This window comes from Camellia sinensis, chromosome 3, assembly GCF_055761805.1.
Source record: "Camellia sinensis isolate YWXY chromosome 3, ASM5576180v1, whole genome shotgun sequence".
Classification (NCBI taxonomy): domain Eukaryota; kingdom Viridiplantae; phylum Streptophyta; class Magnoliopsida; order Ericales; family Theaceae; genus Camellia; species Camellia sinensis.
Window position 1 is genome coordinate 153,363,004 of NC_138963.1, and position 72,089 is coordinate 153,435,092.

General features: G+C 37.3%; 1 protein-coding gene across 7 annotated transcripts; it reads right to left on the bottom strand.

Moving 5' to 3' along the window:
• Nucleotides 1-15,174: 15,174 nt before the first annotated feature.
• On the bottom strand, nt 15,175-45,987 carry LOC145789340 (uncharacterized). 7 transcript variants are annotated; one of them, XR_014364657.1, is made up of 6 exons: nt 44,754-45,987; nt 41,998-42,136; nt 41,618-41,649; nt 31,274-31,607; nt 30,559-30,626; nt 27,252-27,907 (listed from the first exon to the last, which is right to left on the bottom strand). XR_014364657.1 is itself a non-coding variant. In XM_082921194.1 (4 exons), exons 1-4 carry the CDS (start codon nt 44,976-44,978, stop codon nt 33,048-33,050), a joined length of 480 nt encoding a protein of 159 aa, XP_082777320.1. In that variant the 5' UTR covers nt 44,979-45,987; the 3' UTR covers nt 32,967-33,047. The 7 variants fall into 7 exon arrangements, 3 of the variants coding, with proteins under 3 accessions (XP_082777320.1, XP_082777321.1, XP_082777322.1); XR_014364658.1 differs by lacking the exons at nt 27,252-27,907; nt 30,559-30,626 and adding an exon at nt 15,175-15,495; XR_014364659.1 differs by lacking the exons at nt 27,252-27,907; nt 30,559-30,626 and adding an exon at nt 15,175-15,495 and having other exon boundaries at nt 31,274-31,659.
• Between the last annotated feature and the right edge of the window lie 26,102 nt (nt 45,988-72,089).

Here is a 72,089-nt window from a genome sequence, read left to right on the forward strand (position 1 = left end):
GAAAATGGCATAAGAATGATTCCAAATCCCACATTCGAAACCATACCTGGTACCAGGGGGTACAATAATCCTGTATTCGAATTTATACCCGGGGGGTTGGAAAGTTTTCCCGCAAGTGGAAGGGATACAATACCCGTTCCAGCACCTTTCGTGGGACCTTTCGCAAGACAGGCTCAAAGAGGTTACCTACACCCCCAACAGCATCCTCTACCACAGGGACAGCCAGTCCCAAATGTACCACCTTATGGACCAAGAGGACCACAAGCACAAGGTTGTCCACCAAATCCTGTGTTCGTTCCCCCAATGGTGGTTCAGCAGGCACAAAATATGGTCCCTAGGGACCAGATCACTGAGATAGTTAGGGAGTTGTGCGGACCAATGGCTCGGGGGGTCCAGACCCCTGTGTATAGAAAACCATACCCAGAATGGGTCGATAGGGTACATGAATATCCAAGAGGTTTCAGGATACCAGATTTTGTCCTCTTTCATGGGAACGGAAACCAATCCACAGTAGAACATATTGCTAGGTTTGCCGCTCAATGTGGTGAATTTACCAATCATGACTATATAAAGTTGAGACTATTCCCAAATTCTCTAACCGGAGGAGCATTCGTATGGTATATTAACCTTCCACCTGGCTCCATCCAGACTTGGCAGCAAATGGAAGAGGCATTTCATGCCCAGCTTTTCCAATCGGAGCCAGAAGTTTCTATGGCAGACTTGGCCAGATTAAGTCAAAGGCCTGAAGAGAAGGCCACTCAGTTTATTTCCAGATTTAAGAGGGCTCGAAATAAATGTAGAGTAATCTTGCCAGAAACTGAATTTGTAAGATTGGCCCAAAATGGCCTAGAGTTCAGGCTTCGAAAGAAGTTTGATTCAACAGAGTTCAGAGATTTAGTGGAACTGACTTATAAAGTATCTAGATATGAAGCATTACTAGAAGAGGAACAGGATCGAAATAATGCATCATATAGGACATACTACAAAGATCCTAATTATGAGATTGATGCAGCAGAGATTGTGGGTAAAGAGCCTATGATCTGTGAAGCATTAATCCATAAAGATACAACAATTGATCAGCAGTTTAAAAAGAAAGATCTCCACAGGAAATATTCTTTCGACTTAACTAAGGCAGATGACATTTTTGATCATTTGCTTGCGGCCAACTTCCTTAAGTTACCAAAGGGTGTTAAAATTCCATCTCTTGATGAACTTAAAGGAAAAATATATTGCAAATGGCATAATTCTTGGTCTCACTCGACTAAAAACTGTGTTGTTTTTCGAGATAGGATCCAAGAACAAATTCGGAAGGGGAGTTTGAAGTTCCCAGCCAAAGCTGAAAAAGCCATAGGGATCGATAACAATCCATTTCCAGAAATTGGAGAGGTGGCAGCCAATGTCATTATGTCAGACTTTCAGAACTTGTCTCTGAAAGAATTGGAGGAAGTCAATGTACAGATGCATGTGGCCAACCAGACAGCAACCAAAAAAGACCTTAGAAGTCCACCAGCCATGGGACGAGAGTTTCCACGTCAGAAGGAAGACTCTGATGAAGAAGCATTGATGATGATTCCCTAGAAGCAGCCGTGATGCAGCGAATGTGTCCCAGGTGCAGACTGAGTTATAAGTGGTTGAAGGGCCTTCCAGTCGATGGGAAGCAGTATTACAGGGATGTGCAGAGGCGTCCCAAACCAACCAATGCTTATAACAAAAGGCCGTATCCGGCTAATGTCAGACAGCAGCCATTAGTGGTTGAACCTGCAGTTGATAGAATGTATGCTAAAGGCAAGAGGCCTTTCTATGAGTCCAGATCTCCTAACTATTACAGGTTGGAGAGTAGTCATTCTGAAAGAAGATTGGAGAGGAGGTCAGGTTTTGGTATCAAAGCCAGGAATTGGCCCCTTGGGCCAGTTTCACGAAGGACAGAAAATGATCACCATCACCAAGAACCTGAATCAGGCTTAAAGCTTGGAGACAGGACCAAACAATTGTCTTCACAGCCAGCTTCGAAGGTGACCTCGAAAGAAGAAAGAGGTGGTTCAGCGTCTGGTTCAGTAAGTTCGTGGGTACCTGGAGTCCCAGATTGGTTTGTGATGCAAAACAAACCCAGGGAAATGCCTTCCCAAAGGAATTTTGGAAATCAAAGTAGGATGGTTAAGCCTCCTTTAGTGGCTCCCAACAACTGGGTATTGCTGAAACACCCAAGAACGAGGGAACCAGATATGGTCCCCGTTATTTCCAGATCACAAAGGAGAAAAATTCAGCGCAGGTACACCCAATACCAGAGAGACCTGAAAGAAAGTGGAGAGAGTTCTTCGATGATCCAGACTAGAGAAAAGAAGAATCGAAAGTCAGACCATAGTTCAAAGCCAGTTACACAAAACGAGGTGGATCGCAGCAGAGAACAATTGGTCAAGGTTCATTCTGAACTAAAGGCCAGAGAGAAGGAAAGTCTAACAGGGTTGGAGAAAGCTTTGATGGAGAGTGGTAGCGAAACGGAAGAAGATGTTGGCGTAAGCCAAAAGAAAGAAATGGTGGAAGAAGAAATGTTCGAAGCCTTCATGGCTGAGCAAACATTTCTGGTTGAAAAGCCAGCTGAGGAAAATCATTCGAAGGGACCCATTAGCAATGAAATACCAGAATGCATCATGCAGGATGTTTCTGAGGAAGTCGACCAAAGTGACCAAGAGGGGAAACAGGTACAGCCAGCCATCCAGTTTGGCTCGTTTCCCCCAGTATCAGTGAACATGGTACACATACTACCACAGGAATTCCAAGCTGGAGATAAGAATCAAGAAAGACAGGAAGCTGATCCAATTCAGATCTCTAGTGAAGATTCACAAGCAAGTATGGTGTAAGATAATTTCGAAATGGTCACCCCGATGAAAGCTGAATATGAGAGCGAGGAAGTGGTAAGCATTAACCTCTCGTATCCATTTGAATATCCCTCGAATTCCATGACGCAGCATGTTAAGCCTTTGTACATTAAGGCCTTCTTCGATGGAGTTCAGTTAAACCGAGTCTTGGTGGATAATGGAGCGGCGGTGAACTTATTACCGAAATCTTCTTTGAAGAAATTAGGGAAGAGGAATCCCAGGTTGATCCCAACCAGTACAACCATCGCTGGTTTTGCTGGAGACAAGCAGATGGCCCAGGGAATTCTACCCATCAATCTCAGTGTGGGAACCAAGGACTGCATGACGGCGTTTTTTGTCATCGATAGCAATGCAAAGTACAATGCCTTACTTGGTAGAGATTGGATCCACACTAATAAATGCGTGCCTTCCTCTCTGCATCAAAAAATGATAATAGCTCTAGGCAATGGGAGGACGGAGGAAATTAATGCAGATCCTCAACCTTTCGTAGCCTGTGCTGATTTCGCAGAGGCCAAGTTGTATATTGACGGTGTGGCACCGCTCAGTATACTGATGGAATTCGATGGTTCAGCCGAAGAAACGGCTGATAAGGAAGTAGCACGCCTGAAGCATTTAGTCCAGGAGAGTGCTGGTGAAGAATTAGAGGTTAAAGATGACAATGATGCCTGGTTATAGGCAGCAAGATGAAGCACCAGAAGCCAGGCCTTTGGCTTTAATCAAATTTTCAATATTGGATATAAAGTCAATAGTCCAGAAAGTTCGAGAGCAGGAGAAAGAGGTCATGATGATTGGCTGCAAGCGGGAGAAGCAACAAGCCAGAGTTTTAACTCTTGATAAATACTGTGCATTGGACATAGAAACAAAGGTCCAAGAGATACAGGAAGAAGAATCCTTTTGGACAGATTTCGTCCATGAGGAGGAAAATAAAGAAGAGGAATCAAAGAGCCTGGAAGCAAAACACAGCAAGGAAATTCCTGCAGATTCAGAGAGGATCAAAGAAGGGGTTCCAGTAGGTACTCAGATACAAGACCCCTTAGAAGAAATAAATTTGGGGGAGATTCTGTACAACAACCCATTTATATAAGTGCTCGGTTGAGTTCTCCCGATAAGGACCAGTTGTTGGTTATTCTAAGAAGATATAAAGATTGTTTTGCATGGTCATACAATGAACTACCAGGATTGGATAGGTCATTAGTGGAACATATGCTTCCCATGAAGCCTAACTTCAAGCCATACAAACAGAAACCAAGAAGAATGGGTTCAGAGGTGATCCAGAAAGTCAAGGAAGAAATTCTTAAACTACTCAAAGCAGGCTTTATCAGAACAGCCAGGTATGTTGAGTGGCTATCTAACATTGTACCTGTAGTCAAGAAAAATGGCAAAATGAGAGTATGCATTGATTTTAGAAACTTAAATCTGGCAACTCCAAAAGATGAATATCCTATGCCTATAGTAGATTTGTTGGTAGATAGCTCGGCAGGACATCACATTTTATCAATGATGGATGGACACTCAGGCTATAACCAAATCTGCATTGCGGAGGAAGATGTTCACAAGACAGCATTTAGGTGCCCTGGGAATATTGGGACCTTCGAATGGGTTAAAATGCCGTTTGGCCTGAAGAATGCTGGGGCCACATATCAGAGGGCTATGAACACTATCTTTCATGACCTTATTGGTGGGTATTTAGAATGTTATATTGATGACATTGTGGTTAAATCCCAATCCATGGAGGAGCATTTGTTTCACCTAGAGGCAGCCTTTGAAAGAATGAGAAGGTTCAAATTGAAGCTTAATCCTCTTAAGTGTGCTTTTGGCGTATCATCTGGAAACTTCTTGGGCCATGTAGTACACAAGAAAGGAATACAGATCGACCAGAATAAAGCCAAAGCCATCATTGAAGCCAGACCTCCATCAAGTAAGAAAGAATTACAAAAGTTCCTTGGTCAGGTTAATTTTCTTCGAAGATTCATTTCTAACACTGCAGGGAAAACTAAAATTTTTTCTTCTTTATTAAGGCTGAAAGATGAAGAGGAATTTGTGTGGACAACGGAGCATCAAAATGCTTTCAATGGAATCAAAGCCTACTTGGCCAATCCTCCAGTACTGATGCCACCAAATGGCGTTAAGCCTTTAAAGCTGTACATAGCCGCAGCAGAAGACTCATTGGGAGCTTTCTTGGCCCAAGACAATGAGGAAGGCAAGGAGCAAGCTGTTTATTACCTTAGTAGGTTTTTAAATTCTTGCGAATGTAAATATTCAGCTGTAGAAAAGCTTTGCCTTGCACTGTACTTTGCTGTAATGAAATTAAGATATTACCTTTTGCCTACAACTGTCTTGGTAATTGCAACCACAGATTTGGTTAAATACATGTTATCTAGACCTATGTTGAGGGGAAGAATTGGCAAATGGGTATTAGCTCTGTCAGAATTTCACTTAGAATATGTGCCCCAAAGAGCAGTGAAAGGACAAGTGTTAGCCAATTTTTTGGCAGACCATCCATCTCAAACAGAGAATCAAGAAATAATGGAACTCAGTATAGCTAGTGTCGAGCCACGGCGAATGTGGTTTGATGGATCGAAAGCCAATGGCCTAATTGGAATTGGTATAGTAATTAAGTCACCACAAGGAATAGAGACCACACATGGTTTCAGAATAGATGAAGCTGCTTGTTCTAATAATCAAGCTGAGTATGAAGCTTTGATAGTAGGATTGGAAATTCTTATTGGATTACAAGTACATGCAGTGGATATATTTGGAGATTCCCAATTGGTTGTTAATCAAGTAAAATGGATTTTCAAGTGTCAAAGTATAAGTATGCTGCCATATTATGTTGTCGCATTACATTTGCTCTCTCAATTTGAAATAGTAAATGTAACTTATGTCCCGAGATTCTTGAATAATAGAGCTAACGACGTGGCACAGAAAGCTTCGAATTTCAAGAGTAAAGATGGTACCCATTGGGATGTGAGCCAAACGACATACCAAAAACCTATACCACCTCTAAGTAAGAGGAACATGGTTCTAGAAATCAATTATAATGATTTGCAGGAATAGGATTGGAGACATCCAATAATACAATACTTGGCTGGCCCATCTTCGAAAGCCAGTAGAAGAATTAAATTGCAATCTATGCAATATATCATATACAACAATGACCTCTACAAAAGAGGCGGAGATGGTCTATTGTTAGAATGTTTAGGGCCAAAAGAAGCATTAATAGCTATGGCTGAAGTTCACGAAGGTATCTGTGGTGCACATCAGCCTGGTGTAAAAATGAGGTGGCTGCTTCGAAGACATTCCTATTATTGGCCGACTATCCTTAAAGACTGCATAGAATATGCAAAGGGCTGCCAGGCATGTCAAAAGCATGGTATAATAAGGCATGTGCCCATAACTGATCTACACGCAGTAGTAAAGCCTTGGCCATTTAGAGGATGGGCCATGGATATGATGGGGAAAATACACCCCCCTTCTTCGAAGCATCATTGTTTTATTTTGGTGGCAACTGATTATTTCACCAAATAGGTCGAGGCCAAACCATATAAAGCTGTAGATCAGACGGAGGTTATTGGGTTCATTAAAGATTTGATCCATAGGTTTGGCATCCCACAAACGATAACGGTCGATAATGGGACTGTTTTTTATGGGAAAATGGTGAAGTCTTTTGTGGCTGAGTTCGGGATTAGCCTTGTGAATTCCACTCCATACTACGCACAAGCCAATGGTCAAGCTGAGTCATCTAACAAGTCCTTAAAAAAGGGAATACAAAAAGTTGTGGAAGATAATCCAAGAGATTGGCACAACTTATTGTTAGATGTATTGTGGGCTTATAGAACTTCCCCAAGGTCAAGCACAGGAGTCACTCCTTATGCCTTAGTTTATGGGCATGATGCAGTGTTACCAGTGGAGATTAATGTTAAATCCTTAAGGGAAAGATGCCAAGACCAGTTGGATCCTGGGCAGTACTATCAAAGTATGTGCTTGGAAATAGAAGATATAGATGAAGCTAGAATTTTGGCATTAAACAGCATTCTCTTTCAGAAGAGGAAAGCAGCCAAAAATTATAACAAGAAAGTCAAACACATTGGCTTTGATGAAGGTGATTTGGTGTGGAAGACAATACTCCCAGTAGGAATTAGAAGCCATAGATTTGGCAAATGGTCACCTAACTGGGAAGGACCATATCAAATTCATAGAGTTTTGCCTTTTGGGGCATACCATTTGAAAGATCTGAGTGGTCATGTGCATCCCAAAAAGATTAATGGCAGATATTTAAAACCTTATTTTCCAACTATTTGGGAAACACAGGGAATAAAATAAACAGTGAGTACAAGAACATAAACAAGGAAATGCTTTATAAAGAGTCAAGTACATTGTGCCATAAGTTGGCCCAAAAATCATTACAATGTTTTAGCTGTTTTTGTACAACAGATTTCCTATTAGTAAACGATGCAAACAGTTGAATAGCTGCAGTCATATCTTTCTTGTGATCAGCCAGTCCTTGATTGGTGATTTGCAGTTTGAGGTCAGTTCGGAGTAAGGCTTGATTCACTGCAGAAAGCTCTTCTTCAAGTTGAGCTTTCCTCTCCAGCAATTGAGTTCGGAAGTGAGAGGCAGAGAAGTGTTGTTCCTTAAGCGTTGATACTTCAGTATGCACTTGAGAAACAAAACTTTGATCTCTGACCAATTTCTCATCTGCGGCCTTAGCAGCGTGACAAATGCTGATATAAAACTCAATGGTAGCTGCTGCCTGAGATAGATGGTTAGAGACATCCATACCAGACTGCTCAGCAAGTTTGCAGCATTGAAGAAACCCGTTTTTTATTATAGGCCTTTGTAGAGCCTCGAAGGGAATCCTCGAAAAAGAAATTAGCAGGTCTAGACAGGTGTCCAAGTCTATCGAAGGCACAGAAGGTTGGCTGCTGGAGAAAGGAGAGCTCTCAAAGATTTCCAGCAAAGAATCAGCTAAAACTAATGGCTCAGTCTCCTCATCGAATGACGGAGAAGTAGAAGTGATGTCAAAAAGGCTAGCTAATCTTGCTTCAAAAATATCAATTTCATCAGTAGACATGAGGGGAGCAGAAAGAGTTGCCTTGGGAGACACAGAAGATTGCATAGCAACAGGAGAAATGGATGGAGCATCTTTGATGGTCTCCATGGTCCTGGTCACCAATGAATCAAGAGAAGGAGGGCTGGAGCTAGGTAAAGATGGTGAGTCACGAATTGGAGAGCTGTCAGCACTCATCAAAGACAAGGTAGCACTTGGAGCCTCCTTGAAAGGGGAGAGAGGAGCAAGACTCAGTAAAGAAGTAGATTGGGGAAAGTCAAGAGTCAAGTGAGAAGATAGGGAGCTAAACCAAGAGGAAAAGGTATAGGAATGCTTGGCCTCAGGAAAAGTGTAGAAAATCTAAACCCCGAAAATGGAAGTATGGTTTGAGTAGTCCCTACATCCTGCGTCTGATCTGCTTCGAATGAAACTGAGAGAGGTATCGGAAAGATGAGCTCAGAAGTTGCTGCTGCATGAGGAAGAAATATAAAGCGATGTCAAACCTTGATACCAAAGGCTAACAAAGGAAAAAATCGCAAAAAACATAAAATTACCTGCTCCAGAAGTATCGGCGATAATGGGGGAACTGTGAAGGGTATAAGCTCTGGCAGTCTGTTGTCGTCTTACAGTTTCCCTTTGTAGTGTGTCAGCAGCAGCAAGTTCGGCTCTCAGAAACTGTTGCTGCCGCCTCTTCTCAGCTCTTTCAAAGACAATCATGGCTTTAGGATGTTCTTGCCCTATTGTCTTGATGGTTGTTTTTTCGATGGTATCTTCGACTAAGATAGGAGCAGGAGCAGACACCTTTTTTCTCTTCTCTATGGCCTTGGCGATTGTCTCAGAATCAGAGTCTTCGACCATATCGGAAGGAGAAACAGTCAGCTTTCTTTTCCTTTTCCTCTGTATTGGTAGGGTCTGTTTTTTCTCAATTTCTTTCTCAACTTTTCCCTCAAGTTCTTCAAGCTGCGATCTAGATTCCAGAGAAATGAATTCATCTTCTGACTCTCTGGCAGTTACCGAGTCGGGTGAAAAGACGATCGTTTTCTTCTTTCTTTTTAAAAATAACTCTTCCTCTTCATCGGATTCTTCCTTTTTTTCCCTTTGAATATTGGATGTTCCCTTTTCGAGTTCAAAGAGGCTCCTTTTCTTTTGTAATTGGCCACCTTCACAAAAGAAGAATTGAAGATAAGGCAAATACATTATTAAAGACAAAAGGAGAAGAGACAAGGGTATACCTTTCTTTGAGGCAGCTCGAGTGACTCTGGGAGGAATTGAAGCAGCAGGAGCAGCATGTGCCAATTCTGAAACAGTGGAAGAAGTGACCTCCCCGGTTTCTTTGGACTTGGTCACATCTAACACTGTTAGTAGGCTTGAAGGTGGAATGGCCAGATAAATCTCCATGTTACTCACCCACCAGTTTTGGTACCTCTTTAATACGGTACCTTGAGGAATGAAAAGGGTGAATTCAAAGTTGGCCAAGTCATCTACAAATTTCAAAGTTGCCTCTTCTAGCCTTGATTTCCGAACTTTCAAGTCCCTTCTGGTGAGGCTGAGGTTTGTGTTGCTACAGAGGGGTATTGGGATCCCTTGTGAAAGGCCAAATTGTCTAGCAAACTGCGCTGGACAGTAAGGTTCAGCAATACATTTATATGCCTTTGGGTTTAAAGTCCCAATAAACAGCTCTCTGGGAATTAGAATGGAAGCCCATATATCCTGGTGAGCAAGTGAAGTACAGGACTGGTCACTTAGAAAATTCCTCAACCAAGATGGACCTATGGAAGGTTCGAAGGGACGAAAGCGGTAAGTAGGAAGGGAGGCTGGAAGCTGATGGAAGAAAGAGAAGTAAAAAGAAAAGGTAGAAGGGTAAAGTGAAGCATTGGCTATCCTCATGCCATGGGTAAGAGGGTTTGGCTCGGAAAATTTAAGGCATTTGGATTGTAATTCGGTAAAATAGGCGAAAAGCCAAAACTGAAGGATCTAGAATGGCCCCCCTTGATTAGCGTCTAAGGGTTTCTCACAAAAAATGGAGCAGACTCTATATACATGCCCTAGAACATGTGGGGCTAAGGCCACATTTTTCTGTAAAACAAAGGCTTTGGCAAGAGGGGCGAATTCAGGCATAATTCTCTGAGAGGAAGTGCAAAAAAGGAATTTACAAAGCCAATACAATAAGAAAGAAAAAAATTCCCTATCAGTCACAGGGCCCTGTCTTTTATTCTCAGCCCTAGCAAAATCACTATAAGATGAGTTAAGGGAGAGGAGAGAGAAAGGGACTGCTAAATCAGGATAATCTGGTCCAAAAGGAGTGCCAATAGGAGATAGTCCCAATAAATGGCAAATATCAAGAACAGTAGGGGCCATCATCCCACATCTAAATTGGAAAAAGTTAAAGACAGGGTTCCAAAAACATAGAGCAGCGGGAACAAGGAAAGGGTCTTCTGAAATAGTTACCCTAGACAGTCTGAGAGCATCGAGAAGGCAGAGTTCTTGAAGGTCCAGGGTCCTAGCAGGAATGACCCGATCATACCACTCTTGCCACTCTGGTCTCACCGTTGGCCAGCATCGGTGGGGGTGATTCATCCTCCAGTTCCTCCAGTCAAGACCACCTTCATAAAGAAGACATTGGTTTTCCAGTCGGGGATACAGGGCTGGGAGTTCGGCGAGGACTTCTTTGAATATGGGCCCGAGCACATAGTCTGACTGCACATGACGACGAGGGACAAAGATGCGTCCATCAATAGCGCTCTTCTCCCCAGCTTTGTACTTTTCGCATTCCGCGTCAATAATTCTCTTCAAGGCCACAGATGGGCTCATACGCTCTACAACCGATACTGAAGGAGAAGCCATTGACGGTATGTTTTTCGGGAAAGGAAGTGGAGAGAAGTCGACGATTGGTAATAAAAGGGGGTTTGTGCGATTAGAAGAGCAAGTGATTTCAGAACACAAAACAAAAGGGTTTTTAAAGCCTTCGTATTTGAAAATATATTACATGAGCTGTTAAGTATTAAAAGTACGAGTACAAAAGCTTCCTTCAACATTGATGCTTTTGGAGGGAAAACAAAGCCCGGTTGATTAAGACTAGCTTCGAAATAAGATATTTTTGCTTCGAAGCCGAGTCAAACGGCTTCGAAAACAGAGAAGCCAGCTTCGAAGTGGGTTGCCCTACCCAGGAAATAAAAATACTCGAGTATTTTAAAAAAAAAAAAAAGGGCTTAAAGACCTGTTTTTGGAGTTTTTTTTTAAACAAAGATAATGTCCTTCGAAGCAAAACTTGAGTTTCTTTAACACAGGTAATGTCCTCCGAAGCAAAACCTGAGTTTTTTTTTTACAAAGGTAATGTCCTTCGAAGCAAAATTTGAGTTTCTTTAAGGATGGGATTTGGTGTTCGAAACATCAAAAGCAACGATGACAATGACTAGATATTGGCTGTAGTCGAAACAGGTTTTGAATGTAAGATTGTTAGATTCGAAGCATTGTTTCCAATTGAAAATCAGCCAAAACTCAACTCCACAAATTGGAAAGGTTACGATTGGCTCATTTAGTGTTTTATTTAAAACAATTAAGTCCAAATTTAAAGAATGAAATTGTTCGAAGTTCAGAGTTGACTTTTAAAACACAAGTAAAAATACAAATGAAGACAGAGTCAAACAAAAACAAATTTTGTTCATATTAAGACCAGAGTGATTACATCAGCTGACCCTATCTCAGTATGAACTCGAGTTCATAAAAATAAGGAATGGAATAAATAACAAGATCATGAAATTTGGTCCAACAATGGTCAATGAACTTTTGTTCTTTCCTTATTCTATCTTCTAAATTTTCTACCATCGGCTGCATGAGTTGATGTGCTCTCACTTCATAGTAGAGCTCTTCAGCTTTTATTTCGAAGGCCACGTCTCTTAACCCTTGTTCCAATTCATCAATGTCTAATTCATCCCAATAGGCAGAGTCTTTATTCTTGAAATCATTGAATTCTTCCATAAAGTTCTCTGCTTCGTATTGAGTATGAATTCGAAGGGACGAAAGCTAGTCCAACGATTGTGTAGTAGCCATAGAATTACGATGCCAGTGAAGGAGTAATGGAAGTTGGTCTAGGAACATGTGAAGTTCTGCCTGAGCAAGGGGATTAAGGACATGACCCCTAGTCAGAATATCACAAGCCCATTGAAGGTTTGTGAGAGGGACTTCATCCTCGAGTACATTGAAAGGCAAGTGAGAAAAGGCTGCAAGCAGGAGTAGAGCCTGTTTCCGCTCTGCTGAGGTAGGAGGGGGTGGAGGTTTATAAGGGGGAAAGACTTTCTCCATGGATAGAGCAATCTTTAGTTTCTCTGTCCAGGAAAGAATTGGTGGGGGAGAAGGTGTGCATACTTTAACTTCGGGGGACGAAGAAGAAGATGTGGACGCTTCTGTTTCCGGGGATGATACGGGGGCAGAAGGAACAAAGGCATTAATATAATCAAGCCAGTCAGAAGAACAGAGCTTCGCCTTCTGGGCTAAGAATGATGGGTTATACCCTTGTGCTTCTTCTGGACGTGGGGCAGTGTGCACTATCTTTGTAGGCATGGAAGATGTATACCATGCTACAAGAAGATTCTCCTCCAGACTACGCCGATGGTCAATAGGCACGTAAGGATAAACAACTGAACTTCGAGCATAGGAGGGAAACTCTAAAGGGTCAGTAAACTCAACAAAATGATGGTTGATTCGCTCCCTTAAATCAGGAGTCTCAGGTACTGACCAGTTTGTCCAGTCAAAACTTCCAGTAGAGCCAGAAGAGGAAGCAGCTGCAGCTTTATCCCATACATAAATTTGCGAAGAAGAGTTGTTCAAATTCATATTTGTAATTTTACGAATCAGAGGTTTGAGAGCAGATTATTCGAACTGAAAAGGTAGGTTAGAAGGGAAAATTCTTATGTCTTTGATTTTAGCCTTCTGAATCAAAGGGTTAAGAGCAATGTGTTCGTAATCCAAAGGTCGGTAATCTGCAAAGGCGTCCATGACCTGAATATAGAAAGGTGGGTAAAGGTGGCTAATAAATGCATGCTTTCGACGAGGAATAGCATCGACATATGACTCTTCGTATGCCTCATCATTGGAAGAAAGAATTAATTTGGCCATGAAAATGTATCAGTCTGTTCGAATAATAAGACAGTGAAAGTGCTTAAGGATCAAGATGAGAGTATTAATACAGATGGTGTGTGACAGTTGCATTTCTGGGAAGATGCAAAACCCATGCACGTTCTAAGACGTGGGAAAAGGAACTCTGATCCACTAATATCACCAAGTCTTGGTTATATTAGTGCGGGGGGTAATGTTGGCTACACATTTTGTACTAAGCCAGTAACAATCCAACGCGTGGCAAAGTGAGGGTAATATGGGGAGACTAGGTAGGTCTTCGATCCTGACCATACACGTGGCAATTAATATTGGTTGTTATAAGATCTGAGTAGTAGCAGATCAATAAAAAGACGTACAGTGACGTGGCTTCAACGGTTGCTCACATTTCAAATTCAAATATAAGGGGGAAGCCTAACTGCAAGTGAAGGCGTAGTGGGACTACTTATAAGGTAGCATGATCAGCAACTACGGAGGAGCAGTTCGACGGTTTGAAGTACAATTCGATGGTTATCTTCGGAGAGTATAAATAACAGGAAGGACTTCAGAGAAGAGGACGGAGAAAAATCTAAAGAATCACTTTACATATTCCAGTGTTATTTCCTGTCCTTTATATTCTTGTATTTTTAGTTTCTGCGCTGCACTTCATTTGTAGGAGTAATTGTCAAGTATATTGCCGCTGTAATTCTCTACGGAACTGAGATCATTGTAAGTTCTTTTATACTAATGAAATACTCCAGTTTAGTTAACTGTTCTTATGTTCAGATTTTCTGAAGTTTAATTACCAGTAAGCCACCAGTAAAAGTCCTCTTTATTGAGGCCGAAAGAACCATCACACAATCGTCTGAATAATTGTTTGGCAATTCTGTAAGGACTGATTGATCCTTGCTGGCACGCTCATAATTACGAAAGTAACCTTCGAAAGCCAAAAAAGCCAACAAAACTATAAAAGCATACAAATAGAATAAGGAATTTTACACACTGTTTAAATGCAATTTCGTTGCATTAAGAATATTAAATGTCAACTCTTGATTTATTTTTATTTTTTTATAAATATTTGTATTTACTTATTTATTATTTGGGTTTTGTTAGCACATGTTAACATATTTTGTCTGATTACATGTCATACATGAAAGTGAGTTTAATAAAAGATGTACAATACTTATCATGTGCCCTAAGGGCACACGTTAACAAGACTCTTATTAATTTTATAGATTGTTGTTGAGCAATTGTGTCTGTTGCCACTATAACATAAGGAATCAACCTACAGAGTTATTGTAGTTATCCATACAAGAGCTAGTGAATTGTGTCAAACCAGAGAACAAAACTTGCTATACCTATTCCATAAATACAGGTTACAGATATGGAATATGGAATAAGAATCGAGGCGAATTGTCCTTTTATAACCAAAAAAACAACCATGTTGTGAAAAGCCCAACCATATGATAATTTCTATGTAGTTAGTTTTTTTTTTCATTCTTTCTTTCTTTCTTTTTTAATCTTATTTGGCCTGGTTATTTTGACTCACAATTTGGCATGTGTATGTTTTTAAGGTTATTTAATTTTTATTCTTGGTTTTGGAGATTTGAGACTACTATTCTTCTTCAGAATTAGCATTTCACTCCACTTGTTATGCCCTTCCAAACCATTATATAGGCATCTATCTCCTCAATGGATGGCTAGGACCATCTTGGTTGAAGGGTCATTATTAAATTTCTAGAATATTCTAAAATCCTCTCATTATATATTTTAGAATTTTTTAAACTATTCTAACACATAATAGATTTTTATTTTTTTATTTTATTTATACTTATTAAAAATATTGTAGAACTTTATGAAAACTTCTGAAACCTTTTGAAATCTTCTAGATTTGTCTAGATTTCTTGAGACTTCTCCGATATTCCAAATTCTTCTAGGATGTTTTAGAATCTTCCGAATTTCTTTAGAACTTTTTGAAATTTTATAAATTCATGTGGAAACTTCTAAAGTCTTTTTATCTTGATACTTTTTATATATTTTTGTGAGAGATTGAAGGGAAGATCTTGATAGAGCCATTTGTGTTCATTCAGCTTAAAAATGTAACGCCCCGAAATAGTTGCACTAATCCATCTCCTAACAACCAATACATAGTAACAAAAATGAAATGATAAGCTTTCATTAATCAATGTTTGATATACAAAAGGTGGCACATGCAATATACATTCATAAATGGTACATCCTGAATTTACAGCAAGTGTTACAAGATTATGAAAAGAAATGAAAGGTAAACAGATAGTCATATGCTCTAAAGGTTTACATCTTTTCAAATTAATGCCTGGGTAGATCAAAAGTGAGTCTTAAGTTCAATACAGATAAAATCCTAGGCTTGTACAAAATTGAATACAAAATAATAACACTAAGCCTTCAGCTCCACAGTCCTCCTAAGCTAGGTTCTTGGTGGAGGCATATCACTAGCACCTGAAAATAATTTTTCCCACATAAGGTGAGCCAAAACCCAATAGAAACACTACAACACAATGTATAAATCTTAACGAAGCCATAAGGTTTTATGCATATGTAATGCCAGTACCAAAACATTTATATCCTTTTTCAAAAGTCGAGCCATGCCAAGTTTATATAACAATTTTCAAAACCATGCCCTTTATAATAGAAAACATGGGAAATCTTAAACCAGAACAACCTTTTACGGATATTTTATCCATGGGAAACCATCAAACGACACCCATGTAAACCAATACAAGCGCTGTTATTGCCATTTTACGGATATTTCATCCGCGAAAATCTGCACCCATGTATACGCACGTTTTTCGAAACTTTCACCCTAGACACAGGCCAACATGATTTGGTTATACACACATCTTTCCCACATTTACCCCCCTTTCTCAAAATCATATACATTTTCAATGTATTAAATGAACAATAATATTCAATGCACATGGATGAGAAATTAGTTTTAATTCACCTAATTCCCATGCAATTTCTACAACACTCATAGTTATCCTCTACTGATAGTCAAAAACAAATATCTCTAAACAGATAAATAAATTTCATTAAAGATACACTTTTCCAAAATCTCAAAATGAGAGTAATAATACATATCCAACTCCACTATAATCATCAACATTACTTCAACTTCACAATTTCCAACATCAATTCCATTTTCTCTTTACAATCTCAAACATTCACATTTTAGGGCAAAATCTCATTCTCTTTGAAAATTAATTTCAATGTAGGAAATACCTCATTTCAACATATATCAACTCCAATTTCACACCCACAAGCTTTTTCAAGAAACCATTTGAAAATCCCTCTTTTTGATTTTGAGTTCAAACCCTAGGTTTTACCTCAAACCCCCATAACCACAATAATCTTTTGAAATAGCAAATAATTAAGATAAAACTCATACAAGAGTGTGAAGAATCCCTACCTCAAGCTTAGAAGATGATTGAATGAGAGATGGAAACCCAAAGACGCCAAAAACCAACTTTACTCCGATTAGAACAAAACCCTCGCCGAGCTCTATCTTTTTAACAAAGGCACATGGGGCAAAGGTCGACGAGTCTAGGTGTATTTGAGGGAAATATGTGAGTTTCAGAGAGAGAGTAAGAGAAAATAGGGTTTTGAAATGTTTAGAGAGAGAGAGAGGTGAAAAAGTGACTCAAAAAAGTGATTTTACGAACTGATATACGCACAGTTCGCTAGAGCGACTAGACACAATAAGTTGTTCCACTCGAGTGCAAGTAGCTTCGCTCAAGTGCAAAATACACACTTCTAGTAGTTTTGTAGACATAAGTCATTGCTCGAGCGAAGAATACAAACTCCCAGTAGTTTTGCAAACTTGCAAAAATACTGGATGTTCACAAAGACCACTTGAGTATAAGAAGCTTCGCTCGAGCGAAGAAACAAAAATTTGGACAACAAAAGTTTGAAAAATAAGTTACCAACCTATTCCAAACGCACACAACACTTCCCAAAGCCAAACTTAAAGAGATATGAGAGGAAAAAAGACAAACAACTGTATAAGGAAAAGAAACCTAAATCCAAAAGTCAAATGGGTCAAGTCTAAACCAAAAACGCTATAACCTCACCCCTTAAGGAATTTCGTTCCCGAAATTTAAACCAAACATTAAAATCATGTTTTAACCAATTACAACATTGATAATAATTTCAAATCATCACCATGACTTATCCACAGATCATCCATTCTCATCAACAAGACAAATATCTATTCATTATTGAATATACGATTCATATTTTCAAAACAAATACAATGTTTATATTACATTAAGATAACAAAGTCTCAATACATGTTCAAACATCAATAAACAAGCACGGATATTTCTCACGAACTTCCGCCTCACGCTCCCAAGTGGGCCTCGTAACTCCGTGGTGTCATTACAACGCTTTCACCAAAGAAATCGTCTTGCCTCGCAAGACTTGGTCTTGAGTATCCAAGACTCTAATGGGTATCTCCTTATACGAGGCATTCTCGTCTACCTCTAATATCCAACACGTGTAATGGATCCGGCTCATACTTCCGAAGCATACAAATATGAAACACATCATGTACCCTGAAAAGCTATGGCGGCAAGGCCAAACGATAAGCTACCTCCCCAATCTATTATAAGATCTCAAAAGGTCCAATAAACCTAGGAGACAACTTCCCGCTCTTTTCAAACCTCATCAAACCCCATCTAGGTAATATCTTTAGAAAGACATGATCTCCTACCTCGAAGGATAACGATCTCCTCCTACGATCAGCATAATTCTTCTAACGACTCTGAACCATGACCAATCTCTTACGGATAAGTACAACTTTCTCCGTCGCTTCCCGGGCTAACTCTGGACCTAACATAGGTGCATCGCCCACCTCGGCCCAACACACAGGAGACCTACACAATCGGCCATACAAGGCCTCAAACGGTGTCATACCAATACTCGACTGGAAGTTGTTATAGGCAAACTCCACTAAGGGCAAGTGTCTTTCCCACGACACCTTAAAGTCAATGACACAACCTCGAAGCATATCCTCAAGAATCTAAATAGTACGCTCGGACTACCCGTCAATCTGAGGATGATAAGCGGTACTGAAAGTCAACCTAGTGCCCAAGGCATTCTGTAGGCTCTGCTACAACTGAGTTGTAAAACGTGAATCTCTATCCGAGACAATAGTTATAAGGACCCCATAAAGTCGAACAATGTCCCTAATGTAAAAGTCAGTCAGATAATCTACCGAGTCACTCATGCACATAAGTACAAAGTGTGCTGACTTGGTCAATCGGTCAACTATCACCCAAATGGCATCACTACCCTGTTGAGTCCTCGGAAGACCCACAACAAAATCCATCGTGACATGCCCCCACTTCCACTCGGCTATAGGCAAGGGTTACAATAAACCCACTGGCCTCTGATGCTCGACCTTCACTTGTTGACAAGGCACTTCGACACAAACATGGCTATATCCTTTTTCATTCCCTTCCACTAAAACTGACGACTAAGATTGTGATACATCTGTGCGCCTCCCGGGTGCACCGCAAGGCATGAATGGTAAAACTCTTGAAGTACTTTCTCTCGGTAAGACTTTGACACAAAAAAACAATCAAGGTACCTAACACTTGAGTTGGAATACACGTTCAAGCCCCTTTCTACCTTCCCACTGGAGATCTTCTTAAGGAGAGATTCTACCTCAAGGTCACCCCTCTGTGCTTTTATCACTCTGCTCACAAGTGTAAGCTGTGCAATTACCGAAAACAAGGTTGCAAACTCAATGGACTTGCTAAGATACAAATCAAACTCACCAATAGCACCCAACATCTCATATTCCCGAATGAGAATACTAGCTACACTGCCAACGGATTTCCTACTTAAGGCATCAGCCACAACATTGACCTTTCTCGAATGGCAATGCAACTTAAAATCATAATCTTATATAAACTCCATCCACCTCCTTCGCCTCAGATTTAAGTCTTTCTATGTAAACAGATATTTTAGACTCTTGTGATTAGAATATACTTTAAACTTCTCACCGTACAAATAATGCCTTCAAATCTTCAAGGCAAAGATCACAGCTGCTAATTCTAAATCATGTGTAGGATAGTCCTTCTCATGTGTTTTCAACAGACGTGAGTCATAGACTACTACATTTCCCTCTTGCATCAAAACACACCCCAAACCTTCCCATAAAGCATCACAACACATTAAATAACCCAAACCCCTCTCAATACTGGAGCAGTGGTAAGTCTAACCTTAAGCTCTTGAAATGACTTCTCACAGGTCTCACTCCACACAAACTTAATTCATTTCCTCATTAGTCTAGTTAACAACGAGGCTAGTCTAGAGAAATCCTTCACAAACCGACAATAATACCCGACCAACCCCAAGAAATTACGGATCTCAGAGGCATTCTTAGGTTGTCCCCAATCTTGTACGGCTTCTATCTTGAATGAATCTACAGTCACTCCTTTCCCGGATGCCACGTGGCCTAAAAACTTTAATTCACTTAAACAGAATTCACATTTTCCAAACTTAGCATGCAGTTTATGGGCTCTAAGCAACTCTAGTACAACTCATAGGTGCTCCTCATATTCCTCCTTGGAGGGTGAGTAGATCAAGATGTCGCGCCACAAAGACGACTACAAAGCAATCTAAGAACTCATGGAAGATTTGGTTCATTAAGTCCATAAACATGGTTGGTGCATTAGTTAACCCAAAAGACATCACTAGGAACTCATAATGGCCATATCGCGTATGGAATGCCGTCTTCTAAATATTTTCCTCCCTTACCCTCAGTTGGTGATAACCCGATCTCAGGTCTATCCTGAAAAAACAACAAAACCTTTTCAACAGATCAAACAAATCATCTATACGAGACATTGGGTACTTGTTTTTAAAAGTTATCCGGTTCAACTTCCGGTAATCTATACAAAGTCGCAACACACCATCTTTCTTTTTGGCAAAGAGAGCCGGTGCTCCCTAAAGCGAAGTACTAAGGCGAATGAAACCCTTATCTAGCAATTCTTGGAGTTGAATCTTCAACTCATACAACTTGACGGGTGCAAATCTATATGGTGCCATAGAAATCGGTGTTGTGTCAAGCACTAAGTCAATAGAAAATTCAATCTCATGATGAGGTGGCAAACCAGTGAGATCCTCAAAAAAAACGTCCGAGTATTCACAAACTACCCTCGACAATTCAACTTGGACTTCCTCACACTCACTATCCAAGAAGTTTGCAAGAAGACAATTAAGTTCACTCCGACCACGTGGATCATACACCAGTGATAAAACTCTATCAACCCGGTCCCCCAAGAAATACAAACAATCACCGTTCAAGGTACATACAATAACTCTCTAACGGTAACAATCTATGACAGCCCGATACGATGACAACTAGTCCATACCCAATATAACATCAAAACTCAACATGTCAATCAATACAAATGCAAAAGAAAGTCAACGACCGGCAACCTGTATGTCACAATCCCGACACCCTTGTTCCAAGACAATCTCACCATCAATAAGTGAATCTACACTAAGTGGAGATGCTAACTAAGCCAATTCTAACCCCAATGCCGATGCAAATGGAGACGAAATTAAAGAGTGGAATACACCCGTATCAATCAACACATTAGCAATAGAATTGCATAACAAGAAAGTACTTCTCACAACTGAAGGTGTTGACACCAAGTCTAGCATGGTAACAGCATACACACACCCTGAAGGTCTCTGCTCCACCTGCTCACCACTCGGAGCACAAGTCTGAAGCACTAACTAAGCCGAAAAGGCTCCCTGATTGGTCCTCGAGGCCTGTGTTGATTGTACAGGCTGGTGGCTCTGTGCTTGCCTCAAACCAGACTACCCAACTGAGGGCAAAACCTTTTTAAGTGTCCTACCTGCCCACACTGATAACAAGTAAGCAGCTGCCCTTTCCCCATACTCTGGTTCTCAGAATGAGCCACTGATGAAACTGACCATTGCCCTCCTCGCCTTTGCGGGCAAGTTGGAGACTTGTGGCCCAACTGGCAACACTTAAAGCAAGTGAAATCTCCCTAACCACTTCTCCCAGAACTTGAACTCGGTACTGGAAAAGTGGACCTCGACTATGCTCCCTAAAACTGCTATGGGGTTGAACCCTTCTGCCTCTTACTGTCCCCTTGAACATCCAGACTCTCTTGGAGCCCCTCATCCACTCCTCCTCCATTTGCATCATGGTCTCAAGATGAGCCACCGACTCAACAAGTTGTCCGTAATCTCTGATCATTGAACCAACTACCTTGAAAAGAAGCTCAGTCTTTAACCTTTTCTCAAACTCCACACAACGGCGCTCCTCTGTCGCCACTAACTCTGGTGCAAACCTAGAGAAGCTAGTAAAGGCTACCTCAAACTTGGCGATAGGTATGTTAAGCTGCTTGAGCTTTGAGAACCGCTCCCTCAACTTCTTTCTAAACATGGAAGGTAAGAATTTGTCTTGGAAAACGTTGACAAAAGCCTCCCAGGTCACTCTAATGCGCCCACGCGCACACTTCCACCATTAACCCACATCTTCCTTCAGCTGGAAGGATGCCAAGGTCACTCTCAGTTTGTCGTCCTCGATGCCAAGCATCTCAAACGTCTTCACTATCTGCTTTAGCCACTCATCGACCTTTAGTGACTCCTTAGGGTCACCCAAAAACTCATTGATTCTTAACCCTGAGAATGTCCATGGATTCTTGCAAAGATCCGGCCATCTCGCAGGCCAAAGCGCCCATGGCTAGGGATGGCAATTTGAACCCAGCCCGACGGGGACCCGATCTCCCTACCCCGATTGGAACGGGTTTTTCTCGAAATTATCCCCATAAGGCTGGGGATGGTATTGAAAATTAAATCCCCGACGATTTTTGGACCGGGAACAAGGATAGGTTTCCCCCGACTCGGCCCCGGCCCAGATAATCCCCGAATAATTCCCCTAAGATTCCCGAATATTCCCTATATATATATATATATATATATATATAATATATGTGTTTATGTTTAGAGTTGAGTTGTCTGCCTCTCTATCTCCCACTCACTCACTCACACTCACCTCTTAGTCTCTCTCCTCTCAGCCTCTCCCTCTCTCTCTATTGCAGTTGTTCCTCACAATGTCGGCATCGGCGTCGGCGTCAGCGTCGACCGCGGTGGTGGCTCCTCCACTATCATCTCCCTCCTCTCATCTCGTGGATCTCCGATCTCACCGAACTCACCCATCTCGCCGATCTTTCCGATCTCCTTCTCAAGAACATCACGACAACGCCTTTCCTTTGCCAGACTCTGACGCCTTTCCCTTCACTGCCGTCAACGTCGTTGCCTTGCCGCCGATACCATCTCTCTGATTTTTTTTTTTTTGATCTATTATGTACGATGATGTTGATGATTTTGTTAATTATAGTGTAAATATAGACGATGTGTTATTGATGTATGATGTTATTCATCTGTTGAGTTGATCTGTTGATATTTTGTGATCTGCTGAGTTGATTTATTGATCTGTATTATTGGGTTTTTTTTTTTGACCGAGGAATTTTTGGGGTCTGGGAAACTCAATCCCCGTTAGAGGGACAGGGACGGGGATGATGATAGGTTCCCCGTCGGGGATCGGGACCAAAACCAGGGACGGGGAAATTATCAGCATCGGGGGACGAGAAGTGTGATCTTCGGCCCTGCCCCGCCCTGTTGCCATTCTTACCCATGGCCTACTAACCAACTAATTCGGCCACATTGGCCTAGCCAACCACTTCTTCTTGTGTCAGAATCTCATCCAGTAAAGGCACCTTATGCCTTCTAGGCCTACCGCCACCACGTCCCCATCCTGATATCCTAATAAAGGTAACAAAGAGATTAACACAATTACAAATATGCTGAAGCTAACTCACTCTCGTCCTAATGCGGTGGACAACAATAATTCACTCCACATAATCACATAGTCCCATAAACACATTCAAATTTCCCTCCTTAATAGTGACTGTCCCACAGCATTACTAGAGTTCTAATTAGAAACATCAGTGATCAAGTGCTCTTCTAATACAAATTCTAGAAACCCATAGACCCAATCAATATCTTAGGAATTAAATTCCATACCCATATAACCACATAAGTATATCATACATACAAATATCTTTATCAATCGAGGCAAACCCATTGTGATAATAACCACTTCCTACGTACCCAAAGTATTCAAACCCGATACACTCTAATACCAAGTAACACCCCGAAATAGTTAAAATAATCCACCTCCTAACAACTAATACATAGTAACATAAATGAAATGATAAACTTTCATTAATCAGAGTTTGATATACAAAATGTGACACATGCGATATACATTCATAAACAATACATCTTGAATCTATAGCATGTATTACAAGATTATGAAAAGAAATGAAAGCTAAACAGATAGCCATATGCCCTAAAGGCCTACATCTTTCCAAGTCAATGCCTGGGTATATCAAAAGTGAGTCTTAAGCTTAATACAAATAAAGCCTTAGGCTTGTACAAAATAATAACACTGAGTCTTCAACTCCACAGTCCTCCCAAGTTAGGTCCTTGGTGGAGGAATATTTCCAGCACTTGAAAATTGTTTTTTCCACATAAGGTGAGCCAAAACCCAGTAGAAACATTACAACACAATGTATAAATCTTAACAAAACTATATGGGTTTATGCATATGCAATGCTAGTACCAAAACACTTATATCCTTTTCAAAAGTTGAGCCATGCCAGGTTTATATAACAATTTTCAAAACCATGCCATTTATAATAGAAAACAGGGAGAAATCTCAAGCTAGTACAACCTTTTACGGTTTTGCCGTCCGCAATAAACCATCAAACAACACCCATGTAAACGTAGCCTATACAAGCGCTACTATTGCCATTTTACGGATATTTCATCCCCGAGAATCGACACACACGTATATGCATGTTTTTCGAGACTTTCACCCTAGACACACAGGCTAACTTGATTTTGTGATGTACATCTCTTTCTCACGTTCACCCCTCTTTCTCAAAATCATATACATTTTCAATGTATTAAATGAGCAACAATGTTCAATGCACATGGATGAGAAATTAGTTTTAATTCATCTAATTCTCATAAAATTTCTACAACACTCATAGATATCTTCTACCGAGAGCCCAAAATAGATATCTCTAAACAAATAAATAAATTTCATTATAGTTACATTTTTTTAAAATCTCAAGATGAGAGTGATAATACATATCCAACACCGCCATCATCATCAACATTACTTCAATTTTATAATTTTCAACATCAATTCCATTTTCTCTTTACAATCTCAAACATTCACATTTTAGGGCAAAATTCCCTTCTCTTTGAAAATCAATTTCAATGTAGAAAATACCTCATTTCAACATATATCAACTCCAAATTCGCACCTATAAGCTTTTCCAAGAAACTATTTGAAAATTCCTCTTTTTCATTTTGATTTCAAATCCTAGGTTTTACCCAAAACCCACAAACCACTATAATCTTTTGAAATAACAAATCACTAAGATAAAACTCATACAATAGTGCAAAGAATCTCTATCTCGAGCTTAGAAGATGATTGAAAGAGAGATGGAAACCCAAAGATGCCAAAACCAACTTTACTGTGATTAGAATGAAGCCATCACCGAGCTCTATCTTTTTAACAAAGGCACACAAGGGGCAAAGATCGACGGGTCTAGGTGTATTTGAGGAAAATATGTGAGTTAAGAGAGAGAGTAAGCGAAAATAAGGATTTGAAATGTTTAGAGAGGTGAAAAAGTGACACAGAAAAGTGATTTTACGAACTGATATACGCACAGTTCGCTCGAGCGCAAGATGTGTCGCTCAAGCGACCAGACACAATAAGTTGTTTCGCTCGAGCGCAAGAAACTTCACTTGAACGCAGAATACACACTTCCAATAGTTTTGCAAACCGAGGTCATCGATTAAGCACAAGAAGCTTCGCTCGAGTAAAGAATACAAACTCACAGTAGTCTTGCAGACCTGCAAAACTACTGGAAGTTCACAAAAATCGCTTGAGTACAAGTTTCGCTCGAGCGAAGGAACAAAAATTTGGACAACAAAAGTTTGAAAAACAAGCTACCAACATATTCCAAACGCACACAATACTTCCCAAAGCCAAACTCAAAGAGATACGAGGGAAAACAAGGCAAACAACTGTATAAGTAAAAGAAACTTGAATCCAAAAGTCAAATGGGTCGGATCTAAACCAAAAACACCATAAAAAATGTTAGACTATAAAAAACGAAAAATGAGGCAACATATAGAAGACAGGTGTACAAATCCATGCCTATTTCAAGTCCCTCGAAGACAAACTCTCCTTCACTAGTCAATTGTGCATTTTTCGTTCTCTCTTTGAGATAAGTTCTTTTGTTTTTAATTGGTTTTTGTGCAAGTTGTAGCAGCTGTTTGTTCGTGGAAATCTTGTCACTTGATCTTCATTAAGGCAACTTACAATAACTGGTTGGTTTAGTTTTATGGGTGGTTTTAGTTTTATCTAGCAATTTGATGCTATTTAGTTTAATTTCTTTCCTGCTTGAAAATGATATATTGTACTGATATATTGTACTGGAACTGTTTTGAAGGTTGTTTATTATTATTAATGAAGTTATATTTTCCCAAATATATATATATATATATATATATATATACATATATATATTGCAATATCATTCTTATTGATAAATAATGTATAAAATGAATATTGGATGTATACTATCGCTAATTCCCATGGAAATCAAGATCCTGTGTCACGTTTCAATGCTGAATTACTAGAATTGAATGCTCAGAATCTTAATTTAAGGGTTTTGAAAGCTTCACAATCGAACTATTGATGTATTGGCAAAAATCTGCACCCTGGATGCTGAGAGAATTTCATCTATCAGTAATTTCTCAGAAGTCCAGACTTAAATGGAACATTATAGCATTACTAGATGAAAAAAAAAAAAAAAAAGAAGGAGAAAATGAGAGCGCTTCTATTTGTAAATTTTCTTTCAACCTAATCTCTAGTGCGAGCAAATTGTTACAATAAACTCACTGCACCATTTTACAAGTGAGTTTATCGAATTTTGAAGTTATATTTCCTTAAATGCAAGCCAAGAATGATGCTCTGAAGGTGATTGTTGTATTGCATGACCTTTCTCTATTGAGAATTCAAATTAGAAATCTCTAAAATTGCGTTTTATTCATGGATTTGGGAAAGAATTTAGAAAGAAAAAAAGGAAATGTGTGTGAAATGTAACACATGCGTAAATTTCTTTCATATTTCCCTTTCCAAATCTCTACCAGCGTAAATTTCTTGAACTATGAAAAAGCAAAAAATAGGATATAAGTGAATGATAATCGAGAGATATGGTAATTGTCAAACAACAAGAATATGAAACCAGATCTAAATATTAAGAGTACTTGAGTCGAGAATGGAGAATTAGATGAAACAAATGAATATTGTTGACATTAAGGAATGCTTCTCAGTTGAGAAGAATATTCACAAACGGGTTGCTAGGTAGATAGCAAACAGTGCTACAGTGAGACGGAAAGCAAGGATGAATGATGAAATTCAACAATTGCAAAGAGAAATTAAAGATAAGACATATTCCTATTTCGAAAGGAGGAAGATTTGAGACGAGAGTAATATAAATCCATTGAAATTTAGTAGATTTAAAGGCTGAAGTACCACAGATGCTTTTGCAGTCTGAAAATAGAAAGGCCATTCCTAAGTAGCACATACACAACACAAACACGATAACACAACGATTTCTTTTATTCAAAAAAAAAAAAAAAAGGCAAGACTTAACATGCTTGAGACACCTTAAAATTTTATGTTCTTACAAATTTAGTATATGTCATATATATGAATGATTTAATCAAAGATGATAAAAAAAAGATATATGTAACACAGCGTATTTTATACATTAAAAAGCTAGATTTTTCATAACTTAAACATCAATATATTATATTATTCACATAGCAATTGCATTCTAAAGAATGCAAAACAATTATAGAACATGTAGATGCCTTAGCTTGTTTATTTCTACTTATGCATGTGCTTCAGTTGTATTTATGTAGTTTATGTGGTTTTCTTTTGTATACCTGCTCATATATCTTCTCTAAGTTTCCATCTATTATCTTTGATGGTAGGAGTCACAGATAAAAAAAATGAAAGATTTGTTCTATTACCTGGGAAATACCCTTGTAAATGTGTAAATTTTTTGTATTTATTTTATGACTTATTCACCCAAAAAAACAATTATAGAACATTGTATTACACACTGTGTTACATGAACTCTTTTACTTCACCTAGTGTACCCGTGTTTGCCGGATATGACAAAGGTAATAGTGTGGGATATGTGTTCACCACCTATGTCTAATATAAACACTCGGATACTAAGTTTATATAATTTATGAAGAAAAGGCACTCATATTGTAATGTCCCAGGTCTTAGACCTGACTTAAGCTCGTATATTTGAACTTATAAAGGACAAAACAGAAGAGTGTAGAAATGCCTTGAGCAACACCAAGCCTTCCTACACATGCAGCAAGTAGGGCCTGCACGTGTGGTTTAGTGCAGTGACTTTTGGATTTTTGGGCAGATCACCGCACGTAGGGCCTGCATGTGTGGTTTAGTGCAGTGGCTTTTGGATTTCTAGACAAGTAACCGCATGTGCAGCAGGGGTTCTGGAGGTGCGACAAGTTTGGCCACAGGTGTGATAGATGGGAGCAAAATTGAGATTTCTACCTGCAGTAGATCGCACATGTGCGACGAAGGGCTCCAGCACGTTCGGTGAAGGGCTTACGCACGTGCGGGCAGAGTCTTGCACCACCATGAAAATGAAATTATTTCTTCATAGCTTCACTAAAAAGCAATTTCCCCCAAAAAAATTAGACAATGCAATCAATGAATATATTTTTCTCTAATTTTTTTTCAAAATTATTTTTATTACAAAAAACCTCCTCAAAGAAAGGCCATACCTACAATCACAAACAACAAGTGCCAGTTAAACTATAAAGAATTCAACTCCCGGATGAACTTTAAAGAATTCAACTCTCGCTCATAAAAGGTTAAATTCATTTTACCCCCTTGTGATTTGAGACTAGATCACTTTACCCCTTATAGTTCAAATATAACCAAAAAGTCTTCATGTAATTTTAGACTAAAGTGCTACCGTTAAATTTTTCATCCAAACTAACGGAAAATATATCACACACCCCATTTTTAGAGTGGGTTTTATTTTCTGAAAAATTAAAGTGAAATTAATACAACAAAAAGACAATTTTACCCCTATTTTCTCCAAACCTAAAATTAGATTTTAATGTGTTAATTAAAATAAATTAAATTAAATCAAAATATAATTAAGAATTGGTCTAAAATATAAAATATAATTGAGAATTGATTTAAAATATAATTAAATAGAAATATAAAATAAATAATATTAATTAATAATTGAACTAAAATATAATTAAATTAAAATTAGATTAAAACAAATTAAGAATTACAATAAATAATTAAGAATTTATAATTAATTGTGATTTAATTGAATTAATGCTAAACATTATAAATTATGTGTATGAGAGATAAAAGGAAAGAAAATAACAAAAATATATATATATATATATATATATAGAATTTGAGAATATGATAGTCATTTTACATCTATAGTTAACGGTTATACTTTCGTCCAAAATTACATAGAAGTTTTATGACTATATTTGAACCATAAGGAGATAAAGTGCTCTAACCTCAAACCACAAAAGATAACATAAATTTTGCCCTGTTCATAAAATAAATATATAATCCCACACAACAGTCAATATCCAAGCTATAAAGATCAACAAAGAACTCGTTCAGCCTCTAGCCAACACAACCCTACTACCACCCAAAAAAATACAAAATTCTAATTCTGGATTCATTCAACTCAAATGCACCCCCCTTAATAGCTCTGTCTTTCGGATTCCATGAGCATATTACCTCCGCAAAATCTTCAATCAACTGCATGTAATTAACCCAAACATGCGACCAACACAAAATTATGGCTTCTAAAGCAGCCACATGTTCATCAATTTTTTATTAGGCGCACAGCTTCTAGCTATTCGGTTATATTTATTTGTGATCAAAACCAGTACATCAGTGCTTGCAACCTTGACTCTAGTACACTCATTGCTACAACCCAATATAAATTAGCAACTTGCTAGTTATAAATTTCAAGCAACACATCATCCAGCATCACTACAACAAAATTGAATTTTTACGACTTGCAACGCATGCCGTAAAAACTCTTTCACAGGATGCACACAAATGCCGTTATATGACATGCTGTGAAAAGTTGAGCTTCATTTACGACATGTTGGTAAAATTGTAAAAAGTAATAAATTAAACATTAATGATATACTTTGTATGTCATATATAATTTTTTAAGACATTTTTGTCATGCCTGCATGCCGTAGAAGATTATTTTTAATATATTTATTGCATACTTTGTATGCCATATATAATATTTTACGATATTTTCTTACATGTCATAAATCATCACACTTTTTACTACATAATTTTGTATGCCGTAGAATGTCATTTTTAATATATTTATGACATACTTTGTATGCCGTATATAATCTTTTACGACATTTTCTTACATGTCATAAATCACTACACTTTTCATGACATAATTTTATATGTCGTACAATGTTATTTTTAAACAAATTAATTTATATGTCAAACAAATTTGAAATTTTATTTTAAGAATATAAAATTAATTTATAGACTAATCATTTTGTACATTTTTGTACCCACACATATGATGAACAATATGACAATATTTTATTCTCCTCTTCACGCCAACACATTTGTTGTTCGTTAAATGAAGGTTCCAGCTTCCTGAATAAGAAACTAAACCGTTCGCAAATGTTAGAAAATACTTTGTCTCCACACCCACACAAAAGGCCAGTGAAAGATAGAAAACTCCAAAACGATAGTAAATATGCCCTAATAAAGACAACCATAATCCATTCAGAACTCACAAAAAAGGCCTCTAATATGTCAGCCTTGCTCCATTGGATTGAGAGACTATTTGGTGGTCTTAGAGCATTGGTGGTCTCAGAAGTGGTGGGTCTCACTACTCAAACCAATAAAAATCGAGTTAGGGCACAAGTTTTTGCCTTAGGAAGCTGGATAGTTTCCCCATTTGATTGCTAAGAAAATGTAGTCAGAAATAAATAAATAAAAAATCCTCACATTAAGAGAACCAAGGATAACAATCATCAATAAAAATTAATCAGAGACGAGCTGTGTTTATTTAGAATGACCACATTTTCTTACCAAATTTTGTTTACACGTGTAATCGCTATAGGGATGACAAATACAATTTCAAGACAGCCTAATTCACCCCATAAGGTAGTAAAAAAAATCCAAAATTTATGAACTTTTTAGATTCCCAAATACAAAACTAATGACTAAAAACAGAAAAAATAAAATAAAAAATAAAAAAATAACAACAAAGTGTAAGCAATTACCTTGTTGTTTCCACTGCTAGCACCACCTCCAGTCTTTTGTTCAGTACTCACTGATGTCTTTACAAATCCTATAACCACACAAAAAAAATCACTCGACACTACAGGAAATTTGAGTTTTAGCGGTGTTTTTAAATACCGTAAAAACTTATATCGACGTTTAATATTTTCGTTGCTGATACGGCTGCCGCAATAGCTTTACAACGTTTGAAAAACTTCGCTAAAAATATTAGACGGCTTTTTTTAAAACGCTGCAAAATCTTTGACGTCCGTTTTACCTTCCATCACAAACTAATGTATGACGTTATAATGAAGTCATTTAGTAGTGTTTTTTCAAAAACGCCACTTTTTTTTTTTAACTAATTCCTCCAAAAAAAAAAAAAAAAAAAAACGAGAGAATTTAATGGCAGCTTGAGAATTTAACTAAAAACACAAATGGCTCAAATTTACATATCCATATGCCAACCATGCATTAAGCTAATCACAATTTTTAACCACCTTGTACCACAAAACAATATAACATCTTGAACTTACAAGTCAAATACCAACTTGTGTAACTTTGATCACTTGCTGTTATCATGAGCAACAACAGTTATAGACCATATAAATGTATCATAATCTCAAAGCCACCTTACTCAAAAGTAACATTGTTCGGACAAAATTATTTAAAACAAAAGAAATGGCAAGATTAACAAATATAAACAAAAGATAGGCTAACCTGGGTTGGGAAATATCTGATAACATTGGTAGTGTTGCTTCTCCACAAAGCAATAATGCCTTCATCCTTAATTGTTTGGGCAAAGTAGTTAGAAATTCCTTTGTATGGTTCAGATAGCCAACCAGCTTTGATCATCTCATCCTGATTCTGAATCAATAGCTTAGCGCACTCTATCGGAGCAGCAGCAGTCTTGGATACAGCAGCAGAAACTCCTCCCATGAGGAAGTATCATAAAACTACGAAAACCTTTTTCTGAGGGAGCTTGTACAAAAACAGAGGATAGTGGTGATGCAAATTCCAGGCCAGTGCCTTGGAATGTTGGTGGTAGAGGACTCTACTGAACTCCATTTACATATGCATCAGTCATATTGTGTAAACCAGTATTCCTGGTGCGCAAGTTAGGAGAAATTCAAGATAAGAAATAAGATTGCCCATGTATCTTCTGGGAAATTGATGGAAGCTGTGATCCATCCACCATATTTGCAAAACACAATAAAGGTTCAAATACAAAGGAACAACAGAGAAAAGGGTTTTTCCCTTCCCAATCTTTTCGCTACTATAAACACCGGTGCCAAAATACAAAAAGAAATTCCATGGAAATACAATCAAGCATCCCAGGCAGTAAAACATCGATTGTAGAAGACTAACATGAGATGTACAGTTTTTTCGAGCACAGGTGAAGAATATCTGTAATTGTAGGTCGTCTAGTTATGTTGCCAATAATCAATATAAGCACACATATAAGCCTACAAGTTTACGTGTGTGCCCGATGCCCACAAGAAAAAATGAAAACAAACGAAAAGAGTCTTACTCAAGTTCGGTAAAGTCTTTGCGTCTTTTCATTTGCTTACCACTTAAGTATTTCCTATGTTTATTCATACCCAAAAAAATCAATCATAAATTACCCATTAGTCAAGTCAATAGCAGCATTCACCTATTCTAGCAATCTAAAATAACTCTACTAAGCAAAATGACAGGGAAAAAATATATGAATATATGAACCCCAGAGCCAAAAAAATTTAAAAATAAAAAAATATTATGGCAACTAAAATTAGTTCATTACAATACAAAATATATATCACAATAGAAGACATGGAACCTTGAAATAAGCAGTCCCTACAAAAAGCTATTATTTTAACATCATCAACAAAAATTCCAATCATAATTTCAGAAGGTTTAACAAGCTTTAACAAATTCCACCAACAAAAACTGATTTCTTTGAATTCCCTCAAAGCTTTGCAGATTTTTGTATTTAGTTGGTTTTCAAATAGTTTTAGTGTCTTTGTCAAATTATTTACAAATTAATTTCAAAATGCTAATTTTAAAATCCAGTCTGTTGGATACCTATCTATAGTTTACTACTTCCTCATGATGTTTAAGCACAAACTTCAACCTGTAGATTGTCGTCTTATAAGTACTATCTATATCTCAATCTTTTTGTTACAGAGTTATATCTAATTTGGTGAAATTTTGTATTCTGCAGTATTGCAAATGCTTTGGTCATAGCTAAATGGAAAATTAACCCAAGTTATGTGGCTGTAATGAGCTACTTTAGTTTGGTTTAATGAGATACTTCGTATAACGTTGAAGAGATATTAGGGTAAAAAGCTGGAATACCAAGACAAAAACAACATCAAAATCTCGTACAGAAGGAAAGGAAGTAGCGGAAGAGAGTTAAAGAAAAAAAGAGGGCCAGGGGGGTGGGGATTGAGAAACACAATAAAGGGGAAAGCCAATGGCCTTCCTTATGGCCTAGTGGCATGGGTGGCAGCACTTAGGTGCTTGCAAGGGTGAGGTGGTGGTGGTAAAAGAGGGGACCCAACTGCCTCCTTCTCCATCTTTTACTTGAAGCAGTAACCTGGAAGATTCTAAGACAAGCCAAATACATAAGCAATATGTTTAAAAAAAGCAATGAATTACCAACTCAAGGAACACACAAGGATCCAACTAAATGAGTTCTAGGAAGAAATCAAACTATTAAAATCCCTAAATGCCAAGTAAAGAAAGCCATGAAAGATGCTTAACAATAGAAATCTGAACAAGTTCTATGAAGCAAATAATGATTTATGATTAACATCCCTAAATGCCATGCTCCAAGTAAAGAACATAACATGAAACACAATTCAGAATTTTGTCGAATAGCAGTTTACACCAGTAGTCCTGAAGTTATCCTGCTGATTTTGCAAATAATAATCATATGTTAGTGTCAGCAATTTTATGATGTCAAGAAAACATGAAAAAGAAACTCACCGAAACATATATAAAACAGCAGGCATGAAATATTTGTAATGCAGGACAAATTTTCAAGACAATGGCTTAGACACCTTTTCAACCTATTATTTCTGGTATTAACCCATTCAAAAACTCAACTCTTGTTCTAGTGTTTATAATTTTCCCTTTATGTTTATGAATTTGAAAAGACAAAAAATTAGAATTAAAAATTTCTTAATGAGTTTTCTTCAACCACAATTTATCCCTAAAAAAATATTTAAAAAAAATAAATCCAAAAAATTTCAAAATACATCTCAAAACTCAAAATACAACTCAAAACTGCGATTATTTCATTTATACCCTTATACATTTACACAATTTTCAATGACCCCCCATACTATTTGAGTTACTATCAATTTTGCCCTTGCCGTCATATTTGAAACGAAAAAAGTTTTAAAAAAAATACATTTTGGCCCCAAATTTAAAAAGAAATATGCAGACCCACCCTTTCTTACCAGCAAACCACCACCACCAACCACCACTTCAACCCCTTCTATCTCCTTCGACATAACTCTGTTTCACCTCATTTTTACATCGTTGGATTCAACTCACGGTCTAGTTTTCGTATCACATCTCACACGTCTCGTTCTTCCTCTTTTTGCATGCTATCAAAGCTCCAAAAATTGATAAAAAAATAATAAGATTTTTCTCGTCGTTTTCGACTTTTCTTTGAGCTATCTTTTGGACTTCATATCTTTCTCGATTCTTGACGATTCTACTTTATTCTTTCGCCATTCTCTTCACATCATTTCCTACTTCGCCCTACACTACCTCGCTTTCTCACTTCATTGTGTAATGGGCGATTTTGGTATGCCGAAAGTTGTCCAAAAACTAATTTTGAAAATTTCAAAACATTCATCTTTTGTTTCTTTCTTCTTCATCTTCCTTATTCTTTTTCTTCTTCTTCTTCTTCTTCTTCACTTGTAACATGATGTAGAACATAGTTCTCGGTGGTAATGGAGCTGGTAATGGTGGTAGTGGCGATCCGGTGATGGCGGTGGGTTTGGTGTTGTAAGGTGGCAGTGATGGTAATGCTCATGGTGGCGGTAATGGAACTTGGTTGTGAAAAAGGTGGGTTTGGTGTTGTAAGGTGGTGGTGATGGTAATGATCATGGTGGCTGTAATGAAGTTCAGAGGCGGTGAAATTGGTGGTTCGGGTGATGATGTTGGTGAAGTTATGAAGGTGATGAAGAAATATATATCTTTATATATATATATATATATATACACACACATACATATCAATAATCTATTTCAATAACCCTGTTGAAATTGAATAGCTCCATGATTTTCTTCTTCTCTTCTTTCTCAAAATTCTTCATCGTTATCATGATCCAAGAAGATCTATCATCATCATGTAGCCTCTTCCGATTACGAACCAAGACAAATACAACAGAAAATAAGTTGATCGCTTGATCACTTTCAAACCCATTTTCATTTTGTCTTTAATTTCTTCACCTTCCTCTCATACTCCTCTGCAACCAACATAACAATAACCGCTATCTCTCTCTAGATCTCTTTGTGGTAGAAAATATGATATTATGATTATTGAATTGTGTTTTCTTTCATCTTTTCCACTAAAATAAAGAAAAAGCTTAAATGGATAATTGAAGAAGAAGAAGATCACTACCCGCCACCGAACTACATTACCGCCACCACTACTATCACCAGTTCTGTTACCACCTAGAGCCATGTTCCACATCATGTTATAAGTGAAGAAGAAGAAGAAGAAGAAGAAGAATGAGAATGAGGAAGAGAGAGGAGAAAGAAACAAAAGATGAATGTTTTGAAATTTTCAAAATTAATTTTCAGACTACTTTCGGCATACCAAAATCACCCATTACACGGTGAAGTGAGAAAATGAGATAGTGTAGGGCGAAGTAGGAAATGAAATGAAGAGAATGGCAAAAAAATGAAGTAGAACCGCCAAGAATCGAGAAACATATAAAGTCCGACAGATGGCTCGAAGAAAAATCGAAAACGAAAAGAAAAATCTTCTTCTTTTTTATCAATTTTTGGAGCTCCGATAACATGCAAAAAGAGAAAGAACGAGACGTGTGAGATGTGATATAAAAACTAGGCCGAGTTGAATCTAACGATGTAAAAATGAAGCAAAACGAGGTTATAACGAAAGAGATAGAAGGGCTTGAAGTGGTGGTTGGTGGTAAGAAATGGTGGGTTTGCATCTTTCTTTTAAAATTTAAGTCCAAATTTCAAATGTGATGGCAGGGGCAAAATTAATAGTAACTTAAATAGTATGGGGATACGCGTGAAAATAATAGTAGTTTGGGGGATCATTGAAAATCGTGTAAAAGTATAGGGATATAAATGAAATAATCTCCTCAAAACTCATAATTAAACAAATTTTCTATTTTCAAAACTCATAATACAAAATACAACTCCACACTCAAATCATAATTTTAAAAATAATTTTAAATAATAAAATAAAAAAATAGTTTTTTGAATTTTTTTTTTTTTTAAATAGAGTTTTGAAAAGAGTTTGGTTTTGAATTTTGAAAATAGTTTTAAGTAGTGGTGGAGCCAGGAATTTAATATATAAGGGCGCACTTATTAATTATATTCTCAAAATTTTTCAACCCCAATCAATAACAATAACATAATAATAATTTTTCGAGCTAATATTAAATATAAAAAATTAATATTCATTACAAAAAGTTTTTAATTTTAAACTTTTACAGTTGACCCAGACGAATTTTCATCTTTTGAAATTTTTTCATGATAGTATCATTGTCAATGCCATCAAAAATCTCTCTCAATGTAGACAACCAATCTATCATTCATCCATTCATCACCCACTCGGTTCCGTAACCGATTCTTCACAATATTCATAGCTGAAAATGCTCTCTCAATAGTAGCAGTTGCAACAGGTAAGACTAATGCTAAAGTGGAGCAAATACACCAATGGATATACTTTGTCTTTTCCAATCTCTACCATTTTCTTAGCAAGATCGGCAATTTCATTTAACCTTGAAAACTCACTACTGGATAGCATATCGATAATATATGTATCAAGTTGATCATTAAGTATTAATAACTACAAATTCATATTTTTAATTTTAGCACAAATCAAATCCCTAATTTTAGCACAACCAACAAACCAAAATCCCTAATTTTAATATAAATCACCACCAATTAAAATTAATAATTTTAGCATATCAAAATCTCTTATTTTAACATAAATAATAACAAATAAAATTGCAAAAAATAATAAATAACTATAATTTAATACTCATAATTTTTATTTAAAAGTAAAAATTAATAAATAAAGTTATCTGTAAACAATGAAGATAAGATACCAAGGTTGTAATGTGGTCCCAAATCTATGTTGTGTGTGATCCTAATCTGATAAATTGTGAGTCAGTAAATTGCAAAGCAACAAAGGGAGACAAAGAAGACAGAAAATATGAAGACACTTAATAAGTACTGTGAATAAATAAATAAAAACAGAAACAATTTCACACGCTTTTAGGGTTTTAGCCTTGCCGTAATTAGAGTTATGTGCACTCCACCCAAAAAAAGTTGTGTGTTAGTGTTTTGTTGGGATTGGGACTAAAAACAAAAAATAAAAACCAAACAAAATGTGGGTGCATGTGTTAGTGTGTTTGGGTAAAATTGGGAGTGTTGTGTATAGGAGGGGCAAGACAGTGTGTAAGCTAAGACACCAAAAAAAATAAAAATTGAAAAGTCAAGGGGGCACATGGCCCCCCACGCCCCTATGTCCCTCTGCCGCTGGTTTTAAGTTGTTCATTTGGTTATAAGTTTTGAAAATAATTTTTGAATTAAGCTCTAAATTGTGTGTTTAATTATAAGTTTAAAATTTTTTTGATTGGAATTACAATTTGAAAGCACAACCAAACGCTGCCTTTATATTTTGTCGATTCCTCACCTATAAGAATGAAACTTAATTTCATTACTAGTTTTCATCAAAAAAGCCATGTCTGTTGTTGCTTTGCTAAGCAAAACAGCCTGTTCAAAAAAATATCCTAGCCTCACAACGCACAGCCCAAACATACAAGCATACATGAATTCAATCACATAACACTTTCTAAATATAAGGTTATATCCATGCAGTACAAATATTAGATATCCAAATTAATGCCTCATAAAATCCTTCCAAGACATTTACTACATGTTTCGAACATAAGGTGATTGCAACAAAATAATGGTCAAAGGGTTCTCTTAGGTTGGACCCTTAACCTTTCGATGCTCTTGGATGGTTCTGTTTCGTTCTTGGATGGCTCTGTTTCGATGGTTCTGTTTTGTTCTTGGATGGCTCTGTTTCAATGTGGTTGCTAAACTTTGGGTTTGTTTAGAGTTGTACTGTGGTGGGTTGAGAGCTTTCCCCTTTTTTCTTATTTTCCTTTTGTTCTTAGTTCTATGTTAGTTGAATTCTTTTTAACCAATGCCGGTAGATTGTGCTACAAATGAGTGGGCTTGCCATTTCATACTAACCTACTTGGGATAAGAAGGTTCGTGCTTTGATGCTTATAATACTCCCCGTTTCATCTTTTTTTATTTGGTTTTTATATAAAAATTTACCTCAATTCTTATCAATAAAGATTTCAGGCCCCGTTTGTTTGGGGTTATAGCAAAAGGATTAGGATTACTAATGCCTTGAGACTAGTATATGGTGTTTGTTTTGAGAGATAGCCTTGGGACTACTAATACCTTGGGACTAGCTAATACCTTGGTATTACTAATACCTTGTTTGTTTTGAGAGATGGGGAGAGTACTACTAATACCTTGGTATTACTAATACCCTTGTGGAGGGGATTCATAGTGAGGAGGTAGGGATGGTATTGGTATTAGAAAAATAGTGAGGGGATTAAAAAAAAATTTATTTTTTTTATTTTTTATATATTAGGAATTTCTTTTTAAATATTAATGTTTAATTTTTATATTTTTTTATTTGTTTTATTATTTTATATAAAAATAATTTAACAATTCCTCACTATTAATCCCCTCACTATCAATCCCCTCACTATCAAACGACCCTCACTAACAATCCCCTCACTATTAATCCCCTCACTATCAATCCCCTCCGTTCTATTTCTAAAAACAAACGGGGCCTCATTCTTTTCCTATGATTTATATGTCACAACTCAAAAAGATCACCCCATTGAGCCCAACAAAAACATCCTGAATGCCAAATATAGTAACCATTCAATACACAGTATTATATGGAGACTAAATTGATAAATATGAAACTACAACGACACTGAGGGCAAATTTTAGAGGCCAAACGTTTTTTTAATTCTTTTCATTTTTTTAATTGTAATATTTGTTCCAAAAATACCCTTAAATATAATGATGAATTCGAACAACTTTTGATATAGAGAGCATTTTTATACACATTCAGGGATTAGAGTGACACCATGTGCATACTTTAGCAACCAAAATCATGTTAATTTTTTAGTTTAAATAAAGTGCTTATTGGTTGAAGTTTTATATGATTGATTATGTTAACAGAAGTATATCATAATTTTTTTTTTTTTTTTTATAGGGTACATATTCTCCTAGTATCCATGTGAATTGAATGGAAGAAGGAATTTTAAACAAAGTTCGAAAGCAAGCTGGTTACAGTAAGAATATTAAATATCAACTATTGATTTTTTAAAATAATTTTAAACTATAATATTTGTATTTAATTATTTATTATTTTTATAGATTGTTGTTGGGCAATGGTATCTGCTGCCACTATTGAATCAGTCAATAATATATAGAATCGACCTACAGAATTATTGCAATTATCAGTACAAGAGTTAGTAAATTGTGTGAAACCAGAGGAGGAAAGTTGCTATACCTGTTCCATAAACAAGGGTTACAAGTACGCCATGCAATTTGGAATAAGAATGGAGGCAGATTGTCCTTATATAGTGAAAAAACAACCCTGCTGTGAGAAGCCTAGCCATATGATAATTTCTACGTAGTTGCTATATAATTTTTTTTAATGAAAAACATTAATTTTCATTCTAAATAATATTATTGAATTTTTAATTTTTTGTATGTGTGTAATATGTAATGGGCTTTGAAGATTGAAAATTTCAAAGAAATGGCTAACGGAGACGAGATTGGACTTATGGAGGCTGTTAAGAATCAACATGTGGATGCAACACTTTATATCACCCATGAATTACTGGAATACAAAGAGGTTTGAAAACAAATTTAATGATGTATTGTTTTATTAGTTTAATTGTTGTCTCTCTATATAATGTTCTTATGTTATATTGTTTTTTTAATTATTTTATTTTATGATTATGATTAGGGCATATATGAAGGACCACCATGTGATTCAAAGGTAAAAAGTTGTTCAGTTGGGGAAGTGATGATGAGACTAAGAAAAATTTTTGGTGGATCAAGAACTCATGGGTCGTCAGTTGGGAAATCAATGGATTTGCAAAAGTTGTTCAGAACTCTAGCCTTCCAAAAGGCAGTGCACCTGTTCTGTTTAGAGCATCATACCCTATTCTATTTTGAACTGAAAAACCAAGTAACCAAACAAGAGAAGATTATGCCATTTACTTGGTTACTTGGCTTTTCAGTTCAAAACAGAATAGGGTATAATGCTCTAAACAGAACAGGTGCACTGCCTTTTGAAAGGCTAGAGTTCCGAACAACTTTTGCAAATCTATTGATTCCGCAACTGACGACCCATGAGTTCTTGATCCACCAGAAAATTTTCTTAGTCTCATCATCACTTCCCCTACTGAACAACTTTTACCTTTGAATCACATGGTGGTCCTTCATATGCCCTAATCATAATCATAAAATAAAATAATTAAAAAAGCAATATAACATAAGAACATTATATAGAGAGACAACAATTAAACTAACAAAACAATACATCATTAAATTTGTTTTCAAACCTCTTTTTGTATTCCAGTAATTCATGGGTGATATAAAGTGTTGCAACCACAGGTTGATTCTTAACAGCCTCCATAAGTCCAATCTCATCTCCGTTAGCCATCTCTTTGAAATTTTCAATCTTCAAAACCCACTACATATTACACACATACAAAAAATTAAAAATTCAATAATATTATTTAGAATGAAAATTAATGTTTTTCATTAAAAAAAATTATATAACAACTACGTAGAAATTATCATATGGTTGGGCTTCTCGCAACAGGGTTGTTTTTTCACCATATAAGGACAATCTGCCTCCATTCCTATTTCAAATTGCATGGCGTACTTGTAACCCTTGTTTATGGAACAAGTATAGCAACTTTCCTCAGGTTTCACACAATTTACTAACTCTTGTACTGATAATTGCAATCAGCTTGCTTGTTTTCATTTTTCAAAACACTTTTCAGAAAATTCTACATTCTTATTTTCTGTTTTTTTTGTTTTTTTTGTTTTTACTGAATTTTTTTAATATTTTAAACAACTTTTTTACTTTTTAGACACCTAATATAAATACACCTAAAAAGCAAATTGTAAAAAAAATCTTTTAAAAATTCACTAAATACCAAAAATACAAAAAAAAATACAAAAATTCAGTATATTTTTTGTATTTTTATGTATTTATTAATTTTTTAAAATATTTTTTCACAAAGTTTTTACTTTTTAGATATATCTAACTAAGGTGCATCTAAAAAAGTAAAAAAAAAAAGTTTAAAATTTAAAAAATATTCACTAAAACCAAAAGAATACGAAAACCAAAAAACTCAATTTTCAAAAAACTTACTCAAAAAACTCAAACCAAGCACACTGAATAATTCTGTAGATCGATTCTATATACTATAGACTGATTCAATAGTGACAGTAGATACCATTGCCCAACAACAATCTATAAAAATAATAAATAATTAAATAAAAATATTATAGTTTAAAATTATTTTAAAAAATCAAGAGTTGGGGAAGCCAATTTTTGTAAGTACTTGTCAAACAATGCCCAATTACAACTTTGTGGTATAAAAAAGCACTGGATATACATTTATATCCACTTCTATGATGACAGAAAAGTAAAAGGTGAAATAGCAAGGGCTATTTCATATATGAATGCTAACCATGGAGTAAAAAGCACATCCAAATAATAAAGTATTAACAAACCTCAGCCCATGATGGCTCCAATTCAGTAGCTCCTGTCAAATAATTGGAACTCATGAATACAATGTCTACTTGGGTAATATATATGGAAAATAAATCATTACACAAAAAACAAAATTTGAACTCCAATAACAATACAGAGCTAAAATGATTTCTACAAGCAAAGAAAATCTGAAAATATTTGCAATTTGAACAGGGAACCAAATCTGAAGATTGAAGAAGACATCAAAATTTTATTTGGGTCCAGCTGCAAAATAATTTCTGAAGTAGTAAGCTTCTAAATGATAAGCTAACAACCAAGTGATGAGCCATTAATAACTGCATTATTCAGCGTAATAAAAGAAGTCTACAGTTGTACAAGAAAATAAAGAACTGGGACTCACGAGTTGCCGCCATCAAAGCATTCCATGCTTCTCCAATTTCAAGTAAAACTTGAGCCTTCTGCTCATGTAAAACTGCTCTTTCTGGCATCAAAGTAATAGCAGCTTCCCACTTCCCAAGAGCTTCATGGTACCTCCCATCCTTCAGAAATGAAAGTGGGAAAGAGTTATCAGAACGAGCAAGGAAAAAACGGAATGGAAAATACATGACAGATATATAGAACTACATTTTGCAAATGGTCATGTAGCAAATAAATATGTATGAATGTCTCCCTTTGAATTTTCAAGCATTTGAAAGGAATGACTTTGCACCTGAGGATGTTGTTTTCAGACAACTACAAGAAATTCAACTGGCTCAAGAATATACCACACCAGGTCATGAACACAGGTTGCAAAAACGGAGCACTGTTGAGCCAAGGATGAAAACCAACTATAATTGTCTTGCAACAGGTTAATTTCTCCAATCTCATATTTTATAAATGGAGGAATGGGCTGCCAAACAAAGTCTGGACCCCATGGCAATAAAACTTCTCTACAACAGTAATGGATCAATTTGGAGTGAATATGAAGCATTACATTGTAAATACTGTTTCCATAACTTTAGGAAACTTCAATCTATATATTTCATTCAGTTTTAAAATCCATGAATTGCAAATGTTGCAGCACGGAAGTACAAAAGCAACTATAGGGGTTGGTCAGTCTGGGAATCAATTCTTGTCATTGACAGGGGAGAAGAACACACACAGATACACAGTAAGAAAACTAAAAAATGAGAGAAAATACACACTAATTGTAACTCCATCGTATAAGATTTTTTCATTTATTTTTCTTTTATCAGCTACCTCCATTGCACAAAAATTTCACCAAAAACACAATTTGAAGTATTACTTTCCCATCTATTTCAGTCGGCTATAAAAATCCTATTTGCACTTTCAACTCTATCAAGGATCATATTTATAACTAGAACACTGTTGAAGATGCAGAAAAATTCTAATGATTTGACAATGTAGTGGCTTTTAGACTCTAAAATAAAATGTGTACAAAGGTTTACAACTTGATGAAAAATATCCCTTTGTTATAAAACAATTTCCCCAACCTAAGACACATTATTCCACTGCTTTTGTTTCCTTTTTCCATTCTTCTGCAAACCTTAAGTTGATAAACTTTTAAACTTGGAACAAGTACTCTCTCACTAGGATATATAGTAAAATTCTTCTATTTCAGGTCTGAATTCTGATCTTTACATTGAAATTATGTTATTTTAACACAGTTTCTAACCCTTTTTTCAGTTTCTCATTTTCCTTTCTTTCTTTGCCTTTATATGTTTTTATTGTTGAATTGCAAAAGATAAGAATACAATTTGCAGCTCATTCAGGTCTAAGGTAGTGTCATTTCCAGTTCGAGAGCATTTCTGCAAGGAGCATCAATGGTCACAGGAAATGGATTGGAACTAATTACAAGACTGCTTCCCCATCTAATATTCCCTCTTCGTTGGAACTTTGGATTTTGTAATGGAACTGATGAAGGAATTCTTTCATATGGAACTGTGGGATAGTAAAGCTGAAGCTTTATCGGTTTTGGGCTAGAAAACAGTTATAGAAAGAGTGATGTTTGTAATGGATTTGAAGCAACTTGCAGGAGAGTAGAATAGTCATCTTTTCACATGCATTTAGTGTGAAGGAACCCTCTGAGGTTCACATTTTCAAACTCCTCTGAGGTTCATTATCCGAAACTTCAAACAAGCCCATATTTCTTTATAATGATATAACAGCTATTTTACCCCATCAGATGGCTGGTTGTATTGAGAAATCTCAGACTAAAAATCCTTATTGGTAGGCAAGTTCTATCACAAAAATCCTTCAATATCTTAAATTTCATGGAGACAAAATGATAGTTTGGAGTGAAGTGATGAACAAGGGCAAGCTTCAACATAAGTATTTATATTTTTTTTAGTAACCAAAACAGGGTCACAACAATAATTAAAGAACTAGTTACTAAAAAAATCATAAAATCTCATTAATCTACCACTTGAGACCTACTATTGACTGTAAACCCATATTTCACCCACTTTATTGAGTGAAAACATATATCCCTTATATGAACTAACTGAGAGTGGATAAGTTGGATGAATCAATTTATCAAAATCCACTTATGGCCCAGAGCTTAGTTATTACCTAACAATCTTCAATATTCAAACAGAAAACAAATTCCCACTCTATAAGCTGAAGTTTTTCTAGCCGAAACCCAATTTTTTTTTTTTTCTACTGAATTCTCAAATTTCAAACATCTCCGCATACTCAAATTTCCAAGCCTCCCAACCCATATCTCAAATCATTTGTGCTCAAAAACTATATTTAGGGTAGCAGTGGATATCCAAAAGTATTTTGATTATTGGGCAAACTTTGAATTCCCTCCACACATAGCCAAATTTTAGAAACAAACTGGATGTATAAACATATGCCCCAATTCCAAATATATTTTCCATGATTTATAACATAGTCGATAATTAACAACAGAGTTCATCTTCATAACCCCAAATTACAAACAGTCTAATAATTTCAGCAAATCAATAATTCCACATACCCACTTCAGAATTTTGTAACTTGCATATGTAATATAAACTAAAAACAAAATTATCTAAACAATAACAAAAAGCACATATTAACAGAACCAGTAACAGTTGCTATTAAAGAATTAGGGCATATAAAGAAACAACCCATATAAGGAAAAAAAAAAAAAAAAAAAGATTTGGAATTTACCTCAGCGAGTTTGTTTCCTTGTGCGTGAAAGGCTTCTGCGAGTTCGGTGTCGTTGTGATGGTGGGCTTGAGCTTGTTCGATGTTATGGTCTGTATCATTATCAGATCTTGGTCGGTCTTCGCTGTTGCTGATGATGCGATCATCGTTTTGATCGAAAGGGAGGGTTGAAATGGAGAGGAGCGGGCGTTTGTGTTTCTTGTTCTGGTTTTTCCAGGTCAACTTCATCTTCCTTTCTTTTATTTTTGAGTCGGTGTTCTCCCTCTTTCTTGATGTGTGCTTAGCTAGAAAGTTGGTTAACAAGTTAGTACAAACAGTTCCGTTTTAGAATTTTTTTTTTTTTTCTTCTTCTTTTCTCTGTTCTGAAACAGTGAGGATGAAGAAGAAATAAGAAGAAGAAGAAGAAGAAGAGATGGAGCAGGGGACCAATCACAGATCATCATCAACAACACACAACATCATCATCATCATCATCAAACACAGATTTTCAAAACCAAAATAATAAAAAAACAAACAAACAAACACAGATCTACCACAACACACAACATCATCATCATCAAACACAGATTTTCAAAATCAAAATCAAAAAAAAAAAAAAAACCAAACACAGATCTACATTGTCGTGGAGCGGGCGTTTGTGTTTCTTGTTCTGGTTTTTCCAGGTCAACTTCATCTTCCTTTCTTTTGTTTTTGAGTCGGTGTTCTCCCTCTTTCTTGATGTGTGCTTAGCTAAAAAGTTGGTTAACAAGTTAGTACCAACAGTTCCGTTTTAGAATTTTTTTCCTTTTTTTCCTTTTCTCTGTTCTGAAACAGAGAGGATGAAGAAGAAATAAGAAGAAGAAGGAAGAAGAAGAGATGGAGCAGGGGACCAATCACAGATCATCATCAACAACACACAACATCATCATCATCAAACACAGATTTTCCAAATCAAAATAATTAAAAAAAAAAACAAACAAACAAACACAGATCTACCACAACACACAACATCATCATCATCAAACACAGATTTTCAAAATCAAAATAAAAAAATAAAAAATAAAAAAAACCAAACACAGATCTACATCGTCGCACCGTCGCCGTCGCCATCGCCATCGCCATCGCCATCGCCTATCACCATCACCAGCTCTCTCTCTCTCTCTCTCTCTCACTGTGCTCGCCCTCCCTCTCTCACTGTGCTCGCCCTCCCTCTCTCTCTTCTCTCCTCTCTTTCTCTCACTCTCTCTCTCTTCCTCCCTTCCCTGTTTCAGATATAAAGGGAAAAGAAGAAGGAAAAAGAAAAAAAAAAAAAAAAAGTAAAACCACGTCGTTTTGCAATTCGGGACCATCACAATAAACTCTAGCTACCAAGTTTTATTCATGGAGAATACTTTATGGGGAAAAAACTGGAGCTACCAAGCTTTATTCATGTAGAATACTTTATAGTTAAAGGGAAAAAATTTTGTTTAATTGTATATTTTTTAAATTATAATTAAAAAAAATCATAATTAAATATAATAATACTAGGTAGTTTAAAATTTTATGGCTCAAATAGCTCAAATCATTCAAAACGACGTCGTTTTGAGTATAAATGAGTGTAAAACGACGTCGTTTTGACAGATTTGAACCATTTAAGTCATAAAATTTTGAACTACCAAATATTTTTTAATTAAATATTATATTATCATAATTAAAAAAGAAAATTAATCAAAGCTAAATAAGAAAATGAATTAAAAAAGAAAATTAATCAAAGCTAAATAAGAAAATGATGTAATTAATGAATTCATATAATATGTTACATGTATTGTAAAATTCTTCGAAAGATAGGTTTTTCTCATGGTTATATCTAAAGTTATACCTCTCTTATAGTTACATCTAATGGTTATATCTAAAGTTATACCTTTCTTATAGTTACATCTAAAGTTATTAACTTCGTAAATATTATTTTTTCAATTGGTATGCTACCTATTGATACCAATATATTTTTGGATATCATTTCAAATTTAATCTAAAAGTATTATGCATGTATCAAAAATATTGTAGAGTAGTATATAATTTAACTGTGTGGGTGATTTTCCGACCACACTGCCCGTTTAGTAACCAGCTGGAGAGTACTGGCAGAATAGATGGCACCTGACTGACCTGCAACAGAAATATAAGCATCCCGCGGTGGTTTCGACCACCCGGGGGCACTCCGACGATCAAGTCAGTATATCTCTCAAAGATAAATCAAGTACTAAACTCACAAGCTTGAGTATCAAAAAGCATACCTTAGACCCATGGGGGTGCCTCTTATTTATAGCCAACTCAATCCTAGTCCCAATAGAAGCCTGACTTCTATGGACTCAGGATTACTGCTTATCTGGGACTCCCAGTGGAGTTAGGACAAAACTCTCTAAGAGTCTTATCTTTACCCAAACTAGAGTCTTCTCCCAATCTAGGACTCTTGTTCATATCCAGGTTGAGTTCCCTCTTCATTCTAGGACTCTCATCCCTTATCTGCTTATCTCGAATTCCGATATCTTCGGAGGTAATCTCGGCCTAGCCGAGATGACCTCGGCACAACGACCAAGACACGTGGCACGTCGGCTGACACGTCGGCGTCACCTTGCCACGTATTGGTACTCAGAAAATATATCCCCACAACTGCCCCCTAGGTTCTATTACCTCGGCATTCTGAGGTGATGGAACCTACACTGTTCGTTCATCTGTACCCCTTTGTCCGAGATAAAACTCGCCGACCTCAAAGTTCTCTGGACTTTACTGTCCACTTTTGTTCAAGTATCAAGCTTTATGCTTTCCAAGCCGCTCGAGATCGTACCTCCTAGCCGAGGTTCTTGTTCCATTACTTTGTAAACTCCAAGAGCTTTACAACTGCTCCACTCACATTCTTGATGGGTTCCTGACTTCCAGTCATCTATTTGACTCCGGCGATCTTCATATCGGCATTCATTTCACTTGGTAGGTTCATAAACTCTTTACTTGCTATTAAGCTCAATCTTTCATAACTCTTCTGAATCTGTTTATTTGCCATCTGTTGCCTTCTATTTTCATCTGTCTTCAAGTTTTTGATTTCTTATTGCTAAAATGCCTGGAATTGTTCTTTGTCATATCCGCTTTCTGTTGCTAGCATCATGCCTGGTTCATTACTTTCTTGTTCTTCACATACTTACCTAGTACCTGTGCATTTGGCTTTATTCATGAACTTTGTTGTCTTCTTGACTCTGAATTTTCTCTTTCTAGCTCTTTTTTTCAAATCCGCCATTGTTCCAAGCTTTCAAGCTCTCCAACTGTCTTCGTTCCTCTTCTCCGGTGAAGCTTATGTGATTCTGTTATTTTCGTATCCGTCGTCAGACTTCGGCAATTCTCATTCCAGCTTCCCTCTTTCTGGTAAGCCACTGTTCTTCCTGGTTTTATTTCTTGTTGCTTTCCAAGAAGCTCTGCTTCATTGTTTAATCACCATTGTTGTTTTACTCGTTGTTTCCAAATCATCTTCTTTAATACACACTGTTTACACATCTGTTGATTTCTGCCACTGTTCTTGGCTTGATACACCTGTGCAATCTTTTTGTCTTGATTTCCTGATAGCTTCATCACCACCCTTGATTTTTCTTGTTTCTGTTTTCTGTGTCTTTTCCCAGATTTTTGCTTTCAATCCTTGCTTTCAAAACTCCGAGGTACCAATCGCCAAGAAGAGCTTTGATCAAACTCTTCAGGAGTTTGATGCGGAGCTCGTGGCTGAGAAGGCTGCTGAGAAGTTCTTTCTAACTGTCTTCTGGAGGTGAGACACAACCTACCGCTGATGCCGAGTAGTTTGCTTCCTTCTTGAAATTGATGCCGAGGTAGCGGTAGAGAAGCTCCTCCAACTGACTGCAGAGGCTGAACCATTGTCGTCCGTCGAAGCAGATTAGTCCGACGCTCTTGCTTTCAGTCCCTAGTTCTTTAAGGTCTTCATTTTTGTACTTGCCAACCTTCTCAGCTCTTAACAAGCTAGTTGGTCATCTCAGATGATCATATTTCGGAAACGCCTTTCAGTGTTATCTCGGCTATACCAAACTTGTAAATTTGCTTCAAATTTCAACAAGTGTTAACATTCCTTGCTCCTTAATTATCATTCATTCCCCATGTACCTTCTCCCTGCCCCCTAATGTGAACATAAGTTGCACTTAGGATCACTTTAGGGAAGTTGGCTTCGTACCGTAGTCACAGACCTGATGTGTTCTTCTTTCGTCGATGTATTAAACTTCTGGTATTTAATTCACCCCCTTTAGACCCTCTTTCTCTTGGCATTTGCAAACTATCATCGCTGTTTCTTGAAGCATTTATTCCTTTTACAATTCTGGTCACCACTTCTGGTGTGCACTTAGTGGTTCTATTCTAATCAAAACGACGTTTGACTCCGGCGAATCTTTTGCCGACATTTAACTTTGTGCACTTTTTAACTTGTAAATTCTCTCAGAATTTCAACAAGTGTAAAACATCATTGTGGTTTAACTTCGGTTAAACATCACCTCGGCTTAACTTTGGTTAAACATCACCTCAGTTTAACTTCGGTTAAACATCATCTCGGCTTAACTTCGGTTAAGCATTACCTCAGTTTAACCTCGGTTAAACATCATCTCGGCTTAACTTCGGTTAAGCATCACTTCTGTTTAACTTCGGTTAAACATCATTTCGGCTTAACTTCGGTTAAGCAGCATCTCTGTTTAACCTTAATGCTCAAAACATTAATTGCGTACCTTTTTGTGTTTTAGACAATGTAAGCTCTGCATATGGCCGATGTGCCTCCTTTTTCTTGGATGTCTAATTCGACTTTCCTTCTCTAAATGCTTGTGCCTTTGTGTTTTCTTGACTGCCATTGCATGATTCTGTACTTAGAATATTTTGCGTGTCTTTCATATTTTGCCCCCTTTGTAAAATCGTCTCAGGGTTACAAACTTCGGGTATATTAATTACCTACTTTACTTCGGCAAGAAACTGTCCTGCAAAACTTTACTTTGGCAAGATACTGATCTGCAAACTTTTCATAAGTTTCAACAAGCATATATACTTATAAACTTTTCAACAAGTATAAAACCAAATTTCACTCGGCTTAACTTCGGTTAAGCATCATCTCGTTTTTACCAACTTGTAAACTCATACAGAACTTCAACAAGTGTTACTCCATGAACTCGGTCTATCTTCATCTTGTAAATTGTTACAAATTTCAACAAGCGATAGACAAGGAATGATCTCGGCTTACCTCCAACTTGTAAATTGCTACAAATTTCAACAAGTGTTAAGGAATGGTTTCAGCTCAACAGCTTGTAAATTGCTACAAATTTCAACAAGTGTTAAGGAATCTTTGTCAGCTTAACAACTTGTAAATTGCTACAAATTTCAACAAGTGTTAAGGAATGGTTTCAGCTCAACAGCTTGTAAATTGCTACAAATTTCAACAAGTGTTAAGGAATCTTTGTCAGCTTAACAACTTGTAAATTGCTACAAATTTCAACAAGTGTTAAGGAATCTTTGGTCTTAACTTCGGTTAAGAATCTTCTCGGTCTTAACTACGGTTAAGCATCTTCTTGGTCTTAACTTCGGGTTAAGAATCTTCTTGGCTTAACTACGGTTAAGCATCTTCTTGGTCTTAACTTCGGGTTAAGAATCTTCTCGGTCTTAACTACGGTTAAGCATCTTCTTGGTCTTAACTTCGGGTTAAGAATCTTCTTGGCTTAACTACGGTTAAGAATCTTCTTGGTCTTAACTTCGGGTTAAGAATCTTCTTGGCTTAACTACGGTTAAGAATCTTCTTGGTCTTAACTTCGGGTTAAGAATCTTCTCGGTCTTAACTACGGTTAAGCATCTTCTTGGTCTTAACTTCGGGTTAAGAATCTTCTTGGCTTAACTACGGTTAAGAATCTTCTTGGTCTTAACTTCGGGTTAAGAATCTTCTCGGTCTTAACTACGGTTAAGCATCTTCTTGGTCTTAACTTCGGGTTAAGAATCTTCTTGGCTTAACTACGGTTAAGCATCTTCTTGGTCTTAACTTCGGGTTAAGAATCTTCTTGGCTTAACTTCGGTTAAGCATCTTCTTGGTGTTAACTTCGGGTTAAGAATCTTCTTGGCTTAACTACGATTAAGCATCTTCTTGGTCTTAACTTCGGGTTAAGAATCTTCTTGGCTTAACTTCGGTTAAGCCTCTTCTTGGTCTTAACTTCGGGTTAAGAATCTTCTTGGCTTAACTACGGTTAAGCATCTTCTTGGTCTTAACTTCGGGTTAAGAATCTTCTTGGCTTAACTTCGGTTAAGCATCTTCTTGGCTTAACTACGGTTAAGCATCTTCTTGGCTTAACTACGGGTTAGGAATCTTCTCGGCTTAACTACGGTTAAGCATCTTCTTGGCTTAACTACGGTTAAGAATCTTCTCGATCTTAACTACGGTTAAGAATCTTCTTGGCTTAACTACGGTTAAGCATCTTCTTGGATTCAAGCCGGGGTTTTCAACCCGGCCAACTTTAGTCTGATCTTCTGTGTTTCCTTTTTATCCTCTGGGATCTTAGATCTGTTCGCTGTGCTCTTCTCTTCTCGGACTTAAGCGTCGAGATCTTATCTTCTTAGATCTATTTTACTCGAGTTGAGCTCTTCTTTTCTCGGGCCTACTCATCTAGGCCGAGATGATGTATTCTTGGATCCAGGATCTGGAATCCAGGATCTGCTCACTTAGGTTGAGTTCTCGTTTTCTCGGGCCTATTCATCTAAGTCAAGATGATGTCTTCTCGGATCCGGGATCTGGAATCTGGAATCTAGGATCTGCTCACTTAGGCTGAGCTCTTCTATACTTGAATGCCATCTTCTTGGGAGCACTCATGCCCCATGTCTTTGCCTCCTTTCTGGAAGGGTCTTCGTTCTTCTACAGGTATCTATCCTCCCATACCTGGAGGTCATCTTTGTCGTAGTATCCGCTTCGATCTGTTGTCTTTGATGCGTCACCTTCATGGCTGGCGTCTTTCACTCCGTGACCTTGGTCACGAGTTTCTGTGTTGCGGTTGTCCCCTTCAGCATCGAGGTCGATAGGTCTCCCACTCCCCGCAAGAGTGTTTGTCTTCAATCTGATCCTTCTGTCCGTCATTAGCCATCTATTCTTCTTTCTTTCCCACAGACGGCGCCAAATTGTGTGGGTGATTTTCCGACCACACTGCCCGCTTAGTAACCAGCTGGAGAGTACTGGCAGAATAGATGGCACCTGACTGACCTGCAACAGAAATATAAGCATCCCGCGGTGGTTTCGACCACCCGGGGGCACTCCGACGATCAAGTCAGTATATCTCTCAAAGATAAATCAAGTACTAAACTCACAAGCTTGAGTATCAAAAAGCATACCTTAGACCCATGGGGGTGCCTCTTATATATAGCCAACTCAATCCTAGTCCCAATAGAAGCCTGACTTCTATGGACTCAGGATTACTGCTTATCTGGGACTCCCAGTGGAGTTAGGACAAAACTCTCTAAGAGTCTTATCTTTACCCAAACTAGAGTCTTCTCCCAATCTAGGACTCTTGTTCATATCCAGGTTGAGTTCCCTCTTCATTCTAGGACTCTCATCCGTTATCTGCTTATCTCGAATTCCGATATCTTCGGAGGTAATCTCGGCCTAGCCGAGATGACCTCGGCACAACGACCAAGACACGTGGCACGTCGGCTGACACGTCGGCGTCACCTTGCCACGTGTTGGTACTCAGAAAATATATCCCCACATTAACCATCCAAAATTATATTATTTTGTTTTTTCAAGACAACAACATATATCATATAATATATTTGATATAATCTATATATATAATAAAACCAAAAATTCAGAAATTCATTTTTGCTTGCGTATCTTTCAATTTCACGAGAATTACATTTTTCGGCCGGTATTATCTAGTATTTACAAAATTAGTGAGTACTTACTGAGAAATTAATCGGAACAATATTGGCCTATTTGTATTCCATTTTTTCTATAATATAGTACGTACCGCCCGATGCCGGCCAGTACAATACAAGATTGACAACCATGGTTGCATCTCAATAGAAAACTCGCTAATGCCACTCTTCACCTCTCATCTGTAACTCTGAGCATATCAAGAGTTTTGGTGATCTGTTCTAACCAATTCGCTACCTCCAATGATTCTGACCCTCTTGTGAACTCCGGTGGGTTAAAGCAAAAGAACAACTTAGTGATCTTGAGGGCCCGAGACTCGTCTCCTCATTGCGAGTTAAAGTCTGCTTGTAACGCCCTCAAAATAATACATAAAACCCAACTTTTTAGACATGCATTGATATAAAAGAAATCAACTATTTCTATTCATCAGAGTAATTCTTACAACTGTATTACATGTTAACAACAAAAGCAAATGCCTTATGGGCTTACAGCTTTCCAAGTCAACACCTGGTTACACAAAAGAAGAGTACTAACTCTTATACAAAATAAGCCATTGGCTTGATATACATGTAATACAAACAAAATAAACAAAAAAGAGAGTCTTCAACTCTCATCATCATCCAAGCTATGTCCTTGGAGGTGGCATACTACCTGTACCTGAAAATAATGTCCCATAAAGGGTGAGCCAACGCCCAGTAGAGATATGCTAAACACAGTATGAGCAATAACTAAGACATTAGCAATTGATAAATGTTCAATTTCCATAAACCAATTCATAGCCCATTTCCATTTCATAACCACTATGTTCATGTTTCATTTCAATTTCCATTTCTTATCAATTTCACAATTTACATCAACGGCTCAGAATCTGGCCAACCACTTATATGAGACAGTGACTCATATTAAACATTTCCCATTTTACAATAGATAAACATACTAGTTGTATCAACATCTCAACAGATAAGCATACAAGCTGTATCCACATTTCAACAGATATGCATATTAGCTATATCAACACTTCCAAAGATAAGCATATGAGCTGTATCAATACTTCCAAAGATAAGCATATGAGCTGTATCAGTGGAGTCCATCCCCTATCTCCTTCCAAACAACATCCGGTTTAGAGGTCCATCCCCTATATTCCCCTAAACTGTGGAATATATCCCCTATCTCCTCCCACACACACAACGTATATACACAAAGGTCATATACACCATCAATCAATACATAACGTTAATGTATTCTATCAACCGTCATACTCTATGACATATCAAATTGATTAGTTTTAGTTTGCCTAATCATCATGCATTGTCTACAACAATCAAAACTACCCTATACTGGTAGCCCAACCAATTATTTCTAAACAGATAATAAAAGCTCCAATAGATAAAATATCAATGTTTTCAAAAGTGAGCGATTAATAAATCTAACTCCACTATTCAACCATATAATGCACCAATTTCATTATTTCCAACTCAATTCCATAAAGTCATAATTTTCCCAAAATTAGGGTTTTCCACCCGGTTTCCAAATATTGACCTAACTCTAACACTTTATCAAAACAACCAAAAATCTAGGTCAAAGACCATAAAAGTGAGTAGGAATCCCTACCTCAAATTCGGAGCTCATGGAAAGAAGGTAAAGAAACTCAACGTGCTCCAAAACTCAATATTCTCGAATCAATGGATAGCCCTCAACGATCAACCCAACTTTTACAAAAGCCGAAGGAAAAGAAAACACTCTAACTAGATCAAACCCTAGAGAGAAGGGAGTTTCTAGAGAGAGAAACTCTTAAAATGGCTTTTTAGAAAGTAAGAGAGAGAGAGAGTATGTAAAAAGTGAATTTAAAACGTCCAGCTGCCAACTGATATACGACATTCCCGCTCGAGTGGAGAACACAACGCTCGAGCGTCAAGAACAAAAAACTAGGTCCGCTCGAGCGCAATAAGGCCCGCTCGAGCGCCAAGACACAAGAATAAAGTACATCTGCTCGAGCGCGAAAACCAGTCCGCTCGAGCGTGGATTTCCCCCTCCCAGAACTTATACCAAAAAGTACTACCCGAAACCCGCTCGAGCGTGAAAAACATGCCTGCAGAAGTTCTGCAGAGCACCAAAATACTGAGAGTGTGCAATCTCCGCTCGAGCGCAAGAAGACCCGCTCGAGCGGACCTCTTAAAAACTGGGCAACAAAGAATTGAAACAAAAGCCCAACCAACCTGTAACAACTCTGCCCAATACATCCTAAAACCCGAACAAGTGGAATTAAAGGATAACAACAAGATAGATACAACTACCAACTCCACGGAACTGAGTCCGAAATACAACAGAACAGTAAAGGGACAACCGGGATCGCTATACTGCTCTTATGATCTCACGTGCAATCTCTTCTCCTAGAGACGGTGCTACAAGTGCGGTTACCACTGGAACTGTTGTACCTCCACCAGTACTCCTAGTCCCAACACAACCTCTACTAGCTCGCCCTAACATCCTATCAATGACAACATCAAGCATAAGTCAACAGAGTTCTAGTCCTTTTTCAAAACACTTAGGTAACGTTTGTTAGAGCTTTCTAAATATGATTTGAGAATAGGAGTTGTATTTTGAGTTTGTAAGTTTTGGAATTATGATTTGAGTATGAAAAATTTGTTTAGTGAATGAGTTTTGAATTGAGTTGGGGATTTTTGATGTGACATATGATATTTGATACAAAAACTTACAATTCATAATCAAATACACAACTCAAAATTGTATTAAAGCTCATAAAAAAATTTTAAAAATTCGAAAAAATATTTTTTTTGAATATATAAAAATTAACATGTGTCAATTGCAAAAAAAAAAATAATAATAAAATTTGCACTGTTCCAGTCAACCGGCCGGACGACCAATGGGACGTCCAGTGGGACGATCGATTAGGCCAAATTTCAAAAAAAAAAAAATTTAAATCCCGCCTGACACAGAGTTTTCTACAGAGGTTCGTGTTTGTTGTGGAAATATAGTTTGAAAACCCTATCCAAACATGATATTAGAATGTGTGAGTAGAATTATAGTTTGAAAATCTTTCCAAACACAGCCTTACTCTTCCCACAAAGACATCAAACCAACTTAACATATAATCACATAACACATAAACAATTGTAAGCATCAAGTCACATAATCAAGTCAAGTTTACAAGGATAGCCATTTGTCCCCGAACTTTCAAGGAACTCTCACTAAAAACCATGTTGATCATACGCGTTTCCAATGAGATCTCAAAGCAAGTTAGCCAGCCACGAGCACTATCCCTAAAACTTAACTCATGCTCACACAAATACAACACATAATCTCCCACACATCATATTTCCTATATGCAAATGTCCTCACCAAGCGAAGCCAACCTATTATGGTTAAAACCACTTCCCACGAGCTCTAGGTTTTCAAACCCGGTTAGCTCTAATACCAAGTTGTCACAACCCAATTTTTATTACTCAAAATCATTACGAAAAACTTTGAGTTAAGTCCATTTATTCTGTACATTATAACTACAAATAGTTACTACACTTGTGTAATAGAAATATTGTTCCCTCTCGATGAGCATAATAATAATACACGCCAAGCACCCAATGAAGCGCTACAATAAATAATTACATATGTCCAAATCATAATGTACATTCCCTTTATACACTAGATAAAAATACACGCAAAAGATCAATAGAGTTCTTGAAGCTCGAACCGATGTTCTTGTATCCTTTCCTGATAAATGGTAAAAACAACGTGGGATAAACAAATATGCCCAGTAGGAATCTCCAATGATTCACAACAATAAGATATACAGATATATGTGATCATGCATGCTACGGAATGATACATAAATAATGTGCCATTTGTATTCAAAATACAATATATATAGGTAATACCTTTCCAAAATAAAAATCCACAAACTCTACAAAGAAAACTTTTTCTTTTATCTTCTTAATATTCTTGTACCAATTACTAACCATCTTTCTTAGGGTTCCTTTCTCAACTTTTCTTAAGGTTACAACATCAATAGAATATGTATTACAAAAGATCATACGTTCCATAATTTAAATCACAACTAGTCATTGTAACGCCCTCAAAAAAAATACATAAAACCCATCACTTTAGACATGCATTGATATAAAAAAAACCAACAATTTCTATTCATCAGAGTAATTCTTACAACTGTATTACATGTTAACAACAAAAGCAAATGCCCTATGGGCTTATAGCTTTCCAAGTCAACACCTGGTTACACAAAAGAATAGTACTAACTCTATACAAAATAAGCCCTTGGCTTGATATACATGTAATACAAACAAAATAAATAAAAAGAGTCTTCAACTCTCATCATCATCCAAGCTATGTCCTTGGAGGTGGCATACTACCTGTACCTGAAAATAATGTCCCATATAAGGCGAGCCAACGCCCAGTAGAAATATGCTAAACACAGTGTGAGCAATAACTAAGACATTAGCAATTGATAAATGTTCAATTTCCATATATCAATTCATAACCCATTTCCATTTCATGACCACTATGTTCATGTTTCATTTCAGTTTCCATTTTTTATCAATTTCACAATTTACATCAACGGCTCAGAACCTGGCCAACCATTTATATGAGGCAGTGACTCATATTAAGGTTTCCCATTTTACAATAGATAAACATACTAGTTGTATCAACATCTCAACAGATAAGCATACAAGTTGTATCCACATTTCAATAGATATGCATATTAGCTATATCAACACTTCCAAAGATAAGCATATGAGCTGTATCAACACTTCCATAGATAAGCATACAAGTTGTATCAACACATTAACTGACAAGCATATGAGCTGTATCAGTGGAGTCCATCCCCTATCTCCTCCCAAACAACATCCGGTTTAGAGGTCCATCCCCTATCTTCCCCTAAACCGTGGAGTACATCCCCTATCTCCCCTCACACACATACAACGTATATACACAAAGGTCATATACACAATCAATCAATACATAACGTCAATGTATTCTATCAACCGTCATACTCTATGACATGTCTAATTGATTAGTTTTAGTTTGCCTAATCATCATGCATTGTCTACAACAATCAAAACTACCCTCCACCGGTAGCCCAAGCAATTATTTCTAAACAGATAATAAAAGCTCCAACAGATAAAATATCAATGTTTTCAAAAGTGAGCGATTAATAAATCTAACTCCACTATTCTACCATATAATGAACCAAATTCATTATTTCCCACTCAATTCCATATAATCACAATTTTCCCAAAATTAGGGTTTTCTACCCCATTTCTCAATATTGACCCAATGGTCTATATATCAACAACCAACAACGATATCATTATTTTGAAACCCACAATACACATTTTAGAATCAAAATAACAAAATCCTCTTTTAACATTTTAAAACCCTAAGTCCCAAAATTACCCAACTTCAACACTTTATCAAAACAACCAAAAATCTATGTCAAAGACCATAAGAGTGAGTAGGAATCCCTACCTCAAAAGATGACACCCGAAGAAGAAGATGACGAAAACGAAGTTGCTCCAAATCACAAGTTTCTCGAATCAAAATGTAGCCCTCGACGATCAACCCAACTTTTACAAAGGCCAAAGGTGAGGAAACAACTCCTACTAGATCAATACTTTGAGAGAAGTTTGAGTTTTAGAGTGAGGTGCTCTCTAATGGCTTTTTCAGAAAAGTAAGAGAAAGAGAGAATGAGAGAAAGTGATTTAAAAAATGCCCTACAGCCAACTGATATACAACATTCCCGCTCGAGCGGAAAACACAACGCTCGAGCGTCAAGAACAAAAACTAGGTCCGCTCGAGCGCAATAAGGCCCGCTCGAGCTCCAAAACACAAGAATACAGTACATCCGCTCGAGCGCGAAAACCAGTCCGCTCGAGCGTAGATTTCCCCCTCCCAGAACTTACACCAAAAAGTACTACCCGCTCGAGCGCCAACAAGCCCGCTCGAGCGCAAGAATTCTGCTCGAGCGTAGAAAACACACTTGCAGAAGTTTTGCAGACAACGAAAATACTAGGAGTGTGCAGTCTCCGCTCGAACGCTAGACGACCCACTCGGGCGGAAAGACCAAAAACCTGGCAACAAGAAATAAGACCAAGGCTCAACCCACCTGCTCGAAACAAGCCCAACACATCCTAAAACTCAATTAAATAGAATTAAAGGACGACAACAAGGTAGACACAACTACCAACTCCACGGAACCGAGTCCGGAATGCAACAGAACAGTAAAGGGAATACCAGAATCGCTATAGTCATCATCCCACCCTAATTCACCTCACTTTAATATACACATGTAACAACATTTATTACCAACATCTCTCAACAATCCATTTATATAAGATAAGTCAAATTAGTTCCATCCTTTCAATTTTAAATAATTTAAATCCATCATTTCCATCTATCACAATTGCATATACAAATACCAGTAGGATTTTCTCCACAAGTCCACAACAATCATCGGATCCGTAAACAAATCACATCCATAAACCACATGCTTTACCGAGCGGTACTCCGGAAGGAAAACGGAAGCTCTATTAAGCGCCACGCTTTACCGATCACTAGCTAGAAGGAATGCGGAACCTCACTTTACCGGTCACTAGCTGGAAGGAATGCGAAACCTCATGCTTTATTGGTCACTAGCCAGAAGAAATGCGGAACCTCATGCTTTGTTGGCTCAAATACGGTGGGAAACGGACCCCAAAACAATATCACTATCCATTAATTCATCATGTCATCCATAATTATGATTCATGGTTAAGGCCAACACATCATTCATTGTTCCTTTTACACACTTGTTCAACAACACGTCTTTCATATATTTAAAATTCATTTTCATAACAAGTACCCATTTTGTTCCACCACATTTTCTATTTCTTATCATCAACATCAACTCATTTAGTTTAATTACACAGTACAATTTGTTTCATAAACTTCTCAAAGCCTTATTAATTAACTTCCCAATTTTAGAGTTCACAAACACAATCTTCATTGCCCAATATTATTTTCACAACCATTAGTCTCATTACAATTACACATTTATTCCAATCATACATGAAATTTCAAGAAAATCAAAGTTAATTGAGGTAATTACTCATTTTTAAAGTAAGTCCACAATTGGGGTTAAGTAAAATTTAGGGCTTTTCATCTTGCGACACAAAATCACATTCTAACTATTCAACAATCCATAAGCCACCCCCAATTTCATATTTTGACTCCCTCATTTGGAAACCCTAACTTACATTACATGCTTTCAAGAAGGTCTTCTCAAGATGAGGTTTTTATGCAATAAGAAATTACCACCCATCTATCTATAAGAAAATATTGAAGAAAAACAAGGAAGATTCCTATCTCTAGCATAAAAAGGAGAAGCCCGAAATTTCAACTTCGATCAAAACACGATTTGTTCAGATGAAAAGAAAGCTCTTGACATGCTCTTCATCTTTATATAAGGAACATGGGGTAGAAAATCAAAGAAATGAGATGAAAATCAAGCTTGAAAGCTTGAAACCCTCAACAATGGTAGAAAAGGAGAAGAAGAGAGAGAAATGACAAAAGAGAATGAAGAAAGTGGACCAAAAAGTGACTTTTAAACATGCTGAATTCGGACACTTCGCTCGAGTGACTGATCCTTTGCTCGAGCAAACAACACGAACTCCAGACCAAACTAGGTAGACCACTCGAGCGACCACTCTCGCGCTCGAGCGAACGTCGACAACACTCAGAATCTTAGACAAACCTGCAAAAGTACTGAAAGCTAGGCGAGACCGCTCGAGCAACCATTCCTTCGCTCGAGCGACGAGAAAAAAGAAAAGAAATTCTGAAGTGCTACAGGATCCAACAAAATAAACCGTTTGAATCATCGAAACAAGAACCATGGTGGAGTCTATAGACCCTTAAATTCTGTTACATTGAGATATAAATATAATAGAAGCCAAACCATTTCTAATTAACCCACAAAAAAATTAAAATTTTAATTTTATCTCCTTTCTTACCCCTACTATATTATCAAACATATCCTCATTTACCCTCCTTCAAATCCTAACTCAAACCAATCCAAAATTCAATCCTATCCCAAACCAAATAAGAATCTCAACCTTCAAATCCTAACTCAACCCTACCACAAACCACCATCTCAACTTGCCCTTTCCACCTCCTTCGACCACCAACCTCAACCCCTCTTCATTGTAATCTTCCTCTCAACTCATCCTTCCACACTAGTGACTTCTCTCCCAATCTATAACAGTTTTCCCAATTGCTTCATTCACCATGAAACCCTTTTTCTAGCCCCTTTCCCAACTGTGACCCTTCATCCCAACCACATTCCCTCACAACAAACCCCTTCCCTAACTATGTTTCCTTATTGCGAACTCTTTTAATCACATTTCTCTACTATAAAGTTTTTTTTGCCATTATGAAGCCTTTTCCACAACCCATCTTCCTTACTACGACCTCTTTTCCTACCATGATTATTTTAGCAATCTCTCTCCCGATTATGACCCCATTCTCAGTCTCTCACTATTGCAAAACCCCTCATTCCTTAAAGTTATATAGTTTTTAAGAAAAACGTGAAAGCAGAAGAAAAATAATAATTAATGTAGATGAGAAGGAGAATAAGAGTTAGCGGTAACAAAAGAGAGAAGAAGAGGAGTTAATAAAAGTTAGTAGAAGTTGTAGTAGCAGCAATGAGATGGTAGTGGACCAGTGCTAGTAAATGTTTAATCTTGTTAGATGAAATTTATGTTATCTATTTATATCATCTTTTTATTTATACTAGCATAATGCTAATGCCATGCACGGATATAAATAAATAATTAAATTTTAATTTTTTAAATTAAATAATAATATAAAATTTGTCTAAAATATATATGAAAAATAATTTAAAATCAATTAAACTTTAATTATTTCATCATAATTACACTTTAATTATTTTTAAATTAAATAAATAAAATCTCTTCAAACCCATCTCCTAAGATCATTGCTTAAAATCAAATTTTCAATTTAAAAAAATAATAATTATTCATGTGTCTCACATAATTTCTAAATTAAACAAACAAATAAATAAAAATCTTTTCAAGCCCATTTCCTAAGATCATTGCCTAAAATTCATATTTTTCTAATATCAAATACATAATTAGAGTTTGTTGACCTTCTAATATAAAGAAATGAATTGAATATTTATTTGTCCATTTTCTAAAATATTTACCTAAAATCCTTCCTATCCTAAAATAAATAAATAAAAAGATTAATTCAAATATGTTCATATAATTTTTAAATTAACAAAATAAATAAATAAAAACTTCCAAAATTAAACAAACAAATAAATAAAATCTCTTCGAACCTATCTTCTATGATCATTGCCTAAAATTCGTTATTTCCTAAAATTAAATATAGAAACAAAGTTTGTTGACCTTTCAATTTAAAGAAATGAATTAAATAATTATTTGCCCATCCTCTAATTATCAACTAATCGTCTTCTTGACATATCACTAAATTTAGAAAATCGATCTAATCTTTTATTTTTTTTGTTAAATCTTTCATTTCTTATTTCTATGATATTCCCGATCTACAAAATATGATAATGTGAATAAAAAATAAAATATTAATTAAAAAATTCTATTCATGCATAAAATTATATAAATTTTTTTATAAAAATTATGTGGTAATGTTGTTATTATAAATAAATGTATCTTCAATAGTATATTATTTTAAAATGAATGTGACACTTGTTAAGGAATATGTATTGATATTAGCAATACAATCATATGTATCAGTCAATATTCGACAATGTCAGTTAATATATTGATAAATAACGGTATTCAAAGTCTGAAATCTAAAATCTCGACATTAAATGAGTTAAATAACGACCAATAATTAAAACCCTAATTGTGGTAGTGATTTATAACTATAATTACATATTATTTGCACTTGGAATGGCAGAAACATGAACATTGCTTTCTCCCAAAATTTTCTCAATTTTCGTTTGATACAAACAAAATAAAGAAACAAAGAAAAACGAAAGTGTCATTGATGGTAGGAGATAAAATTTTAAAAAATAATAATAATAAAAATAAACAGAGAGAGAGGTAGGAATTGACATGAGGTTTAAGTAGTGGTAACAGAAGCAGCATAGCAGAGGCTTAATATCGAGTCTGAACAGCAACCCAAACCCTAGAATTGTAGATTGAAAAAATAGAGGGGAAGACTGATTCGGTTAACAAACAATAAAAGAGGACCTACCTTGTCACGCCCTAATTTTTTATTATTCGGAAACATTACCAAAAGCCTTTAATTTAAGTCTTTTTTTTCTTTTTTTTAATTACAAATATTTATTACCCTTGAATAATAGAAAACATAATAATACGCATTCTCTCCCTCAATGAATACAATAATGACAATAATACATGCCAAGTTTCGGCTACGAAGCTACAAATAAATAATTACAAACATAAATGTACAAAATTCATTTATTTCACATCTACTATGAATTTACACATAAAGAATACATGGACTTTTTAACTCTCCAATCAATAAATTCGTATTCTCTTCCTGTAAAAAAAATGAAACAACAAGGGATGAGCACAATTGCCCAGTAGGGATCTCGTAGTTCTAAAGCAATGACGATCACATAGATAGAAATGATCATGCATGCAGGATGATACCATATAGTAAGTTAACATTTTATAATTTCAAAATATCATACGTAGAGTATCTTTTTCTCAAAATTTATTTGAGCATTTAAGGAATACCTTCAGCCATAAAAATTATCCCTTCTCATCAGAAAACCGTGAATCCTTTTTGAAAACAAATGTGTATAAGGAACAATATCATTTTAAATGTATTAATCAATTCCAAAACATTCCTCATTTAATTTCCATTTTAATATTCCTCTTTTTATTTCCATTTTCCCTTTTTACAAATTACATTTATTATAACTCCATAACCTCAAGTTCAAGTTCCCTTAATACTCAAAAACAGCCCTCATACACTCCATTCCCACCGGTCCATTCATATTTGTTGTAACTCCTTAACGTAGAAATTCAAATCTTCTTTATATTTAATAACAATTCTCCTACCTCAACTTCTACTTGTCTAATAGCTACATCACATCCACACTTGCATTATCAATTATAATTTAACATATCACAAGGATAATAAACCCTTTTAATTCAATTTCCTCATTAATTACAAAACAAAACTGTTAATCTTTTCTTATACTTACAAACAACCCCGTGAATTCGTTATCACCAACCCCTTATCCAGTTACTATTTTCATTATCTATTCTTTTCAAATAATTTCCATATGCATTCCTCTTTCATGCCAAATTACGCATCAATTGTAATTTCATAAGTTCATCTCAATTCACGCATATTATCATCGACTCAACACATTTCTCAATACATTCTACTCTTTGCCAACTTGATACGGTGTGACAGTGAGCACCTAATTCATAACACTTTCCACCTTTTGCCGACTATTATACGACGGGAAGTGAACTCCCAAAAATCATTTTCGCAAAAACCAAATGTTTTCCAAAAACCATGTGTTTTCCAAAAACCATGTTTTTTCAAAAAGATTTTCAACTTTAAAACCATCCCCACATTTGCTGGCTATTATATGGTAGGAAGTGGGCACCCAAAACAGTTTCAAAACCATCTATTTTTTCACTTTTGCCGGCTATTATACGGCAGGACTTTGTGGACACCCAAAAATCATTTTTCCACTTTTGCCGGCTATTATACGGCGGGACTGTATGGACACCCAAAAACATTTTTACACATTCGTCCAGCGATAAGCCTAGATAAGGCATTTGGGCACCTTTAATTCAAAACCACCCCCACATTTGCCGGCTATTATACGGTAGGACGTAGGCACCCAAAAATCATTTTTCAACTCCCTGCGCAAGTACCAACCGCAACACAACCCAACACAACTCAACTCCAGATAACACAACTCAACCAAACTCAATACAACTCAATTCAACTCAATGCAACATAACCCAACTCAACTCAACATAATTTAACATAACTCAATATAATTCAACATGACACAATCCAATTTAACACTATTCAATACAATTCGATATAATTCAATACAAACTCTTAAACCTCCACGTCATCATTTCATTACAAAGCTCATATCATCCATACTATTAGTAATTTTTTTCCCCCAAGTTGGTTTCATATTATGAGATAATTTAAAATATCAACACTAAGGGTTCAATTGCAACTTATACATAAATTTTCAAACTCTTTGAAATTTCAATTAAACTTGTATATGTGCAATTTAACACCTCAATTTCATGATACTACTTTCAATTTAAGCAAAACTATCAACCATTTTCATGAGCCAAACTAGGGTTTTTAAGAGAAATTAAAGCTTTTCATTAAAACACTTTTTTTTCCAACTCTTCTATTGGTTTTACACCCAAACTCATGACCCAAAATCATAACCCAACAAGTAAACTCTAAATCTTCAAATCCTAACCCCCAATCTCATGATTTACCACAAAATGTATAAAAAAAATATAAGCTTTGTATTTATATAAAGAAAATACCACAAATTTATATATAAATTAGGGTATTGAAGGAGAACTAAAAACCCTTACCTGTTGAAGCAAAGAGAGGACAACCCAAAAATCACCAACGATGAAACCACGAAACTCTTAGATCAAAAGAAAGCCCTTGACGAGATCTACAATATTTCTCAAAAGATCAAGGTGAAAAGATCACTCTAGATGAGTATATCTAAAGATTTAAGTGAAAATGTTTGAGTTTAGTGTCACGACCCAAACCCGGCCCTATGGGTTTAGCACCGTAACCGGCCAGTAATCCGAGATTACCGAAGGCCTACAGGACAGTAATACAGTAAAACAGAGTACAGGGCCTGGCGGAAGCCAATACAGTAAATAAATAATGTCCATTGAGCTATGACAGTCTGTATGCCAAAAAGATTTTTCATACATTCATACATAAACAGTACAGAACAGTATGCAATATTTACAATCATTCAGACTAGGGACTCAATCCCTACATAACAGTACGGAAACATCAGTCTATACAGAACAGTAAAACAGTACAGAAGGGGGAAGTGTAAAACACCCCTAAGCCTTAACACAATAGGCTCGGAACCTCGCGGTGAGGCACAATGGTTGGCTTGACAAAACAGGAGTAACCCTGACGCTCCTAGCTGCGGTCTGGTGCCTGGACACCTACATATATATATGAGCAGTGAGCTAAAGCCCAGTGAATAACATAATGCGTAAAGAGGTTGAGAATGAATGTCCTTACAGTAATGAAAACAGTTCATTTAAACAGTAGTTCAGTTGTTCAGTCAGTACAGTCATATGCGGTACATCCATTAGCATAACAGTACAGTAAACAGTAGGTCTTAAAAGACCGAGCAGTAATGATGGCCATCAGTCAGTAAACAGTAGTGGTTCCAACAAGGGAACCGACAGAGATTTCTGTCACAGTAACAGTAAACAGTAGGTGCTAAGGATGCCACAATACAGTTCAGAATATAGGACATACATTCATTCAGTTAACAGTAATCAGTTCAGAAAACAGTACAGTTCAGTTGTTCAGAAGATAATCATTTGTGAACATATCTTTACACAATCGTTACTCACAGAATTTGGGCTACAGTATGCTAGAGTGTGTCTCTCCAGTCGCCAACCCTACATAGTTAACAGATTGAACACACACTAAGCTACACAGTTGGGAAATAACATAACTTAATCCCTAATATGCCTCGGTGTGTTCTACATCTATATCCTCACTAAGATGTCTTAAACTAGGCCTAAGAATGCCTAGGATGGGATGAGGATGCAAAGATGCTACCAGAAAATAGTTTCAGAAAAACAGAGTCCCGCTCGAGCGCATGTTTCCTCGCTCGAGCGGTTATGCAACAAAGGTACACGCTCGAGCGTAAACTTTCCCGCTCGAGCGTACTGTAAAAGTACTGGATGGGTGAAATCTCCGCTCGACGCCTGCTCGAGCTTGAGACATGACTCCGCTCGAGCTCCCAATCCTCCGCTCGAGCGGACTGTAAAACAGTGCAGAGAGATGCTGGATGCTCGAATTCTCCGCTCGAGCGCCAAGTTCCCCGCTCGAGCGGAAGTGCAGAATCTGGGAATTCCAGATTGCACCTCCAAGCTCAAACTCAAAACTAAATGCATCAAAACCGATCCTCTTGGGCTCATTTTCTGGAAAACATTTATAAACACATAGAATAACATGTTTTAAAGCTCAATTTGAGAAATCAAAGCCCAAGGGTGTTTAATTCAAACTCAATTTCAAACCATTTTTCAAGAACAATATGAACATGCAAACATGCATGGATCCAAACCAAATTCAACCTCCAAAGCTTGTTCAAATGGACTCATTTCTTCAAGAACATGATGAATTCATGGAGTATGACCAAAAGATGGACATGCATGTGAGGAAACATGGACTACAACCTCAAAACTCATTAATTCAAACATGCATGCATGAAATGAGCTTCAATTCAACATGTATGCACCAAAACATGGCTTAACTCTACAATTAAAGCATGAATTGTGCAAGAATGGATTCTAAGACAACAACAAGAAGATGAATGTCCTACCTTAGTCTTGTGTTCAAGGTCTAGGAGCTCAAAGTAGCAATCAACACTTCAATTCCAAGCAAGATCAAGCAAATCTCTCAAGAACAACTCAACTCTCTCTCACTCTCTAACTTGGGTCGGTTGAGGCAAGAAGAGGAGAAGAAAATGTTTGTTTGATCAATACGTGGAGTTTATACAAGGTTCAAGAGATAGTGGTCCACTAAGTGGCGGAACGGTAATTAAACCAAACTATGCGATTAATCAATATTTAATCTATTTTAATCATACCTAATCAATTTTCAGATAATTACACTATAAAATCACATTAATTCTAAGGATCATAGAACACTAATCGGTTTCAGATTCGGCCGCCGATAAGGCCTTCAATTAGCAGTTTAAACATATGAACATGAACAGATAATCATACTGTCAATCAGATAAAATGCAATTAACTAACATGTACTCAGTCAATTCGTTTTTTTTTTCAATTTCAGTCAGTCAGTTCAGTACTTATAATCAGTTCAATTATCAGTAATCAATGTTTAACGGTAATCAGTGGTGAGGGTTATTACATTTAGAGAGAGAGAAAAGAGGAGAAAAAGTTAAATGAATATATATTTGGAGCCTATTTATAGTAGAAAGATAATAATAGAACAATAGCCCCAAAATCAAATGAAAAGAACAAGTCAAAACTCCGCAAAAAGTAAGGCCCAAACTAGCCCAATATTTTGAAAATTACGTACAAGGGTCGACCCTTCAGACAGAGTTGTCGACCCTTCGGGAAAAAAAGCAATGTGTGCAATAAGCAAGGTGTCGACACCTCTCAGACTGGTGTCGACACTAAATTCCAGCAACTAATACCCAGATTCTGCAATTTACAAGGGTCAACCATTCCTAGATGAGAGGGTAATTTATTTGTAAAATTGGTCCGAGCTGGGTACTGGGCCGTTCTGTAGGCCACAGTAAGAAGGGCGGGGTTAAAGGACCTTGACGTTAGTCCGGTCCAGAGGAGCCTTGCAGTTAGCCCGGTCTGAATAAGATTGGTGGTTAGCTCGGTTACCATGTTTGGCACGGTAACGGTTTGCTCGGTTAAACCATCTAGAGCCAAGGTGTTTTTGGCTTCTATTCAGAACCTTGCTATTGGATAGCTCGGTCCAAGTACACTATGGTAAGTACGGCTTATACAGGGGAGACCAAGGTAAGAGCAGTGAAAGGAAGAACCGAACTAGAGATAGTTCGGTCTATACTGCGGCTTTAGCATAAGCCATGTTACCTCGATCATATTGGAATCCGACCATGATAAAACCATCTCACTTGGTTTAAGCAGTGAGGGGGGTATTGAAGGATAAGCATTGTCTTTCAGGAATGCGATTCTTAGGAGGACCCTACATAGAGGAGTAAGAGTCCTACTAAGATTGTGCCATGCGGAACCTATAAAAGCTCACAGTATCACCTATGGAGAGGTAATACAACTTTGATTCCCGAATACACAGAGCTTTTTGTTTATTTGTCTATTTTGCTAACTTAGGCATCGGAGAGGTATCCGGCACACACCCGCCGGCTAGCTTACGTTTGTGTTTTCAGGGAGTAAAGCGACGACGTACGGAGGAACACAATCTTGATCAACAGGATTATACGAGAACAATATTTCGTGCTCGTACAATTGGCACCGTCTGTGGGAATTTCAGACACGAACAAAACCTCTTGATCAAGTTTTTCCTCACTAATCAAAAGTAATGGCGCACAACGAAGATTTGCCACAGTCCGCCATCGACGGACAAACCCCAGAGGGGGGTGTGAGGCGCGAAGGTTTGCCTTCTATCCCTCCTATGGCGGCTTTGGAGCCACAGCGACAGAACCCCTGGAGGGATACAAGGGGGAGGCAGACTAACAGCCCCCGTCGCTCTCGCTTACCAAGTCCTGACAGACAGAGGCGGAGGATTGACCCTCAAACTTTGGAGGATCGCGTCAAGGGGCAGGATGAGTTAATACGAATGATGGCAGCAGACATGGAATCAATGAAACGCCAAATAAAAGGCAAAGGGGTGGCGACAGGAGAGGGGCGCAAAAGCAAAACGCCCCCTCGGCACTCAAAAGATCGTGGTAGGCATACCACACCCTCACAAGCAGAGAGTAGGAGCCTGAGGACAGGCAACACTCAAACAAGGACGTCCAAGACTCGTTACTCCAGGTCTGAGAGAACGAGGACTGAAAGGTCATATACTGAAGGAAGCACCTATCGGCCCTCGCACATGCACTAAACATCATCCAGGCAGTCGGAGTTGCCCAGATCGTCCGATTTACTAACGGTGCTTGAAGAAAGGGCGCGGTGGAATGAGGATACTAGGACACGTGACCCTCGCAGAGTTTCAGCACTTCAGCGGTTGGCTCCTCGGACGCATGGAAGCGTCAAGGTAGGAATGCTAATATCGCGCCCAGCCTACGAACCAACGGACAAAGTATTAGCGATGCTGCAGACCTCACCGTTCATTCCGATAATTGAGAACGCGCCCCTACCTTCAGGCTTCCTACAGCCCAAATTCACCACTTATGAGGGGAAGACAGACCCCTACTCGCACTTAAGCCACTTTCGCCAGGTTATGGCTGGATACCGGTGAAACGAGGCCTTGATATGCATCTTATTTCCATCCAGCCTTGGTGACCTAGGTTTAACTTGGTTCGAAAGGCTACTAGAAAGCAGCATAGCCTCCTGAGCGCAATTAGCGGAAGCATTCGTGACAAGGTTCAGAACGAACACCAAAACGCCAGTGGAGATCGACCAACTTCTCTCCATTGACATGGGCGACAAGGAGTCGTTAAGATCCTACAATAGTCGTAACTGGGAGACCTTCAACCAGATTGGGGATTGCCCCACAAATCTTGTCATCGCACAGTACAAAAGAGGCCTTCCAATTGGGAACAGACTGAGGGACTCAATCACTATGACGTCGCCTCTCACGATGGAGGCCTTAATGGAGAGAATGCACCAGCACATTCAGGTGGAAGAGGATGGCACCCGTGCTAAAACAAAAACTGGCACAACCGCAATACTAGAGAAAAAGACTCTAGCAAAAGTCAACGCGGTAGAACGCCCAAGCAGAAACGGGCGAGGCAGGCGAGACAACGGAGAGGACCAGGATAAAAGATGGTTAAGAGTCTGCACTGCCATTACCACGGTATTCAAAAAACCAATTTATCGGATTCTAAGCGAGATACGCAATGAACCTTTCGTCAGATGGCCAGCTAAGCTGGGAGAAGCACAGACGGACTATGATGAAAGATCCCGGTGCACCTTCCATAAGGAAAAAGGGCACCGCACTGAAAATTACATGCCGTTGAGACAACATCTGGAGGAGTTGGTAGCAGCCGGTCATCTAGACCGATACATAGAAGGAGGGACGTAGCCAGCCCCAAAACCACGACAACCCAAACGGCATGCCAATAGACGCCCCACCTCACGGCGTGATCAACGTGATCCATGGGGTATTTGAACCTGAGCGAGTATGTGAGCTCAGGGGCATGATAAAAAAGGCTGAGCACTTAAGGGTGGTACTAAGTGCACAACCTATCATCAAAAACGGGAGAACCGAGGCGACAAACGTCATATCTTTTTCAGATAGAGACTTGGCAAGGATTTATTGCCCTCACAATGATGCACTGGTCGTCACTCTCCGAGTCAAGGATTTTGACGTCAAGCGGATTCTGATTGATCAAGGTAGCTCATGTGAGATAATGTATTACGAAACATTCAAACAATTGAAACTAGAGGACAAAGACTTGGCACCTGTCGTATCTCCCCTGATCGGATTCAACTCAATGCCAGAGTGGCCAGTTGGCAAGATAATCCTCCCAGTCAAAGCAGAAAGCATGACGAAACAAGTGGAATTCTGGGTATTGAAAGTCCCTTCCACTTACAACATAATCTTGGAAAAAACATGGCTGCATACCATGCGATCAGTAGCGTCATCCTACCACCAAGTAATGCGGTTCCCCAACGAAGCCGGGGTAATTGAAGAGGTCTTTGGAGACCAAATTATGTTCAAGCAATGCTTCGTCACGGTGAATGGCAGCCGCGCTGCCAAGGGATATGTCCAGATGGTGGAGGAGCCTGAGAGTAATGAATTATTCACGGATGTCGGCAAAGCTGCTGAACAGAAGGCAGTGGAAGACTTGGTACAAGTAAGAATAGATGAAAAGAACCCGGACAAGTTCTTTTTGCTTAGCTCATCTATATTCAGCACTGAGAGAATAGAGGTCATAGAATTCATGACCTCTAACATCGAAGTGTTTGCCTGGACGCCGTATGATATGTCTGGCATAGACCCAAGCTTCATCTGTCACCAATTAAACGTCCACCCAACCGCTAGACCAATCATTCAGCGCACTCGCAGATCGGCACTCCACCACGCCGAGATAGTGGCGGAAGAAGTAGAAAACCTGCTGGAGGCATGAGCTATCAGAGAAGTGCACTACTCCAGATGGATCTCCAATACAGTGGTGGTGCCAAAGAAGAATGGAAAATGGTGTGTCTGTGTAGACTACAAAACAGTCAATAAGGTATGCCCAAAGGATAGCTTCCCCCTACCACGAATAGACCAACTGGTAGACCTAACAGCAGGACACAACTGACTTAGCTTTCTTGATGCGCACAGAGGCTACCATCAGATCACTATGTATGAACCAGACCAGGAGGTCACGTCCTTTACAACACCAAGAGGACTGTACTGCTACAAGGTCATGCCCTTTGGCCTAAAGAATGCATGGGCAACTGTAATAACCCTCATCACTGCTTACCGATAAACATTGATTACCGTCAAATTGAACTGATTATGACTGATAATTGAAC

Coding starts and splice junctions, on each gene's coding strand:
- LOC145789340 (XM_082921194.1), bottom strand. CDS start 44,978: ATGAAGTTGACCTGGAAAAACCAGAACAAGAAACACAAACGCCCGCTC. Junction 42,137..44,753: donor AAGGAAACAAACTCGCTGAG/GTAAATTCCAAA, acceptor TCATTTCTGAAG/GATGGGAGGTACCATGAAGC. Junction 41,650..41,997: donor TGCTTTGATGGCGGCAACTC/GTGAGTCCCAGT, acceptor ATTATTTGACAG/GAGCTACTGAATTGGAGCCA.